General features: G+C 36.2%; 1 long non-coding RNA gene across 1 annotated transcript; it reads right to left on the reverse strand.

Annotated features, from left to right (window-relative positions):
* Positions 1-30,963: 30,963 nt before the first annotated feature.
* LOC116568923 lies at positions 30,964-40,967 on the reverse strand. The gene is made up of 3 exons (XR_004276782.1): positions 40,957-40,967; positions 40,225-40,228; positions 30,964-31,044 (listed from the first exon to the last, which is right to left on the reverse strand). It is a non-coding gene; the product is annotated as an uncharacterized LOC116568923 (long non-coding RNA).
* Positions 40,968-72,089: the final 31,122 nt, after the last annotated feature.

Raw genomic sequence — 72,089 nt, forward strand, 5'->3', positions numbered from 1 at the left:
ATTTTAGTTTTCCTTTTACAAGGAGTATGAATATAGTTGATAGTTGCAGTTGGTTCTACTTACATCTATATAATTATGGATACATTTGATTTTTTCAATCTTGTTTATTTTATTTCCTATATTTAGTCTGATAGAGTTTATTAAGCTGTCACTTTTGAATGTTTTATTCTTCTGTGTGTTTGATGGCTATCCACTCTAACCTGAGGGTAAGCAAACTGCAGCCCCTATGTCATATTTGGCCTACTGTTTTTCTAAATAAAGTTTTATTGGAAAAAAGCAACGCTCATTTCTCTACATATTCTCTATGACTGCCTTCATGATACCCTGACAGAATTAAGAATTATTACAAAGACTGAAGACTGCAATATTTGGATTATTTATTGTTTTACAGAAAAAGCAGGCTGTCCCCTATTCTATTATATATTTGTATCTTTAAAACTTTAATTTGCATGCTTAATGTGAAATCAAAACTTAATCAACACCTTCATCTTCTTCTCAACAATACTAGGTTTGTAAGAAACCAAACACTCTTACTTCAATTAACCCCTCTCATGTTAACATGTCATTTTTTGGACAATGTCATAGACTCCAAAATTGTTATATGAAACAATGTTTGTTTTATTTTCATATTTTTAACACAAATTTTATTGTTAACAGTGACTTCACTGTTTTATTAATTTCATTCCACATCATTAATTTTTATTCCTTCTTGAACTTCACATCTTTCTGGGATTTTTCTTTTTCTGAAGTATATTCACAGATCCTATTGCTAGTATATTCTCTCATTTTTATTTTTCTAAAACTCGTTTAATCTGGTTCTCTTCTTGAATAATTGTTTATAGGTACATATTATGTTAACCCTTTTATTTCTCTCAATATTCTAAAGGAAATATTTCATTATTTCCTTGCTCCTATTATTATTGAGAAATTCCCCATGCAGTCATTGCTCTTACCTGGTAGGAATCTTTTGTTTCATTCTTACTTCATTACTCACTTCTTCTAATAACTTTTAAGTTACCCCTTTTAGTATGTCTTTGGATTCTGCATTTTTAGTAAAGCCAGATAGGACTTCCTTTTTAATCATACTATTTGGAATTTTCCATTAATATTCATTTCTTTTATCTATTCTGAAAACGTCTCAACTATTAGCATGCTGAATGTTGACTGTTGCTTCTTTATACTGTCCCTAGATATACACTGAGACAAATCCAAGAACTTTTTATTCTGTTTTCCTTGATTATTAAAATTTTTTTTATAACTTTGATCTCTTCATCTCTCTAAATTCAAGTCTGCAGAATTTCCTCAGATTTTTCTGTTCATTAATTTTCCCTTTAACTATGTCTGTTCTACAATTTAATGTTTTGGGATTATCATAACATTAAATATCAATATTTATGTATTTATCTTAAATGTTATAGGTATTGATTTTTCAAAATTCCCTGGTTACTTATAATAATCTCTTTTCTCTTGTTTACATTTTCAATTTTGCTTTTTATACCTTAAGTGTTTCTTTATACTTTAAAAATATATTTTCCTGATTATTTCAGTATCTAATATTGGGTTCTAATTATATAATTAAAAATTTTTTCTAATTTTCTCTCATAGTAATTTTTCCTCTATTTTTTATTAAAATCATTTAATTGATTGATTAAATAGTTATCTTGAAGTACATGGTATAGGCTACATTTCATGAGAGTAATTTGCTTTTGTTTATGAAAGGTAATCTGGAGTATTCTAATCTGCCATATTTTGAAGTATATGACTGATTTTCACAAACATGATGCTTTATAGGTGAAACAGTTCTTAGAATATATATTTTGCAATGATACTGGAAAAAAGTCACCTTTTCCTTTATACAATGGTAACAAAAGAACTACTATAGTATTCCAACCAAATTTTCTCAGTGTTTAATTGTACATAAACAGATGTCTGTAGTCTCTTTTAGAGCTAGTTGGACATGCCCACCTCTACTTTAATTTGCATTCCTAAGTACTTAGAAAATTATAGGATAAGAGATTTTTTCCAAAAGATTTTATCCATTTATTTGACAGAAAGAGACATCACAAGTAGGCAGAGAGGCAGGCAGTGGGAGGGGAAGCAGACTCCTGTTGACCAGGGAGCCTGATGTGGGGCTCAATCCCAGGACCCTGAGATCAGGACCCGAGCCGAAGGCAAAGGCCCAACCCACTGAGCCACTCAGGTGCCCCAGGATAAGAGATTTAATACTGCTTTATGAATCATACTCTTCCCTTGTTTGTCTGTGGGGTAGATTTGTGGACATAGCATATAATTTTCCTCAAGTGTATTGATTCTAAGATTCTCTCCAGTTTCTCCAATTATTTCCAAATCTTTCAGCTTCCCCTTACATTCTCTTCCCATACTCTGCTTTCATCTAAATCTTCTGTGTTATAAACAAGTAAGATTCCTTTTTTTCTATCTCTTCTGTCAAGTCACCAACCTTATAAGCATGTACTAAGCATCAATAGTGAAGGTGTTTTCGGCAGTGAGCCAACCAGCATATAAACTGCATCAGAATTTCTGAGAATTTTATTTGTTCTTGTAATATTGACTTTGTATAATATAGTTAAGACTTCTAGTCAAAAATCAATGTCCACTGCTAAATGGATCTTGTTTTCCAAGTGACCATATTGAAATATTAAGGTACTATATGAGATTTTAATTTTTTAAAAAAAGATTTTATTTATTGGAGAGAGAAAGTGAGAGAGCAAAAGTGGGGGAGAGGGGCAGAGGGAGAGGGATAAGCAGGGAGTGCAGTGTGGGTCTCCATGCCAAGACCCTGATATCATGACCTGAGCCATAGGCAGACACTTAACCAACTGAGTCACCCAGATGCCCCTATATAGGATTTTAATTACAAAGAAAAGTTTCTGGTAAAAGAATTTTTTGTGCATTTTTATATTTAAGAGCAAAAGCAAAAATAAAGCAAATTTACTCTGTATAATTTATACTAGTTTCTATAAGAATTCAGTAATTTTGGTGTTGAGCTAAAAATATCAATTTCAAATCACTATTACACTTCTAAAAAGAACTATATTGGTGCATCTGAAAAAAGCCTAAGGAATTCATAAGCCAACTTACTAATTTAAAAAAAAATGCCTTTGGGAAACACTCTTAAATCTCAACTGGTAAGCTGCCTATAGTCTGAAGTATGTAAGTAGAGACTATTTTGTTCTTTAATTATAAGATACACTCCTTTAAATCACATAAGTTTTAACTTAAATATAAGCAATATGAATTAAGCAGATAACTAGGTAATAAAATCAGATCAAATAAGGGTCACATTTCATTCAACTATTGTGAATTAAAGGCAATTTCTACTTTATGGAGTTTGTGGGAAATCATCCAATGTATTCGTGTGTGTGTGTGTGTCTTATTGGATATCAAATTAAGTTTTATCTACATAAATAAAACAGAATTAATATATGTTGCTTTATTTAGACCCTGTTGTAGTAAGGTAGCTAAGTAAATGCTGGCTGGGTGGGGTATCAAAGGATGCATGTGGAATAGTGATCATATATCAGGAGTTGAATTGGGCCTTGTGTAGAGTGGTATTCTGGATTGAAAGCAAATCAAGCAACATAATAGGAATATACAGATGATCTTCACTTCTTTTGACATCTTATTCCAATCTCTTCTTCCTATTTATGAACACCTGCACTCTGTACTCTATTTTTTTTTTTATCTTAAACAGTTTCTGCTTCATCTTCTCTCTCTTGCCTGTGGTCTGTTATTATTCCTATGTTCTTTTCTACTTTATGTCCTTGATGACAAACTCATTCGCTGCATCTCCTTCCTCTTCATCATATTAGCTTTACAAAATTCCCCAGGTCAAATTTCTAAGAGTTAGAATATAAATGTCCCATTTGTCTATTTGTAGGAGGCCACGTCATGGGTTTTTGAGCAGCCTGTTAACTGCTCACCACTGCTTTACTTAGCCATGGCAAGAGATAGGCGAAGAGTCATACTGTAGAAAACATAGCTCCATAAGGCTACCCATCCCCACAAGCTATGGTTGGAGCATGCTGTATGCCTTTTAGATACTTTGAAGTAACTAACCCATGGTTGTAAGAAATGACATTTCTTCCAAACTGCCAATCACCACTTATTAACTGAGTGCTCTATGTTAGAAGAATTTAGAAAAAAAAAAATGGTATCTAGGTCCTGCTCTCAGAAAATTTACAATGCTGACTCATTGAGCTCTCTGATTTAGAGGATTTTATGGCATACTTTTGTCAATACCTATTCTTCTTTTTTTTTTTTTTTAAGATTTTATTTATTTGAGAAGGAGTGAGCAAAAGAGCAAAAGCATAAGCAGGGGGAGATGCAGAGGGAGAAGCAGACTCCCCATTGAACAGGGTGCCCAATGCAGGGCTTGATCCCAGAACTGTGGGATCATGATTGGAACCAAAGGCAGTCAATCAACTAAGCCACTAAGGTGCTGCTAATCCTTATTTTCTTATCTTTGAAAGTAAAAATGTAACTGATTCACATCTTCTCTGAACTTCTTTCCATTCAAGCAAGCAGTGGTTAGGCTTCCCTATGTTTTCTAAATGCTACATTTCTATTAAAAGAATTCAAAGTTGATCATTAGGTTTTGGTTCTACATGTAAGGATCTTATAAGTTGCCACTCTGTCCTAATAACAAGTAAAAAGCTGAATGAACTAACAACTCTTTCTGGAACCTTAAGAGATGGGAGGAAATAGGACAAACTGTTGGCCTCAAAATTGGAAAGACAGGCAGGCTATAGAAGGAGTCGTGGCTCATAAACACACAAACAAAAACAAACTTGAAACCAGTGCAAGTGTAGGAAAACTTGCACTGTCATCAATAAACTCCTGAAGGCTTGGTGTGATAAGTCCAAGAGTTAAAAACACGGGGTTGGGCCCCCATGTTGCATCACCACTTCCTCATATCAGGGAGATCATATGATAGTTGTCTTTCTCTGCTTGACTTATTTCGCTAAGCATGATACACTCTAGTTCCATCCATGTTGTCGCAAATGGCAAGATTTCATTTCTTTTGATGGCTGCATAGTATTCCATTGTGTATATATACCACATCTTCTTGATCCATTCATCTGTTGATGGACATCTAGGTTCTTTCCATAGTTTGGCTACTGTGGACATTACTGCTATATACATTCGGGTGCACGTGCCCCTTTGGATCACTACGTTTGTATCTTTAGGGTAATACCCAATAGTGCAATTGCTGGGTCATAGGGCAGTTCTATTTTCAACATTTTGAGGAACCTCCATGCTGTTTTCCAGAGTGGCTGCACCAGCTTGCATTCCCACCAACAGTGTAGGAGGGTTCCCCTTTCTCCGCATCCTCGCCAGCATCTGTCATTTCCTGACTTGTTGATTTTAGCCGTTCTGACTGGTGTGAGGTGATATCTCATTGTGGTTTTGATTTGTATTTCCCTGATGCCGAGTGATTCACAGACCTGTACCCCTGGGGATATAAATATGTTTATAAAAAATAAAAAATTAAAAAAATAAAAAACAAAAAACACGGGGTTGGGGAGGCAGTCATAGGAGAGACCCCACAATATTTTGAGATCTACTTTTAAGAGCTTCACAAGTTCCCACAGTGAGTATCAGAGAAAAATTACTTTGTGTTTCCAGCAGGAGGAGGGGAAAAGGAAAATTTAGAAATACACTTTGTTCTTAACAAGGCCTACCTTTTGGGCAATGTAGTTAATCAGAGCCTAACCTGCAAGGGTATTATCAAGCATAGCTGACCTGTGGGTAGGAAAGTATCCAGCTCAGCTCCTTGTAGCCAACCTGTTCCACCTAAGTGAGGATAAAAAACCCGAGAAAAACAAAAAGCTCACAATCCAGAGGCCGAGGATCACTGAAAGACTGACACCTAATCACAGGACTATAGAATGCCTCTCTTCCCCCACCCTTCACCAAAACATTACTAAAGACCTGTTTATAATGGTTCCACTATCTCGTGTCTGACTATCAAGAAAAAATTACATGGCATTCCAAAAAAAAAAAAAAAAGGACAAACCATGCAAATTAAAGAGACAGGGCAAGCATCAGAAGCAGACATAGAGGGATGTTGGAATTATCAGACTGGAAACTAAAAACAACTATAATAATATGCTAAGGGCTCTAATGGGTAAAATAGATAGCATCGAAGAACAGAAGAGCAATGTAGGCAGAGATATGGAAATCATAAGTTAGAATCAAAAAGTAATGCTAGAGACAAAGTCAGTCACCACTCAGAATATTTCTAGAAAGTTGGCAACATCAATCAAAAGCCTCTGATAATGGAATTCAAATCTAAGATTTTACCTAGGGAAGTAATCAGAGTCATATATATACATTAAAGTATAGGAATATTCATAGTAACAGCATTATATGAAAATAGTAACAATATGGAATGAAATTGATTGCAGTCACATGTTTAGTACTGCAGATATTTAAAATTTTAAAAATATTGCCACAGTAATACGTTTATATTAATTGAAAAGAAATTTATACAATAGTATGAATAATTGTGACATAAACACAAATAAAAGGATAGAAAATATGTTATGAAATATTGAAATTGGATCACCTTAAGTTTTAGGTATAGAAGTGATTTTTTATTTTTTCTTTATATAGCTCCTATCCTTCCAACCTCCTGTTTAATTGAAAAATTTTTTAAATGATGGTTGCTTGTATCTTTCAAGGGTTTCAACTATTAAGCATGACTGGTAAGACACAGAATCAATCTAGGTGTCACTAGCTATTCAAATTTAAGGATTTGCACTATCAAAAAAACCCATGCCCAAGACAACTAGAGATCCACATTGGACTTCTATTTCACACAACATAAAAATTAACTCAAAATGGAACGAAGATTTCAATGTTAAATGTTAGTACTGTTAGTAAAAGACCTAAAAGCTAAAACTATAAAACTCTTAGAAGGAAACAATGGTGTAAATTTCCACAAACTTGGCTTAGGTAATAGTTTCTTAGAATAACCTCAAAACATAAGCAACCAAAGAAAAAATAAATTTCATCAAAACTAAAAACTTATGTGTATCAAAGGACACAGTTAAGAAAATGAAAAGAGAGCCCACCTAATGAGAGAAAATACAGTGACCTTTGAACAACATGGATTTGAACCACATGGGTCCATACATATGCAGAGTTCTCATACTACTCTTAGTATATTTCCTCTTTCTAATGATTTTCTTACTATCATCTTCTTTTCTCTCGCTTACTTTACTGTAAGAATACATTATACAAAAAACATAATAAACAAAATATGTGTTAACGGACAGTTATTGGTAAGTCTTCCAGTCAACATTATTCTATTAATAGTTAAGTTTTGGGGTGGGTCGAAAGTTATATGGGGATTTTCAACTGTGTGGGGCATCAGCACCCAACACCAAATTGTTCAAGAGTCAACTATATTTGCAAATTATTTATCTGATAAGGGTCTGGTATCCCAAGTACATAAAGGACTCTTCTAACTCAACAATAAAAAAAGATAAATAATCCAATTTTAAAGGGTTCATAGACTAAAGAAGAGACCTTTTTTTTTTTCCAATAAAGTTATAAAAATCACCACTTGGCACTTGCAAAGATTCTCAACATCATTAATTATCAGAGAAACGCAAATCAAAACTAAAATGAGCTAGCATTCCATGCCTATTGGGATCACTATTAGCAAAAATAAAGGAAAAGAGATTTGGCAAGTATCAGAAGAAATAGGAATTCTCATATATTGCTGGCAGGAATGTAAATTTGTACAGTCACTGTGGCAAACAGTTTGAGAATTTCTCAAAAGTAAAACATTTACCTTAAAATTGAAACAGCAATTCCAACCCTCGGTATGTATCTAAGAGACATGAAAACATTTTCACAGAATTTTGTACATGAGTACTCATAGAAACATAATTGCCCCCAAATGGAAAGAATTTAAATATCCATCAGTTGATGAATGAATAAACTCCATGTGGCACATCCACACTACTGAATATTATTCAACCACAAAAAGAAATGAAGTATTATTACATGTTACAATGTGGAAGAACTGTGAAAAAATTATGCTGTGTGAAAAAAGGCAGACATACGAGGCCACACATATTAAGAGTCCCTTTATATGGAATATCCGGATAGGCAAATCCACAGAGATAGAAAGTAAATTAGTGATTGCAAGAGGAGTAAGGAGAATACAGACTGACTACCAACAGATATAGGATTTGGGGGTTTTCTATTGGGGTGATGGACGTATTCCAAAACTGGATAGTGGTGATGGGACACAACATAGTGAATGTACTAAAAAAAAAACCACCACTGACCTGCGCACTTAAAATGGTGAATTTTAGGTTATGTGAATTATGTACCAGCAAAAATAAATCCATGAGTACCCCTGTCATCCCAAATCCACCTGTTTCAGATTTGTGATCTCTGGCTGTGATAAGATAATGACCTTAATAACCAGATTATTTCTTTAAAAAATTTTTTGTTTCTACACTGGGAATTGCAATGAAAGAGATGTTCATTTATGTATGAGAACTTTCTTATAACCAATACTGTTGTTTCCTCCCCTTGGACAATTGAAACATTGTGATTCAATAATGAAGATAAGTATTAAATTAGTACTAAATGTCATATATAGCTTCCTCATTAGAACCATATACACCAGGTACAATTAATACCCCATTTTTCAGATAAGGAAATTTGTACTTAAGATCAGTAACTTATGTGGATATATTACAGAATGTTTGACTCCAGAGTACAGACTTTTCACTGTTAAATTATTTTTGTGTGTTTCACTTAAACTATTCCATGGATGAAAGGTGACTAGCCAGCCAGAATAGATTTATTGTTTCAATGTTTCTCCTTCAGTACCACAGAGCAAGATGTAACAGTTTTATGATCTGCTTACTCTACTTGGTAAGCTAAAACATTATTATCCCATTTTCCCTTCTCTTGAGGGATCACAGGCAGATAATGGAGATTTTCTATTAAAAACTATGAGGTTGGGGCACTTGGGTGGCTCAGTGGGTTAAGCCTCTGCCTTCAGCTCAGGTCATGATCCCAGGGTCCTGGGATCGAGCCCCGCATCGGGCTCTCTGCTCAGCGGGAAGCCTGCTTCCCCCCTCTCTCTCTGCCTGCCTCTCTGCCTGCTTGTGATCTCTCTCTCTCTGTCAAATAAAATCTTTAAAAAAAAAAAAATTATGAGGCAAGCTATCTAGAATTACTGGCCAAGAACATAATAAACTCTCAACTATATCACCTACCATCTCTGTTTAAAAGGTCTGTAGCCCAGTTCCCTGATCCCTCAATGTATGTGATGGCTGACAAACAGTAGTCACAGGAATAAAAATGTAATTCGGGGTCCATTACCATCACTACTACTACATCTACAAAAGTACATGTGGCTATATTGATTCATACATGTTACATAGGGTTAAAAAATTTAAATATTAGCAAGACCATCTCTCTCGCTCTTAGTTTATTATTAATAGAGCTGCTGAGAAAATATACAACTGTTCTCTACACTCTCATTCAACTAATAGATATTTAAGCTACCTATTTATGGATTTAATTTCACTATGTTTATGAAATATAAGCATATTAACTTAATGATTCCAAGTTCTAAGAGCAAGTTGGGGCAGAACTATATTCCTACGTGGATTATTTAGGAGGAGTTTCCACTGAGATCAGCTGACCAGTAGGTACCCTGGATTACTGATTCCAACTGTAGACCACTGGTCATTACAGTACAGAATTAAAAAAATTCAAGCTATCTCTACTTTGAGGGAAGATCAGATTGACTATAGTAATAAAAACAACAATAAATGCTATTCATGTTATTGAACAGTTATGGGGTATTGCTAGAGTCAAGCAGCTTGCCAACATTTCACACGTTTTTGATGGCTGGTTTGCAACCCCAAGCAATGTACAGAAGAATGGCACAGTGTTTCCTTGGTATCAGAAGGAGCTGCCTCTTTGCCCTTATGCAGTCTGCTTTCCCAGGGGGTTTTCTTCCCTTTATTTAGTATTCACCTCAAAATCCCAACATCTGCCTTCTCTGATTGATTCAGCCTACAGACATCTCGCTCGGTCCAGTTAAAATTCTTTGCGGGCAATAGGAACTGGCACCGACTTTGTTTATCCCTGGAAGAAGAGGAGGAGCACTTACAGCTCTTGCTTCAATACCATGGGAGTCACAAGCGCCCACTATACTCTCATCCTTGGAGGGTGTTCCCAATGTGAAAATAAAAACAGAACAGGAGAAAGAAGCCCCAGGAGACTTGTTGGCAAGCAGCATTAATGTCGGCCATACTGTGAGATTGATTGCCAAGGTTATACCCTACCCTCGAAGAATGAATAAGAGATAGATTATTGGGTTTCCACAGTCTCTTGTGGATGACAATTGCTGTAAAAAATATCACGCACTTCTGGGACTTAGAAAACTCTTTGCTGTCATTAAAACCAGAAAGAGCACCTACTGGAGGAACCCCTGGTCCACCCACAAGGAATATAGGAAACTAGAAATATGAAGCTGAGTTCTGTGTCAAACATAAAGGAATTTTCTGAAATGAATGCCAACCTACAATACTAAAAAGGGTTGCAGAAGGACAGATTTCTTTTACTTTTATTTTATTTATTTGTTTTCCTTAAGTAGGCTCTAAGCTTAAGGTGGGGCTTGAACTCCTGACCCCAAGATCACGAGTCTTGATCTGTGATCTATGGACTGAGCATCCAGGCACCCCTGGGGGATTTATTTTATTTTGGGGGGGGTGGGGATTTATTTTAAATATTCAAGTCATTTATTTACCTTGATAACAGCCTTAGGCAATAGTTATAGGCCTCTTTATTATAAGTCACCACTCAACAACAATAGCATAATTCAACAATTCAGTGTTTTCTAATGAAAACACAAATGAACTGGCTTATATCTCACTATGATTTCTTGCAGTTAACTTTGTACTTGATCCATTTTGTGGCTAGCTATGTTCTGATTTCACAACTGTATATACGAGGTGCAATGTGCATATAAATGATCACCAAGTAGAAAATCTGAACAATCCTGAACTCTTTCCAGATGTAAATTGTCCTTAAAAAATAATAATAAACTCACTGCTACAAAAAGGCCAACTATGATTACATAAAGAGAAAAAGGGCTTACTTTAAGTAAGACTTTGATTTGTAGAATGAGCTTTAGTACACAAATAGCCAGAGATGTAAGAAGCAGCCATGTGCTAAGGTATATCGAGTTACTAAAAATATACAACAGTAAATTCCCCTAAAGCCCAGACAGTTATCTAAAACTAAGTAAAAAAAATAATGAGATGCAATCTATTACAAACCTTCAATAAAGCACCACAACATGAAACTGTGACAGAGAAATATGTGAGTCCACAAAGACATTACTATGACTGCCTCTCAGGTCACTACTATGTACATAATACACTTTGTTTGAACTCTATGGATAGTTCATTTCTTACATCAGTGACATTAAGAATATCCTCTGAGTTTATTTGAATTTGTGCAATCAATAAACTATATAAGAGTTTAGAGAAACAAAAATGTGACCGCATTCTTTCCTCCTCCAAATAAATGTTCTGAGTCTTTACAACAAGATAATGAAATCAGCTTTTTCTTTATCATGAAGTGGAATGTACACCCAAATATACAGATACACATGTGCACATGGTTCACTAATGCTCTCCTCTCTCTCACAAAATCCAGTCATCCAGTAAGTTCTAACTTCATGTCCAACAATTTCACAGCCTTCACAGGTTAAATCCTTGTCTTACAACCATTTCTCACCCTCCTGCCAGAGCCTCTAATTGTCCTCCCTGTGTCCATTCTGTAGCTCCCAGCCCACACAGGCAGTAGGAAGATTTTTTGTTTGTTTTGTTTTGTTTTTTCCAAATAATACCTATCAGATTATGCTCCTTCTCTGTCCAAAACCCTCCAGTGGCTTCCTAAAACATTCATAAGAAAATATAAACTCTCTTTCATGGGCTATCCTACCCTGTATATCCTGACCCTTCCCTACCTGTCCAGCCTCATGACCCACAACCTTCTCTGTCTTTACTCCACTCCAGCTATCCAGAGTTTTGCTTCTCAGTCACGTCCAACATGTTCCTACCTCAGGGTCTCTGCACTTGTTACACCCTCTGTATATGTCCTTTTTAAATGCTTTAGGGATATATAGTTTGCATACTGTACAATTCACCCATATAAAGTATGTAATTCAGTGTTTTTTTTGTGTGTGTGTGTATATTTGCCAACTTGTATAACCATCACCTCTATCAATTTTAGAACATTTTGTCCCCACCAAGACATCCCACAATTACTCACACTACTCTTCATTCTCTTTTACCCTCTCAAGCCCTATACAACCATAAATCTTTCTGCCTCCATAGTTTTTTTTCTGTTCTGGAAAACAGAATAAGATGGAATTTCATATAAGATGGAATCCTACAATGTATGGTGTTTGTTACCGCCTTCTCTCACTTAGCATAATTTTCAAGGTTTATCCATATTGTAATAGGTATGAATACATTATTTTTAAAAATTTATTTGAGAGAGAGTGAGAACGAGCTAGGGGAGGGGGAGTGGAAGAGGGAGAAGCAGACTCCCCCCTGAACACGGAAGCTGACAAGGCTGGGCTTGATCCCAGGACCATGAGATCATGACCGGAGCTAAAGGCAGACCCTTAACCAATTGAGCCACCCAGGTGCCCCAATAAATACATCATCATTTTATGGCTAACACACTATTATGTAAATACACTACATTTATTTAACCATTCATTAGTTGATGAATATTAGTTTTTTTACTTTTTAATTATGGATAATGCTGTTGTGAATGTACATGTATGAATTTTTGTAGGGATAGAGGTTCTCATTTTTCTTGGGTCAGAACTGTTGAGTCACATGTTTAACATTTTGATGAACCACCAAAATCTTCTTACAAAGTGGCTGTGCCATTGTACATTCCCATTAGGATTAAAAGTACAAAGACTAATAAATACTAAATATTGGTAAGGCTTTGGAGGAACTGGAACTCTTGTGCTTTGCTAGTTAGAGTGCAAAATAGCTCCACTCTTTTTGGAAATCTACCTGGCAGTTTTTCATAAAGTTAGACATATACCCACTTCTATAACCTAGCAAATCTCTTTCTAGGTATTTTGCCTGAATCTGAGCAAAGTAGCTGCGGGAAAAAAATTAAAACAAAAGTTAAAATGAATGTATGAACTTAGAATATCATAAATAAATGGAGAATAAGCAGGCTGAGTTTACTCTTAGCATATCATACCAGTTCATTTTTATATCATTGCATCAGGATACAAAACATTAGTCCCATAAAATGTTTTATTTCAAAAATTTACTCAAGAAATTTAAAGAAAACAGCTATTCAAATACCACATAATTTTACTCACATGTGTAATCTAAAAAAAAAACAAAACAATTACTTAAGCAAACAAAAAACAGACTTGAACCTATAGAGAAAAAACAGATGGTTGCCAGAGGTAAGGGAGATGGGCAAAATGGGTGAGGGGAATAAGAGACACAGGCAACCAGTTATGGAATGAGTAAGTCACAGGAATAAAAGGCACAGCATAGGGGAAACAGTCACTCCAATAGCGGTGTATAGTGACAGATGTTAGCTATACCTGTGGCCAAAAAAAGCATCATATATAGATACTGAATCACTATGTTGTACACCTGAAACTAAGGTAACACTGTGTGCTCAGGAGAAGAAGAAGGAAGAAGGAAAAAGGAAGAAGGAAGAAGAACTAGAGAAAAAAAAAGAAAGAAAAAGAAAAACATAGCTATGTGGTTTTTCTTCTTTTTTTTAATAGTTAGTTCAAAGACTAAAAGTCAAAGACAATAATAAATGATAATTCTCTTTGAGGGATATGTTATGATTGGATGCTATAAGCATAGTTTGAGTCCAGTAATTTGAGATGTGCTAATTAAATGTATTGTTAATATTCAAGTAGGAAGTGTTAAAAAATATCAGTAAAGAAAGGTGATTACAACTGGCTAAGGAGGAGTGTGAACATTAATGTAAAAAAGGACCATTATTCTGGTATTTGTTTGTGCCTTTTCGATGTATAGTGATGCATATTAAAAATTTAAAAGCAATCATAAATAATCTGAGACAGAGACCTAGGAATAATATGACTCTAAGTGTGTAAATAATGGTTGGCCTTCCTCCAAGAGATTTATTTAGTAGGTTATTCTCAGTCCAGTGTTCCCTACTTGTGGAATAGAAGCACTTTGATTTATTCCCCGCAGTTGTCCATCAATAAAATCATTGCACGCGCAGTGCCTAGTTCAGGGTAATCACATCTCTTAGGGGGCAGAAAAAGGAATAAGTAACAGAAAGCAACTGGTTTTGCATTCTGAAAGTGGTTAGTGAGAATTCTACAAATCATCCTGAACTACCTATAAAAGATTCTGCCTCTTATCTTTGGGGACCAGCCTTATCCCAAAACAATGGGATGTGGTAAGGTAGAATTTTTTAAAATTATGATGGATTCATCTATATCTAGTTTTAGATATACATGTAGTATATAAGATACACTTGTAGTATGTAATATACACACATAGTATATAAGATAAATTTATAGTGTCCAAGATTTATTTATAATTAGATTATATTGAAGAGTTGCATGGACACACACACACAACAAACCCTACAATCCCATGATTTTTCCAGGTAGGAAGAAACTAAGAGCCAATTCAACTTCATGAATTCATAAGGAAATTGTGCCCTTACAAAGTAAAGGAATGGACCCAAAGTCAGAACCACAAATGGGACACGGAACACTTCAAGCCTAGAGCTTTTCCCAATATCCCCCACTGCCCTCAAATGAGGTTCACTCCCTGGAATGGAAACTGAGTAGCCATGTCATCTATGCTACACTATCTACTATCTCTTTAACTCACCATTGGTCTTGGTATTCAACTGTATATGTAACAATTATGTTAATCTTTAAAAGATAGTTAAAAATAAAATTAATAGCACAAGAAGAGTATTTTTTGAGTATTTCTATCTTAAAAAGAAATGAGGGAAAACTCAGTGTAACAATCAATCAAGTAGAAACAAAGGATTGAGCAGATTTTGTGGAAAAAAGTTTCCAAAGGTAAAATACCCTACAACTAAAAGAAAAAGAATAAAACAGGGTTGGAAACATATACTGTGTGTTAATTAGCTATTAGACCATGCAATAGAGGGGTAGGAACAACCTCACTAAACCATTCAAAATAATTGAATAAATATGGTGATTAATGCTTTGATTACACTAAAAATATGCTTTTGTCCTTGGAATTAAATGTGCAATAAAATGCATTGTTAATATTCAATCAAGTTGTTCTTAAGCCAAGAGTTCTCTCATTAAATATGCTCAATATTCAAGTCTAGAATATTCCCTTGAAAATTAGCAATATAGGGCACTGGTTGAATTGGGAGAATGTGTTTCTACAGAATTAATATCCAGGAATATTAGAAGTGACATAAATTAATAGCTGTATAACCAGAACTAATAGCATCTCTTTTTTTTTTTTTCCTTCATTACTCTCATTAATCTGTCTTTGTAATAGACTATAATGTAGCAGCCTCGATTGTTTCAGCCAGATCGTTCTAAGGCAGCTGTTTAGGGTTGGGGGTGGTTCATGTTTTATAGTGATGGAGTGAGTTTTACCTTTTGTCTGTCCACCCTACCCTCAGCACTCCTTAATTCTAGATTGAAGGAAGAGGAAGACATCTTTTCCAAAGTTACACAAAGATTAAGTAGGAGATATGATCTTATGCACAAGGGCATGTTCTTTCCATTTCAAAAGTAGGACTCTCCCTAACGCTGGAACTGATGTCAGGGGTGGGTGGAGAAGAGATGAGGCCTGTGGTTGCTAGGAATTTTTTCAGTTAACTGAAAATAGGTTAAATAGGAGAAGCAAATGGTTTCAAGAGAAAAGCCACAGGCTTCCAAATCAAGCAAACAAAGTTGGAGTTTTGTTCTCCCAGTTACTGGTTTTGTTAAATTGCGCAAGAGGCTCAACATTTCCTCAACACTGTCTCCTCATTTGTAATATATGGTGAAAACACCCTATCTCTTATAACATCATTGAAATGAATAAATGTAAAGCATTTATTACAATGTCTAGTACTACTAATTGTTTAGTAATTGTGAACTATTTCTATTTTTTTTGTTAATTGTAATTAAATCAATATTGCCTTTTTTTTTTTTTTTAAGAGAGAGAGAAAGAGGGAGTGGGAGCGAGAGGAAGAGAGAGAATCTTAAGCAGAGCCCAATGTGGGGCTCAATCTCACAACCCTGAGATCATGACCGGAGTCAAAATCAAGAGTCAGTAGCTTAAATGACTGAACCACCCAGGTGCTCCAGTATTCCTATGGTTCTTAATTCTTTACATTTATAGAAAGCTTCTTTCCATTAAGCAGCATTAAAGTAGAAATTAATGGACATACTGGTACAGAGGGAAAAAAAAATTACCTTTTCTAGATTTTTTTCCTTAACTATAAAACTTTCTTAAAGTATTTTGGGGGCCCAGCCATCTGTTTTTATAACTATAAGCCAAAGTCACCAGCATGGTCAAATTTTTAATAACAGCAGTCCAGCAGGCTATATAGTATATGCCCATCACTAGGTGAAAGATTAATCTAGGCAGTTTTTAAGTTCCTTGCTAGCTTCGAGTTTATCACATGTCAAACTACATTGGTACATATTGATAGGATATGTTTGTTTCCTCCAGAAAAGCAGTTTATACTTGTTACTGGAATGCATTTTGGAGGGTGGCATCCTGATGGTCACAACATACATCAACCATACAGCAAACCACAAAGTATAAATAAGACTAAATACATTTTTGGGAAAACGTCTTGTTTTTTTTTTAATTAATTTATTTTCAGAAAAACAGTATTCATTACTTTTTCACCACATCCAGTGCTCCATGCAATCCGGGCCCTCTATAATACCCACTACCTGGTACCCCAACCTCCCATCCCCCTGCCACTTCAAACCCCTCAGATTGTTTTTCAGAGTCCATAGTCTCTCATGATTCACCTCCCCTTCTAATTTACCCCAACTCCCTTCTCCTCTCTAAAACCCCTTGTCCTCCTATTTGTTATGCTCCACAAATAAGTGAAACCATATGATAGTTGACTCTCTCTGCTTGACTTATTTCACTCAGCATGATCTCTTTCAGTCCCGTCCATGTTGCTACAAAAGTTGGGTATTCATCCTTTCTGATGGAGGCATAATACTCCATAGTGTATATGGACCACATCTTCGTTTTTTTACCACAAAAACAGAGATTTTATCTCAAAAACTCTGTTACAGGTAGAAAGCTTTTGGCACGGCCTCTTACTTGCCTTTGAACTTAATATTCTTCTTACACATTACCAGGATATCATAAATATTTTGTTATTAAAATTTTGTAGCATTAAAAGCAAGTTAACAACAACAACAAAAATACTAGCCCTTTGATGTTTATACTGGAAAGGACTGCAAGGTTTTAGTAACCTTAAGGAAGCCATGAATCACTCCTGTCCATTGATTTAGTACTAGCTCTGGATTAGACAGAGGGTGTTTAGACCAGATGCCTTCAGGTATAAAGTCAATGGCTGTATGCTAAGCAGATCAATTTAAAGCTGAAGTCAATTTAATAAGGAGACAGAATAGAAGATTTACAAAAACAGCAATAGAATACCTTATTCTATAATTTCTAAAGAATGGATTATGTAAGATTTGTGGAAAGATTATCTCATGGTTTTAAAATTCTTTGTTTTGTTTTTTATTCAATTAATTTTAGACTTTTTCCCCTCATCTGGAAATATCAGTTTCTTTTTGATCTACTAAATTGATACGACAAATTTCTCTTAAGGATTTTAATATCAAACCCAGTTGAAAATTCATGAATTATAACACTCTCTGATCAATGATGGTTTCCTATATTCTTCTATCACAGAAAGCAAGCATCTGCCTTGCATATAAACATATAATTATATGTATTAAATCTTTCTTTTGGACTTGGTTCACATACATTCAAACAAAGGAAAATTGAATCATCCTAAACTTTTATGTCATTTCAGATTAATGTGACTATGTATGTTGATAGGGCCTAGATGATCTCACTGTGTTAGGTTGTAACATTTAATGATGTCTTAACTTTTCCACTAAAAATTCCCAATCTCATTTAGACAGAGGTTTCTCAAAATGTGATCTGTGGATCACTTGGGCTGAAATCACCTGGGAATGGTTGTTTAAAATGCAGATTTCTGGGTCCATACCAGATACAGTGAATCAGTTTGAGAGGCTAAGGGCACCACACAATCTGCATTATAAAGCAACTTACCAGATGATTCTTATGCACAATAAAATCAGAAGCTTTGTACAGATATTGTACCCAGGTATTAAATGGTAGCTGCTGTATAAAACTGTGAAGAGAGCCAAGTAACAAATACAAGAATTACCTTTCCTGTATATCTCCAAGATGAAAACGGTAATAACAGTTTATGAGCCTTGGCACAATTCAGTCACTCCCTTGTATAACCTTTTACAAGGTACTTAATCTTCCTAAATCTTCATCTCCTGATATGATAATGGGATCTATGTTACAAAGGTATTGTCCTTCTTTACCTTATATATCTCTTTAATTCCACAGGTCCCTGTGAAAATGACAAATAGTGACACTGTTCTTGCTGTCTTTTCTGTTTTGCAAATGAGAAAACTGGAAGCTAATAAATGAGTGGTCTAAGGGCCTTCAACCAAAAAACCATGTATTTCGTCCCATTGTAATACTTAAACCAAACTGTATTCTGTGGTTACTGTTTACCAAATTTCTAATTACTCTTTAAAAATCATAGTCACCATTTTTGCTAGTTGTTTTTTTTTTTTAAACAGCAAAATACATAAACTGTAACTTGTTCTATGTTTGACTTTGGTCATATTGCAGAAGGGGGCTTGTAACATTCACAAACAAGAAAAAACAGTGTTCTTAGTTCTTATATTACTCTGCATATCTCAGTAATGTCTAATCTTTCTTACTAGATTGCAAACTCACAGAGGGAGCACCTTCTCTGCTCTATAGATATTAACAATGACGTTTTGCATACAGACAGGTATCAATAAATAGTATTAGAATGAGTAAATGGATTTTTATTTTGCATCTTTTTACATGTTCATGTCCGTTTTACTCTAGGTAGAGGTGGAATATGGTGTTACTTCTGCAATTACTTTGACTATTTATTTATTCTATTAGGTTTTATTTGTAATAAATAGCAAAGCTTTACATGAGATTCAGTGGAAATAATTACTCAACAATCTTACTTATTAAACATATAATAAGTACTCCCAACTGCTCAAGGGGTTTTAAATATTACCCAAGGATTCCAAGGAATATAGTACAATGTATAGTAATAATGAAGGCTATACATGCATTTGTGTATGTATAGTAATAATGAAGGCTATTTTTCACTGGGTGCTTATTATATAATTAGACTCTATGAGATACATAGTAAGGGCTCTACTTTATAATAAATCCCACTTTGCTTTTAAGTCTCTGAGTAAGTGACCTGAACTCACTTTATCTAACCAACATCCAAGTATTCCATCTATCTAATGCTTTGTACATAAATGTGGAAATTCTTTGGAAGGTTTCATGGGCACTGTAGGCTGTCCTAGCGCATTAAGTTAGGAAAACTTTAGAGATGAGCTAACCTATCCACTGACTGCAATTTATAGTTCCCATTTCTTGTCTCCCAGGACAGAATCAAGAGCTCTTTCACCTCCTGGTGGCTCTAGTGGCTTAAACATCTCTCTCTGGAGGTAATACCCAGGAATTTTAGGCCCTGCTGAAAGCTAGTGACCAAATCAAGAAGGTCCAATGTGGGGACCTCTGACTGTAGAATCCTCCAAAGTCAGTGGGCTTCTGGTTTCCTTGGGCCATGTCATTGCTTTGTGGAGCATGGTGAACTTTCCAATTTCAGGGGATTTCACTGCGCTGACAAAGATCATTAGATTCAACGGCAACCACCTTTTTCTCTTCTTTCTTTTTTTTTTGTTTTTTGTTTTTTGTTTTTTGTTTTTTGTTTTGCTCTATAAGCTCTGTTTTCATAATGACCTACTGATTATTTCAGTAGCCTCTAGTTTCCCAGATAACCAGGGCCCAAGCTAAACATTAATCTTCAATATGTATAAGAGATAATAGAGGCATAATTTCTAAGTAAATTGGAATCATAGTCTGGAGTTCACTGAAGTTTTATCCTACAATGTCCCCATCATTTTTTAGTAAAATTCATTCTTCCAGGGATGTAGACCGACTGCTTGTATTACAGTGGCAGCATAGAGTCAGCTAATGGCATCAAAAATTTTTAAGCATGCTGAAAAAATCCTGAGCATAAAGGTACTTTTTTTTTAAAGATTTTATTTATTTATTTGACAGAGATCATAAGTAGGCAGAGAGGCAGGCAGAGGGAGAGAGGAGGAAGCAGGCTTTCCACGGAGCAGAAAGCCCAATGTAGGGCTCAATCTCAGGACCCTGGGATTGTGACCCGAGCTGAAGGCAGAGGCTTTAGCCTACTGAGCCACCCAGGCACCCCCATAAAGGTACTTTATGTCTAATATTTGTATGCCACTGGGAAGAATGGCCAGACAAATGACCCATTGTTGAAGCCCTTGGTACTTCCTCATTTAGTAGTTTATTTTACTCCCCCTTTAAGTTAGCTACTTAAAAAATGAACCCAGGGCCATGAAGATACGGAAAATAAACCACAAATCTCATTAGTAATATCTGATTCAATCATATGAACTAAAGCCACTGAAGTTTCATTCACAACCAAGGGAGTTCTAGAAATCTAGAACTTTATAAAAACTATGTCTGCATTTTCCTGGAGGTCTTGCTCAGAGCTTTTGTGAAAGACTTTTATGAGACTCATTTTCAGGATTTATTGATCGTTTTTATTTTTGTTGTTATATGAACCCTTAATTCTCATGGTATAAAGTGCCCTCATTGCTTTTTTTGTTTGTTTGTTTGTTTGTTTTTTTAAGATTTTATTTATTTGTCAGAGAGAAAAGAGGGAGAGCGAGCGAGCACAGGCAGACAGAATGGCAGGCAGAGGCAGAGGGAGAAGCAGGCTCCCTGCCGAGCAAGGAGCCCGATGTGGGACTCGATCCCAGGACGCTGGGATCATGACCTGAGCCGAAGGCAGCTGCCTAACCAACTGAGCCACCCAGGCGTCCCAACCCTCATTGCTTTTTGGTACCACATGATGTTCAGCTGATTCTAAATCTAAAGGAAATAACCCACTGGTCTTAGCTGGAGTGGAGGAACTATTCCAAACCATTGCCCTATACAGTAGAAATAGACCCCTTGAAAAACTACAATAAAATAACCATTTTCATCTTTAATGAGTTGGTAGATATTAAAAAAGTGTCTAGGATCTTAAAGACTCAAGAAATTTCAGATCTCAGAGGTAAAGAAATCTGCCTGACAGAAAAGTATGTATTTTAAAAAGTATATATTTAAAAGTGTATGTTTAAAATTATGCATTTAAAGGGAAAAAGTATAAAGAATTTAAAGATTTAACATCTAAGTCAATATTTTGTTAATTAAAAACTGCATATTCATTTAAAAATATTTACTGACAACTTACTGAAAACCAGACACTGAGAATAGGAATATTGACTAACTTGTCAATATACTGTAATTACATAACTATTTGTCAATATAATATAAATAGATGGCAGTCTGAAATGATACAGAATTAGGGGAAAGTCACTAATACAGCCGGCATTATTTTTTAATAAATATTTTTAGTTACGCAAATATTTTCTATATTTCAGACAATGTACTAGGTGCTAAGAATATAGTGTAAGAAATGAATAGACTCATCTATCTACACACATCCAGAGTCCCTGCCTTCTGGTTGTTTTTTCAGTGTAATGTAGGAATTAAGAGTAAAGAATAAATAAGCAAATCTGAAATCATGTGATGATTCTGAAAGAAGCACAAAAGGAGAGAGCATCTGCCCCATTGTAGGGATCAGGCGAAGCTTCCTCGAGCTGATTGTGTGTGAGACAACTCTTAAAAGTGAGGATTTAGCTAAGCAAAGATTATAGGCAATAGGATCCCAGGCAGAGAGAACAGCATTTGTGAAAAGATCTAGGAAAGAGAGTCATTGGCACTTGTAGGCACATAGTTAGTTAGGAACCATATAATTAAGCAGAGAAGGTGAAGGACAAAGAGCAAGGGGTAAAGCTAGTCTTTGTAAGACATATTAAAGAAATGAATTTTATCTTAAAGACAATGTAAATTCATTAAAGGGGGATGAACTTGTTCCTATTTATAGTTTAGTTAGATCAGTTTTGAGGTAGGATAGAAAGAGGATTTATTTACTAAGATCACTTTTGATGTAAGATAGAAAGATGAGGGCGCCTGGGTGGCTCAGTGAGTGAAAGCCTCTGCCTTCGGCTCAGGTCATGGTCCCAGGGTCCTGGGATCGAGCCCCGCATCGGGCTCTCTGCTCCGCAGGGAGCCTGCTTCCTCCTCTCTCTCTGCCTGCTTCTCTGCCTACTTGTTTTCTCGCTCTCTGTCAAATAAATAAATAAAATCTTCCAAAAAAAAAAAGAAAGATGAATGGTGAGAGTCAAAAATAAAGTGGGAAAACTAGGTAGACTGCACTCATTAACAGGAAAGACCTGTGATGAACTGAAGGAGTGACAGTGGGGAGGAAGAAGAGAAGCAGAATGAATAAAAAGACATTAAGGAAATTGACATGAGGATAATTTTAAAGGAAAAGGTCAAGAAGGATAGTATCCAACTTTGTGACTTAGGCAATCATCAGATTAAGGATCAAAGGAATGGGAACAAGTCCTGGACTGCAGAGCAGACCTCAGTTTTTGGCATTTTGTGTTCTACGTATCTGTGGGAAATATCCAGGCCCTTGAATACGTAGATCTGAATCACAGGCAAGAATTCTGGGATGGAAATTATTATGTTAATGAATGACTCACATTTTGGAGCACTTAATATGGGTCAGGAATGACTACACATTTTGTATAATCTATAGCTTGACCACGATTGTGTTATTTTCCCATCTAATCGATTACAATAAACTGAGGCACAAGTTAAGTTTCTAAGGTCAGAGACACGAAATGGGACACGTTTGGTCAAGATTTTGCTGGAATCCTTGGCGAGCAGTTAAAATGGAGCAGAAGAAAAAAGGAAAACATTACAATATGTTGAAGCATGAATAAAAAATAAGGAATGGAAAGTAATGGGTATAGTTTACTGTTTCCTAACATAAATACCTAGGTCTTACTAGCCACTGAGGTAAAATGAGATGATATTAACCTCTTTTATTTGTTGATTCCTATATAACCACAGAATGACCATCAAAATCCAGAAACCTGCACTGATAAGGCACTCCCATCTAGTGATTAGATCTCATTCAAACTTTAATAAATGTCCCAATGTTGTTTATAGCAAAAGACCTCTAGTCCAGGATGACACACACTTAGTTATCATTTCTCTTTAGTCTCCTTCAATCTGAAACCATTTGCCTTTCCTTGGTTTTCAAGGATTCAATAATTTTAAAGATTACAGGCCCATTGTTTTGTAAAATAACCCTCAATTTGAATTTATCTGGTATCTACTCATGATTAGATCTGGATTATACATCTTGGGTGGGAATAGGACAGAAGTGATACTGTGTTCTCTCTGCATCTATCAGGTGGCACATTACTACAATTGTTTCCATAACTGACAGTGGCAAATGTGATCTCTTCATTAAGGTAGTGTCTGCCTGGATAGCAACTGCAGTTATTCTTTATCTTTTTGTAATCCCTTAGTATTTTGTGGGGAGATATTTTGAGACTATATAACTATCCCATTCATGATCAGATATTTGATTTACTCATTTATACTGATAAGAACTCATGAGTTACTATTTCATTTAATGTTATGATTTATGCTATTATTATTTCTATGCTCAAATTATGCCATACTTGACCCTGGAAACCACTGGTAGAAGTAGATAGGTTCTATTCCCTTTGTTGTGTCTGCGCCCTTCTTTTAGCAAAGCCTGACTTTGTAACAAAACAAAATTCCCGGGCTCATCCTGTACTTTGTCTGTTCACTCCTGGAGACAGACTTTTTTCCCGAGGAATCTTGGTTCTCCTTAGAGAATGGTAGGTTGAAACCAGATCACGACACCTCTTGCATTGAAATATTGCTGCCAAGGCCCTAAACCCCCACTGCCTCCATTGCCAGATTATACCTTATTCTTGAATGATTAATGGAGGAATATTCAACAACTTCAGAGAAAATATCTTCCCCCATTCAAAGGAACATAGCCTTTTCAAAAATTTATTCAACATCAGTACTTTCAGCATCATTCGGACTTATGTGACCCTAGGTATTGGAGCCAGTCTGGTTCCTTCTCTCTCCTGCACTTCAATGCCAGATGCAGGTAATACACCTGGTATCGATTCCATATTTTTTCTACAGACATCTGTCTTAATGACTTATCCCTTCCTTAACCTCTTGAATTAGAGTGCCCAAAACTCCCCCCTACAAGAACAAGTAACATTTTGCAGTACTGGGCATTCTCAATTTATTCAAGACCAAAAAATAGTTCTCACATCCTCCCACCACAAAAATAAATACAAAGAACCTCTCAGAGATGCTCTGTGTTCCTGGAGAAGACAAAAAATTTATATTACAGAAAGAGAGCATTTAACTTCTCTTTCCAAAAAATCTGTCAGATTTGGGTTAATAGTGTTCTATTCTCCACAAGAACAATAGGCAAATAATTGCTTTATATTTATCTAATAAAAGGGTCCAATTAAATATTTTCTCCAGAGCAAAGGAACATTTTATTCTGCCCTTACAGAAAAAAAAAATATTCCTCAAGTTTTGAGATAATTCAATTTCCAGTTTTTCATTCTTTAGGTTCTTAAAGCTCCTATGGCCTAGTGTCTTAGCTAGGATATCCCAACAGCACTTTTAAGAATTTTAGACAGTGAAAGAAAGGCAAGGAATTGGTCAATAGTACGGACTGAGGATAGTTCATTATTTTTAATGTGGGAAGAGAACTAAATGTATTTATATTTCAGGATAAAGAGTCCACAGTGGGGAGAGACCGGTGATACAGGAAAAGAGGAAACAGTCATTGTAACTGGTTCTTATGGAGACTGGAAGGCGTGGGGTTCAGAAAGCAAGTGTAGTGTTTGGCCCTGATCAGTAGAAAAGAATACTCTTCTGAAAACAGAAGGAAAAGGTGAGGAAGAAGAGGGTAGATTCAGCAAAGCCTGTAAAAATAACAAAATGGAAGAGGCTCGAGTGTTCCTGCTTGATGACCTCCACGTTCTCAATAAAGTTAGAGGTACAATTCAAAGTATTAAAGAGTGGTGAAGGTTTTAAGTTGTTGTGTGAAATTAAAAGAGGTAACCTATGCCATATACAGAACATACAAATAAAGCCAAAGTTCATCCAAGGTTAGAGATCACAAATCTACAGTTATATATTTTTAATTTAATTCCATTATAGTTGAATAAAACATTTTATATAGTTTCAATCCTTTTAAATTTATGGAAAACCATTTATGGTATATGGTCTAGCCCATACAATATTCCATGGGTACTAGAGAGGAACATGCGTTCTATTATTCGGGGACTGAGTGTCTATACATCTATTAGGTTTCATATAATATTGTTCAAGTCTTTTATTTTGTTCATCATCTAGTTTTTTTTATTCATTATTGAAAGCAAGGTAAATAAACCCTCCAACTACTAATTGTTGAATCATACATCTGTCAGATTTTGCTTCATATATTGCTGTCAAGTTTTGCTTCATAGCAATTTTTTCTTCATGTATTTTGTGACTCCTATTAGATATATTATATATCTAATCTATATCTATATCTAATATATAGATATATATAATATATATCTAATATAAGATGCATGAAATATTATAAAATATCATTTTTTGCCTATAGTAAAATTTTTTCTGATATTTTGTCTGATATCTGCATTGCTACTTTTGGTTACTGTGTGCATGGCATATCTTTTTTCCATCATTTTATTTTCAATCTATTTTTGTCTTTAGTTCTCAGTAGGTCTCATATATACCATATAGTTCAGTTACCTTCTTTTTTTCCTTTTCATTGAAGCATTTAGCCTATTTACATTTAATGTAAATATTATGTAAATAACATAAATATTGTAAATAAAGTAAATAAAATATTGTAAATAAAGTCTGATTTATGTCTACCATTTTGCTATTAGTTTTGTGTAGTGGTCTTCTATACTTCTGTCTTTTTTGTTTCTCTTCCTCTATTACTGCTTTCTTTTGTTTTAAAGGGGTACACCATTTTAGTTCTCATTTCTTTTATTACATTTTTAGTTATTTTGTTACTTACTTCACTACTTATTACAATTATCATGCTAATTTACTTTAGATTGATAACAACTTAAATTTAATAGCACACAAAATGTTTGCTCCAATACACCTCCATCATCTCTCATTTCCAAAGAAGGGATATGGATGGCCAACAGGTACATGAAAAAAAGGTGCTCAACATCACAAATCACCAGGGAAATGCGAATCAAAGCTATAATTCTGTTTTATCTCATACCACTTAAAATGGCTACCATCAAGAAGACAAGAAATAATAAGTATTGACAAGGATGTCAAGAAAAGAGACTCCTTGTGCACTGTTGGTGAGAACATAAATTAGAGCAGCCTCTGTGGAAAGCAGTATGAAGATGCCTCTGAAAATTAAAACTAGAACTATTATATGATCGAGAAATTCCCCTTCTGGGTTATGCAAAGAAAATTAAACCCTAACTTGAAAAGATATATGCACCCTCCCATGTTCATTACAGCATTATCTACATTTGCTAACATATAGAAACAACCTTAGTACCCACTGATGGGATGATTGGATTAAAATGTGGCATATACACAGTGGAATATTATCCTGCCATAAAAAAGAAGGAAATTTTGCCATTTGCAACAATAGAGATGAATCTTGAGGGCATTATGTTAGTGAAATAAGTCAGAGAAAGACAAGTACTGTTATGATTTAACTTATATATGGAGTCTAAATAAAGAAATAAGTTCATAGGTACAGAGAACATAAATGGGGTTGAGGGTAGTCGAAATGGTTGAAGGGGGTCAAAAGGTAAAAATTTCTACTTATGAAATAAATAAGTCGTGGACATATAATGTATAATATGGTGACAATAGTTAATACTGCATTCTCAGATCGCTCCATTTACCCTTTCCCCTAGTTCTCAAGGTAAATACCTTAAAAAATCAATATAATAAAATATATAAAAGCAAAAGTCTATAAAATTGATCTTATAAACTTGATTTGTTTATATTCATGAAGTAAATGTACTAATTATATAGTGAAAGCAAAAGAAATCTCACCTGCAGTTATACATTGGTATGTATGTGTAAAAAAATTACTACTAACAACACGGCAGATTTGAAAGTTGTTAAGAGTAAATCAAAGTTCTCATCTCACACACACACACACAAATTTAACTATATACTGTGATGATGTTAACTATACTTATTGTGGTGATCATTTGGCAATATACACAAATTTGAATTATTATGTTGTATACCTGAAGCCAATACAATTTTATATGCTAATTATACCTCAACTTTAAAAAAAGGTAATAAAAAAAGCTAATAAAGAGCAGGCTTTTAACATGAGTTTTCATTTATATCTGTAACAGGAAAAGATAAGCTAGGGCAACACCCAGGTTCAATTGAGTCCCAGTTTAAAATGAATTTGGGCCTGGAGGCACTCATAACCTGGAAGAAAAGAAATCGCTCCCTCAATTTTGCAGCTCATCATGAAGTTTCATATTTCACCATAAGTCAAAAGAATACTCCAAAAATGTTACAAAGGAAAGCCTTAAAAATGCCCAGAAAATAAACCGACCAATGCCATTCCTTTAAGAATTGAGACTTTTATAAATTAATCATTCCAATTCAAAGAGATGTCTAAGGAATATGGCATTTGCTTTTACCTCCTTAACTATCTAGTACTGGGCTTATTAGGAAAACTCCAACATAACAAGTTATTTACAGAAATTATTACTGAGCCACTAAAATGTTCCAAAAACCCAAACTACACCTGAGGATATCAAATCACATTTAGGGAGAAAATAAACTATAGAGACCTAATTATAACTTACTGTAATAAAAGCTAGTATATTGGAATGTTTAGTGTTAAGAGACTGCACACAAATGGTAACTGACCTTCCAAGAGGAGTTTGACAAAAGCAGACATAATGTAAACGGAATTCTAACAAATTAGTTTAACTTATTAAAAAAAAATGGGGTGGAGGGAAATGAGGTAGGTCTGTATATTGAAAAGCATAAAAAAATTACAGCACAAAATATTATGATCCTACTCACAGACGAATGTATGCACACACATACACAGTTAAATACACAGAATAGAATATAAATAACATAACCCCATTAGGTACTAGCTGTTACTTTTGGAAAGGGGAGGAGAGTGTAGGGCAATAAACTGAGACGAGTGTGCTCTCTATAGTTACACACAATTTGGATTTTTTTCAGCATATGACTTTGCATGTTCATGGTCACCCAGTTTCAAAATTCCAGGGATGGCCATTCACATTGAAAGATAAGTGAAGGGCTTGCCCAAGGGACTGTGCAGCGTATCTTTCACATAAACTGTAATATGAGCGAAGCCTCTGGAGTGCTGTGCAACTTGGCTATGATTAGCAGGGTAATATATACATCTATCTAATTTCAGTGGCCTTTTAAAGAGGAAGAACCATCTGAGAGTGAGCATGTAGAAGAGAATTGGCATGGAAATAGCCAGGCCCCAAACACAAACTCAAAAACTTCAAGTGTTTTAACATGAACATTGTATACAAGCAGACAGACTGGGAAAATGAATCTAGAAATACAGATCTGGGTCAGATCATGAAGGAGATTTAGATTTTGTTTGGGATACTTAGTCAGGAGGGTGACATGATCATGTTTGACTTTTAGGAGATGACTGGAAACAATGGGAAGGACCAGTTGGGAGTAGCATAGCAGCTGCGATGGAAAGACTAGTTAGAAGGCTGTTGTAATAGTTGAAAGAAGATAAGACAGGCACTGAGACAAATGACAGTAGGAATGATTGGGATAAGACAAATGTAATCAATATTTAACAGACAATGAACATAAGAAATGAGAAGGATGTCAAAAATGATTCTAAGATCCCAAATCAAGATTGCTGGCCGTATGTCTGGGAGAACAAGTTATGATGCTGACTTGCATGCTTGGACACGGAGTTCCTGACCTAAATCTTGACCTGGGTCGGAAATGGTCTCAGAGCCTCAGGTGGGGTTGAGCCTGCCAGTAGGCACTCACTAATTGGTCCCACATTAGATGTACCAAGTCAGATAGGTCACTGTATTGTGTTATGAGACATCTTACATTTCTCTATCTTATTACCAAAGATATTACAACTTGGTCAAATTCCTTGCTGCATTATGTCTATAGCCACCCCCTTCATCTGCCAGTTAAAAGGCAGCAGCACATTTCATTTGGCTGCACTTGTTCTCTGTAAACTGAAGCTGCCTCTTGTTAATACTGTCTTTTTTCCCAACATCTCAAAACCCATTTAAAACATCAATCAGATGTTTTTGCTAGATATTTACATTAGGACTGTCACACTCTACAGTTTTCCAAATCTAATTTCACATGATTTCAGTTCTCTCTCAATAGATGAGTGTTAAGAACTGAATGTTTATATTCTCCAAAAATTCGTTTGTTGAAACCTTTCCCCCAGTGTGATTGAAGTGTGGGTGACTTCTGGAGATAATTAGGTTTAGATGCCGTTGTAAGGAAAGGACACTAATGAATGGCATTAGTGCCCTGATAAGCATCATCAGAGAACCTGCCGCTCTTTGCTCTCCTCCATGTGAGGATAACCATGCAAAGACAGCAATCATAAACTAGGAAAGATGCCCTCAACAGACACTGCATCTGCCGGCCCTTTGCCCTTGGACTTCCAGCTTTCAGAACTCTGGACATTTTTGTTATTCAAGCTACTCAGTCCATGATAATTTGTTATGGCAATCCGAACTAAGACAATAAGTAAAAAGTCAACCCTCTGTTTTATACTTCAATGCTAATTTCTCACAGTATGATTATCTAACAACATACAGCAGTAATAATAGATACTAGAGTTCTTTACTACTTAAAAGAACTACTACAAATGATGATGCTTTTTACTTACAAAATTTCATTTATTTCTTAGAATAGGCCTTTAAGTCAAAATTTTGACATTTAAAGAATAAACTCTACTGTAGATATGTTAATGAAAGAATTTTTATTATAGGATATTAAGTAGCTTATAGAATCACTGAAAAGGTTGAAGAAGCAGATTCCGGGTTAAGTTTAAGAAGAAAATTTCCAAAAGCCACACCACAAAATCAGTGCTGCCTCTTTTAGATTAGAAAACCACTGGCCCAAAAACACTGGTTAGGAAGCCACAACGGCCAGGTGGCTGCCACAGAGAACGGCCATAAATCAGAAGCTGCCATAGCTGTCAGCTTAGGAATCATTCCCTGCTAGCTACAATCTGCACTAGCACAATAGATGTCCCATGCCTGCCTCTTGGCATCTACAAAGAGAATAACTGGACATGGTGAACTCTGCTTAACGCTGACACACAACAAATTAAATGCCTCTACTACCTCTTTGCCAGCAGAAAAGGCAGAAGTTGCAGGAACCCATCATCTACCTGACTTTAGCCTTTCAAATGTCAAGGACAGTATCCTTTTTTTTTTTTTTTTTTTAAGGTTTTATTTATTTATTTATTTGACAGAGAGAGCACAAGCAGGGGAAGCCGGAGAGAGAGAAACAGGGTCCCCCAGAGCAGGGAGCCCGATGCAGAGCCTGATCCCAGGACCCTGGGATCATGACCTGAGCCGAAAGCAGACACTTAACTGACTGAGCTACATAGGCACCCCTCAAGAAACTTATCTTACTGGTTAATTTATACCCAGGCCCCTTGAGGATGGAAGCTGTAGTTTATTTTTTAGTTGATTTTACTGACATACAAATTATATAAAAATTCTCCTGTGGTAAGTGCAGAGATGAGTTTTGAGAAGTTATACAGTTATGTAACTACCATTACAGTCAAGATCTAGAACATCCTCACTACCCAAAAACGTCCACAGGTATTGCTTCCTCATAAATTGTCCTACTACCACAATCCCCAAGCAACCATGGATCTATTTTCTATTATTACAATTTCACTTTTTTAAGAATTTCATATAAATGGAATCATACATTATATTGTCTTTTGTGTCTGGCTTTTTCACTTAGTAGAAGGGCTGTTGAGTTTATATGTTGTTGCAGGTATCAGTACTGGTTTGTTTCTTTCTATTGCTGATTAATATTCCAATAATGGATAGACCATAATTTCTTCATCCAAGAGCCTAACTGGACATTTAAGTTGTTTCTAGTTCAAAGCTGCTATGAATAAAGTGCTAAGACAATTCACTCACAAGTCTGTTCCCGATTATGTTTCCATTTCTCATGAACAAATCCCCAAAATAGAATTTTTGACTCATATGGGACATGCTCAACTTTACAACAAAATTTCAAGCCATTTCCGGAAGTGATCATACTTCTGGATTCCCACATGCTGTGTATAAGAGAAGCAGATATTCTATATTCTCACCAATATGTGATATTGCTATCATTTTCTTATCTATCCTAGTGAGTGTATTATGGGAAAATTAGTATTGTCCTAACGACAACAATTGATATGTGATTATTTTCCTATCCATTCTAGTAGGTGTGCTGTGGGAAATGTAGCATTGCCTTAATAACTAATGATGATGAACAGTTTTCATAGTATTTTCCCCATCTTTCACATATCTTTTTGTGTGAAGTATTTGTTCAAATATTATGCTCATTTTTTAAATCATATTTTTTGTCTTCTTAGTATTAGACTGTAAGAGTTGATTATATATTATGGAAGTCTTTTGTTACAGAAATGATTGACAAGTATTTTTCTCCAGTCTGTTGCTTGTGTTTTCGTTTCTTTGAAAGAACAAAATTTTTGATGATGTCTGATTTTTTTTGTTGTGGTGGTTCTTTAATGGTTTATGCTACCTTCTGAGGCCTATCTAAATATCTGAGCCTAAAGCACAGGATTTTACCTATGTTTTTATCTAGCAGGTTTATGGTTTTAGCTCCTGTGGTTAAGTCTATGATCCATTTTGTGTTCTTTTTCTGCGTGGTGTAAGGGAAGGATTAAAGTTCACTTTTCCAAATATGCCTGTTCAACTGTTACACAGCATTTGTTGAAAAAATGATCCTTTTCCCATTGAATTATCATTGTACTTCTGCTCAAAAGCCACCTAATGTATATTACTGGTCTATTTCTAAACTTTATTCTTTCCCATTGATCTATATAAGTGACTCTTAAAATGTAATGTAGATCTCAGACATCCTTTCAGAGATCCCGGAGGTCAAAATTAGTTTCATAATAATAAGTCATTTTACCTTTCCACTTTCATTCTTTCATAGTTTTTCAACAGAGTTTTCTAGAGGCTACATTAAATGTGATATTGCAACAAATTAAATGCAGAACAGAAATGAGAAGCTACCCCCCTTTTTTGCTTCTACTTAGAGATTTAGTACAAAATTTTTTGCTTTTATTTAAATTCCAGCTAGTTAACATACAATTTAATATTAGAGTCAGGTGTATAATGCAGTAATTCAATACTTCCATACAACACCAGATGCTCATCCATCCCACGTGCACTCTTAATCCCCCTCACCTATTTAACCCATCCCCCACCCACCTCCCCTCTGGTAAATATCAGTTGTTATCCATAGTTAAGAGTCTGTTCTCAGTTTGCCTTTCTCTTTTTTTTTTCTCCTTTATGTGATTGTTTTGTTTCTTAAATTCCACATATGAGTGAAAGCATATGGTATTTGTCTTTCTCTGACTTATTTTGCTTAGCACAATAGTCTCCAGTTCCATCCAAATCAACAACGTAAGAAACACAAATGTTGGTGAGGATGTGGACATAGGGGCACCCTTTTACACTGCTGGTGGTAACACAGGCTGGTGCAGCTACTTTGGAAAACAGTATGGAGGTTCCTCAAAAAGTTAAAAATAGAACTACCCTATGAGCCAGCAGTTGCCTATTAGGTATTTATTGAAAAAAAAAACCCAAAATGTTAATTTGAAGGGATTATTGCACCCTGATGTTAATAGCAGCATTATCTACAATAGTTAAATTATGGAAACAGCCCAAATGTCCATCAACTGATGAATGGATAAAGAAATGGTATACAGAAACAATGGAATATTATTCAGCCATAAAAAATAAACCTGTCTTTTAATAAACCAAACATTAAAAATTTTTCAAAAATGAAAGTGCCGCTCTTCTAACTTAATTAGAATTAATCTAATTAATCTAAAGGAGATTGTGAACTTAGCTATTTTTCAAATTTGTTCATATTAAGTTCAAATTTGCTCAACTAAGTTAATATTTAAAATAATTCCAATATATATTTTTTAGATTCAATTCAAGTTTTTTATGTTAAATAGAATTAAAATTTATTGTATCTATCAACCGAGAAAACCCATATAACTCATATAAGCAAGGAATACTTCTGGATGCATGTAAATTGGCCCTGACACCAAAACGTTTGAGTATTATTAACCCTATGACAATGCCATACTACATTGATTACTCTAGTTTCATATTAAGACTTGAAATCAAATACTATGAGTCTCACAAATGTGTTCTTTTAGAATACTGGTATATTAGTTTTTCCTGTAACAAGTGGCTTAAAACAACACAAATTTATTATTTTATAGTTCTATATATCATAAGCCTGACATGGGTCTCTCTGGGCTAAAATCAGTGTGCCAACAATGGCTGTTTTCCTATGGAAGTTCTAAGAGGGAAATAATTTCCTGTTGGCAGGTGCTTAAAGTAATTCAATTCCTGTGGTTTTAGGACCACTTTTCCTTGCTGGCTTTCAGATAAGAGTTAGTTAAGAATGTTCAAGCAAAGAAAATTCTAGCCTCCAATTCCTTCACTGGTGATTTCTACATTTAAGGAAGAACTAATACCAATTCTATACAAACTCTTACAAATACAGAAGAGTAAATGCTTCAATGAAAAAATTATAAACCACCATGTATCCCAGTATAGGGATTATTTAGTGAGTATTTTCACAGGTTGTGTGGCTTAAAAAACACTTACTCCTCATAGTTTCGGAGACTAGAAAACCCAAGATCAACGTGTTAACAGATTCAGTTCTTGGTGTAGGCCCTCCTTCTGGCTTATAGATGGCTACTGTTTTGCTATTTTCTCATATAGCTTTTCCTTGGTGGGTGCAAATGGAGAGAAATAGCACTTGTGTTTTGTTTTGTTTTTAATGTAAGAGTACTGTTTCCACCATGAGAACTCCCCTCCCTCAGGACCTAATGTAACCTCACCCACCTTCCAAAAGCCCCACCCTCCAAACACTGTGACCTTGGAGATGAGGAGTTCAACATATCAATTTGGGGGAAACCCAAGCATTCAGTCTTATTATAGCACTACCCTTATTTTTGTTAATCTGCATAAATTTCTGAGAATTATTTAAGTTTTTAACTACAGGTGTAGATCTCCCTTATCTTTCAGTTTTATCAGATTTGGAGTCATGTATCTTGAAGCTCTGTTATGAGTATATATTTAGGACTGTTTTATTTATCAAAAGTTCATTTTAATTATAAAATGTTTCTTATCTCAGGTAAAAATCCCTTGTTTTTAAGTCTATTCTGATGTTAGTATAGCCACTCCAGCTTTCGTTTATGGTTTGCGTAATATTTCTTCCCCTGCCCTTTTGTTTGCTTGATATATCTTCCCTTATCATTTTCTTTTTAATCTCTTAATATGGTATCTTGCTTTTTTACCCAGTAGGACAATCCTTTGTCTACATTTGAGTGCTTAGAGTATTTACTTTTATTGTGATTATAAATATGAACGTTTTAAACATTCCATTTTGCTGTTTGTTGTTCTAATTAATTGTCCCATTTGTTTGTCATTTCTTTTTCTTCTCTTTTCTTGCCTCTTTTGGATTGAATATTTGTTTATGATTCCCTTTATCTCTACTAATAGCTGACTTTCTACATATATTTGCTTGTTTTTTAGGGATGGCTCTATAGTTTATAATACATCATTATATTATCACAATCAAGTTTCAAAAAAAATACTTCCAATATAGTTCATACCACTAGAGTAGTGTACTTGTATTTCTTCTCTCATTTCCTGTACTTTCATGTTTTTACTTTTACATGTGCTATGAACCCCACAATATGCTATTTTGTTTTTAGCAATTATCTTTTTATCTTTTAAGAGATTTTCTAAATAAGATCAAAACATATTTTGTTTTACCAACATATTTACTATTTATGTCAATCTTCAATTTTTTTATTATGTTATGTTAGTCACTATACAGTACATCATTAATTTTTGATGTTAAGATTCATTGTTTGCTTATAACACCCAGTGCTTCATGCCATCTGTGCCCTCCTTAATACCCATCACCAGGCTCACCCCTGCCACTCCCTCCCTTCTAAAAGTCTGTTTGTTTCCCAGAGTGATAATCTCTCACAGTTCGTCTCCCATTCTAATTTCTCCCCCTTTACTTTTCCCTTCCTTCTCCTAACGTCCTCCATGCTATTCCTTATGTTCCACAAAGAAGTTAAACCATATGATAATTGACTTTTTTCTGCTTGACATTTCACTTAGCACTTAGCATAATTTCCTCCAGTTCCATCCATGTTGATGCAAAAGTTCATCCTTTCTGATGGCTGAGTAATTTACCATTGTATATATGGACCACATCTTCTTTATCCATTCATCTATTGAAGGGCATCGCAGCTCTTTCCACAGTTTAGCTATTGTGGACATTGCTGCTATACATTGGGGTGCATATGGCCCTTCTTTTCACTACATCTTTGTCTTTGGAGTAAATACCTAGTAGTACAATTGCTGGGTCATAGGGTAGTTCTATTTTTAATTTTTTTGAGGAGTTTCCACACTGTTTTCCAAAGTGGTTGCACCAACTTGCATTCCCACTAGTTTTTTTCTGGTGCCAATTTTTTCCTGTATGAAGAAATTCCTTTAACATTTATTATGGTGCAGTCTTACTGGCAAACAATTCTCTTAGCTTCTAATTGCTTGAAAAATATATTTTCATTTTTGAATGACAGTTTTTGTCTTTTCTTTGGCAGCTTTTAAGATATTCTCAGTATTACATTTTTTAAATAACTTGATAATGTACTTTGGTGTAGGTCCTTGTATTTTTATTTGGGTTGGGATTCCTTGAGCTTCTGAGATCCATGGATATAAGTTTTCGTCAATTTGGAAAAATCTGAGCTGTTTTCTTTAAATGTTTCTATACTCTGCTGTCTCCCTACCCCACCATTTTCCTTTTCTTCTAGGACTCAAATAAATGTTCGACATACTAATATCATCCCAGAGGTTACTTGTACTTTTTTAAGTTTTGTTCAATCTTTTTTCTCTCCATGCTTTGTTTTTAATCATCTCTAGTGCTATGTCTTTAAGTTCACGAATTATTTTCTTCCGCTTTAATTTGTTATTTATCCTTTCTGGTGTTTTGTTTTGTTTTGTTGTTTTTTGTTTTTTTTATCTCAGATATTGTATTTTCATTGCATTGACTTCTACTTATGTCTTTTTTCATATTTTTCATTTATCTCTTAATGTTCACTCTTTCATGTTCAACAAATTTACAAAATATTTAACAGCTATTTAAGGGGACTTTCCTGTCAATTTCATAATCTCTATTAGCTTTTTATCCTTTATTAATTTTTCTCTTGGATGATATTCTCTTGGAGGAAATTTTCACGAATGCCAAACATTGTGAATTTAAATGTAGCAAAGTACTAGTTTTTATCGTATTCTTTTTACAAATCCAACTTTATTCTGACCTGCAATAAAGACTTTCAGTTCAGTTTGATTCTTTTGTGGCTTTACACCCCTCCGTCCTCCCCTTGGCATACACAAAATGGTCTTCTTTCTGGGATAATTTATCTTCACTGCTAAAGCATGACCTCTCTGAAGACTCATACCCATTGCTTATGTGTAATGGAGGTTAGCCACTTTGGCTGGAAGAAATGTGATGTATTCCTAGCCTTTTCTCCTGGAATTATTTGACCTACTGACTTCCAGTGTTTTCTCTTTCCCAAGCTTCAAAAATTGCACCTCATGCTGACAGAAATCAGTACTCAAAGACTAAATAGGACCCCTCTGCAAATCTCTGGAGTTTTTGCTCTTTACAGTTTTCTCCTTTGTAACATTTGGTCTTGCAAATTATAGCCACCTTGTGTGCCATGGTCTCTCATCTCTATGCCCTTGATTCAGCAAAGCCACTAGGCATTCTTTGGCTTCCCTTCCCCATGATATAACCCAGGAAGTGTTCTTAGTCAGTAAACTGAGCTAATTGCTGGGCTCACCTCATTTGTTTCTCTTCTCTCAGAAACCACAGTATTGTAGTGCTTGTTGTCCAATTTTTGAAAAACACTTTTTAAAATAATATTTTGCCACCCAAGGTTCTTACGGCAGAAGAACAATTCCTATGTAAGTTCATCCTTTATGGGAAGAAGCAAATAAGTTCAGAAATACAGTTTTTAGTTTTCTATACTACAGAGAAGGCAGACTACAAAGAAGGTAGAATGATTTGACTACTAATCCACCATATCCAACCATATTATCCCCATGATAAAAGAAGAATACTTGGGCACAGTAACTCAAGAAGACAGCAAGTGGCAGATATAGGATGAAAAACACAATCTGATTTCAGAGCCTATGCTCTTAGTCACTCTTCTCCACTTCCTCCTTAATTCTAAATATTCATACCTGTAACACTAGAGAACTCATAAAAGGAGTCACCACTCTAACAGATAAAGGAGAGAGAAAAAAAATTAAATCCATGGTCCTTTATCTTCAGGTCAACCTGAACATCCAGGAGGATTACATTTCTCATTAATGCTCAGATATATCTCCTCTAAATGCTCTTAGTATTTCATTCTCCTTCATTTACTACTTTCTTCCCAATCTTTTTATTTAGAATTCTTCTTAACTTAAAAAAAAAAAATGGTGGAGCTTGTACTTTTAGTATTAGAATTAGTGAGAAATTAGGAACAAAAATTCATGTAATTCAATGTCTGGGTCAATGAACTGTATTCTAGAAATGTTTTATCCAGCTGCTGTATAAAGTAACGTTCTGTTACTTGTCATTACAGTTTACTCTCTTTCAACCAACAAATATTGCTCAATCTCTGAAATCATGGCTTTATAAATCATGTAAGGCAACAGAGGTTTTATTTATAAGCAATTCTCAAAGGCCATATCTTGTCCCCAATTCACATGCCAAACTCCTACTGATATCTAGTCATGTGCAGATCAAGGTCATACCATGGTTAATATTCTCACTTTCATCTTTATGTGAGACACTAGGGTGAAAGCAAAAGTCCTTTACATCATTAAAGTTCAAGCTCCAGTGTAAGTTAATGGTGTCCAAGGCCAAACACAAAGGCTGATTTTTTTTTTTTTTTTACAGAACTGTTGCCATGGCTTGGTCACCTCACAGATGTGCATGCATATCAAAGCAACAGGCAAAAACTGAAACTGCTCAGATCAGAACCAACCAAAGGACACAGTCACTCAAAATTCAGCAGAGTCACTGCCTTGGAGCTATCAAACAACAGGCTACTGATCATCCAGAATCTATAGTTACACTCCTGCCTCCCTTTCACTTACCTACTAAGCTTCAAGCGGAGATGATAGGGAGATGGAAAGGAGAAGTGAGTTGGGGGAAAATCGAAGGGGGAGACAAACCATGATAGACTGTGGACTCTGAGAAACAAACTGAGGGTTTTGGGGGGGTGGGGGTGGGGTGAGTCTGGTGGTGGGTATTATGAAGGGCACATATTGCATGAAGCACTGGGCATGGTGCATAAACAATGAATTTTGGAACATGGAAAAAAATAAAATTAGATTAAATTTTAAAAAGAAAGAAAAAAGACAAAGAAAAATGAGAGCTCACAAAATTGTTAGTCTTCAACCTGCTTCCTGCAAAGGTAATTCTCTAAAATGATTCTTATCTTTTGGTGTATTGAGTAATTACATGATTTTGAAACTTTATCCTAATTTCTGCCTTGTTTGTATAAAGTAGTCTATTATTTTCTTTTCAAGGTACAGAGATCATAATTTCCATGCCACTGTTGTTTTGAATATGAAATATATTTCTTACTACTTCAAAGAGCACTTGATGCATTACGTTTACCAAGTATCCAAACAAGTCAAGTGGAGGAGATCTTGTAATAATGCAGACATTTTTGTGCATTACTCACTCAGGTGAAAAGGTGAAGTCAAGTGTACAGTGGCTGGAATTTATGAAAAGATTCAGCCTCCTCCACTTGAAAAAATATCACGTAGTCATTTTCTCCTGTCTTTCAGAGCCAATATTAGAGGTGATGGTCCATTTTAGGTCACAACAACAACAAAACTGTTACACTCATTTTAAACTGGTTTGCTAAAAATTAGAAGTCAGTGTTGCATTGTCCTCATTTTTTCTTTTTATTTCAATAGATTTTTTTTTTCTGCTTCTGCTCTTTAATGCAGGCTTTATGCCAAAACCATCTTAGAAAGTCTGTTATGCCAGATGTCACCCTTTTGCCCTTTTGCTCTATCTGCAGATTTTCTTTTAACAACAGCTGAAGCTCAAGTTAGCAAGCATGCATTTTCTACAGTAAAAGAGGTATTATGAATAACACCTTTTGTATTTTGAATAACACCCTCAAAGTGCACATCACTTTATTCATGCACTAAATCTTTAAAAAGAAGGATTATTCATGGCTCCTTTAGATTTAAAGGGAGAACTTTAAGATTTTAGCAGTTTCAGATCAGGATCATCACCTGTAGTAGAAACTGATGGGTGAGGTTTAGTATACTGATGATTTGTTTTTGCCTTTAAACTGATGGTTTCTAGGAGGAAAAAAAGGAAAGAAAGAAAGAAAGAAAAAAACAAAATAAAACAAAACAAACCAACCAAACAAACAAAAAACCCCACTGCTTTCCCAGTTAGTGCTTTATGTCTACTCCATTGCCACAACAGATCTGTAGATAGTGAAACTATGCCACTCCCCTACAGGAGCTAGCTACCTGAATGCTAAGTGCCACTGTAAAGAGGAGTGCCCTGAGTCAAGGGTTAATTAAAGCAGGAAGAATTCCTGGATAAATTGTTGGGCCAACTTTGGCTTTTCATATATTTGCGTACTTCCTCAACTTCCAGCTTTGGAAGTTTTTTTCTGAAAGTTGGTGAACAATCTAGGAGCTAAATACTACAGAAAAAGATGACAACCTAGTAAGAGTGTAGGACATTAGATATTCCAGATTTTAGAAAACTGAAGAAGTAAAGAGAAAGGGAGGTTAGGAACAAAAGAATTCTTTATCTCAGGGAGAATCTATTCTAAGTATCCAATTATGAGTTTCACATAACTTTATTTCTACCCATTTCAAAATTTATCTTACCCTAAAGAAGCCAAACTACAATATCAGAACAGTTAATATATAAGGTTCTAGGTGTTCCTCTCTTAAAGCGGAAACAAATCTAAGAGATCATCTAGTGTTAAACTGAAGAAGTAAAAACAGGTATGAAATGAATCTAGTGTTAAAACAGCATGTTTAAAACAGTTAAATAAAAACAGGTATGAAATGAATCATCTAGTGTTAAACTGAAGAAGTAAAAACAGGTATGAAATGAACATTTTTAAAAACTACTAAGCAGTAGCCACTAGCTAATGTCCTTAACTACTGGGAAAACAAAGCAATACACTAGCAAGAACTCAATAAAAAGAACAAATGGTGAAAGGGATCCAGCCATCTCAATTCATAAATGAGGAACAGGAAACCCTGACAGAGGAAGTGGCTTGTTCCAGGTCAGAGATGAGTCTTTTCCCTTTTATTCCTCCACTTTTTTCACTCCACCATACTACAGATTATTCTAGGCAATTGGTAGTGCTGCCTTGAATCACCCTTCAGAGGGATTTTGACGTTACGTCAAGGACCAGGGCAAAGACGTGATGACTGATATTCCAAGTCTACCATAGGCTCCAAGAAAGGTGGTGTAGACATTAATACCATGTGAATTCTATCCTCAGGCTAGCTGGCAAAATTGGGTCCATCAAATTTTACCACATGCCATCAAGCTATGAGGTTAGGAGAAGAAACAGTTTGCTATTTATCTGCCACCAGGATATCTTCTGGAGAACTTTCTGGAGCTAATTTATGGTCCTGCACTCAATTCAGTTGTACTTTATGGACACAGACGTAAGAAAACTAAAGAACGAATTCTGTTGATTTTTAATCTGCTGAATAAAAACATTTTCTTTTCAGTCCAATTCTGTATATACCCTATTAAAAATCAATCCCGACTAAACCAACTACAAACTTAAAAAAGAAAAAAACAAAAAAAACGAAAACAAAAAACAAACAAGAAAATGGAGAGCAAAAGGAAAATTAATTGAATTCAATTAAGGCAAATACAATTACTTGGGCATTTAAAACACTTGTGCCAATCCTCAGTCAATCTTTGGTTTCAAAAATCCTCATCACCCATTAAAGCTAAACACTTCAAAATAGTTTGATAAGCATATTTAGACTTGTGCTCACATAAGTACTTGAGCTCTTAAATCACCTATCTAGAGAAAGAAGTACTGTCTTGAACTTGAAATGCTTCCTGCCATAGCACCCAATCTTTACTCAGAGCGAGTAGCTTTACAGTGGAGTTGGGAGAATCGACCTAAAAACAACAACAACAACAAAAAAAAAAAAACAAAAAAAACCCAACCAACTCTGCTCTTTCCAAATACTTCTGCAGTCACTTAATTCCAACCCTGGCTGCCTCTCAGAATCACTTAGGGAAGCCTTAACAACATACAAACTTTCTGGCCTCTACCCCAGAGATGCAGATTCAGTAGGTGTGAACCCAGAAAGCTTTTTGATTATTTTTAGTTGAGTTCTCTGGGTGATTCTTATGCAACTAGTCCAGGAAGGAGTCTTGGAAGGCAGAATAATAGCTCTCTGAGCCAGAATCATGTTTCGATTGGTAAAGTACTTGCTTTTATCCATTCATTTCTTCCGTGCATTTTTACTTTTAAGTAACTGTACCCATCAGAGAAAGGCCTATATCTCAAAGGAGAAACAGAAGTGAAATAAGAGTTCCTATAAACACAACATACCAAGAAAATCATAATATAAAAACCTGGAAAGAAGTTCCAAAGACCTTCTACACCACAGTATGAGTCAAGGTTGGAAGGACATGACCGTTCTGGTTTGGCCACAAACTGCGTCTTATATTATTATACACTGACCCTATTAATTAGCACACTGGCCCTAATCCCCTGGCTTTCCCATAGACAGAGCCCTGAAAAGACACATCTCTAGAGGGCAACAGTAACTAAGGATTTTCCATTTATACAGACTACAATATGAGTATCACCCCCTGGAACTGTGCTTACCCAGTGGCCCTGACTGTAGGTATTTGAGCTCTTGCCCTCTGATCTTGTCTAAGACTCTCACTTTTCAGATCTGGAAACAGAAGTCCGAATATATGATGGGGCTTACTTTAAAGTGTATAGTACAGCAGTGTAGTGACAGAGTTAGGTAAATCCCATACCCCATATAATAAGAACAGGACACTCAATGCAGACATCCCAGTCAACAATCCAGCTTCAGAGAAAATAAGCAGAGTGTTGAGATAAAAGAGACAACCCACAGAGTGAAATATTCTTGCCATTCAGCTCTGTATTTCTCATACACCCACTAGTCAATCTGAAGGGATCAAAAGCAATGAGTTCAGATCTACTGCAATGTTGTTCTGATCCCAACAAATTTGGGTACTTGATAGAAGAAAGAAGAAAGGCAGCCATGTTGTTAAGAGTAAAGGAGATGGTCATAACTTGTTCCACAAGTTTAAGAAGGGGTATTTGTAGGATTTCCTCTTACCTGTTCTGTTCTTTGTCATCCTAAAAGAAAAATGCCAAGAATAAGTCAGAGAAGTCATAGAAGAATCAATAATAAAAGGATTAACTGGCCAATTAAAGAGTAGCACTCTCTCTCTCTCAAAAAAAAAAAAAAAAAAAAAAAAAAGGCAGCATTTTCAAAACAATGTTTTGGGGCAAAGGCTAATAGATTCTGAATTGGTACACTGTGTTTTATTCCAAAGTATGGGCTGTTGGGTGACAATAATCCTTGAATATCTGGTGTTATGAGAAGCACTGATTGCCTTTGCTTCAAACTATCTTTAAAGAGATATTTACTTGAAGATAGTGATACCATTTCCTTCCAGGGCAAAGGGCAAATTTCTTTATTGTCCTATATAATAAGATAATGTCTCCATCTGGACCAAAAGACAGACAGTCTTACTGCCCATTATTAAAGATTTAGGTTCCCTATCTCAGGATTCCTCATCTGTGATGCATAATCCTGCCATGTTCATTCCATTTGTTGCTGCAATTGAGTCCTCTATGTCTGATCCTGGAGTTTCAGGTCTTCTGCTAGTATCCATGAAACTGTAGCAAGCAAATATGGTAGCTTGCAATTAGGGTAAAATCTCAGAACATACACAAGTCTTGACATAAGGAAAATTTCTCAGTCAGTAAGAAAATAGCTAGACTTTCTCTCACCATAGTATGAAAATAAAGACAAGTTATTTCTTGCTATCCATACAAAAATTAATAAAAATATAAACAACAAATTTTTATTTTCTATTGGTAGATCACAAAAAATACCAGACTACTGCATGAGACATACTAAAGTCAGGCCAAAATATAAAGAAAATCACCAGTTCCTGGGTTGGAGCCCAGAAATTCCAATTGGAAGTTCAAGGCAAGGTATCCTAAAATGCATCGGACCGAAGCAACAAGAATTGAATGGTACTTGGTAGAGGGTTAGCAGGGCTGCAGGGCTGGAGAAATCCAGATTATCAGAAAGGTAGAGGAGCAGCTAGGTTTCTGGCAAAGCACTAGATATGGTCATTGAGTAACATATAGGGTTGGGTGCAAGAAACCATTTATTCTCTCAACTTCTGTAATAGGAGGATGAACAGTGGCCATCAAGAACTGTATTAGTAGAAGAGATCCAAATGATCCTGGCTTGAGACTAAGGCTTCCAACATCTTTTTGCTCTGTCCTGAATTGCTCTAACAATTGAATGGCTTTGGATCTGCTCCTAGAAACATCTGCAGATTCAATATGAAGAATAAATGCAGAGGGGAAAAAAAAGAAGAATGGGAGAAAAATGCCATTAGTCAGTAAGAATTATATCTGGTTTATAAAAAGTTACATTATGGGATGCCTGCGTGGCTCAACTGGTTAAGTGTCTGTCTCCAGTTAAGGTGACGATCCTAGGGTCCTGGAATTTTGAGTCCCCCATTGGGCTCCCTGCTTAGCGTGGAGCCTGCTTCTCCCTCTGTCTGCCTCTCTCCCAGCTTGTGCTCGCATTGGTGCCTGCTTGATCTCACTCTACCTCTGACAAAAAGATAAAATCTTTAACAAAGTTTAAAAAGTTACATACTGTAAGTTTTTCATTTTTAAAAAAGTAGAGACCTGAGTCCTATGACAGCCCATTAAATTGATGAACCATGCCATCCTGATCACAAAACCAACCATTCCAACACCAAAATGAAAAGTTATATATAAAGTTTAGGTTTGACCTATGTGGGTAACAGCTCTTTTAAACGTTAGGGAGGTTATTTTCTTTTTAATTGCCCCAACATAAATTCATACTTTTTTTAAAAAATTTTATTTATTTGACAGACAGAGATCACAAGTAGGCAGAGAGGCAGACAGAGAAAAAAGGAAGCGGGCTCCCTACTGAGCAGAGAACCCAATGCGGGGCTCAATCCTGGGACCATGACCTGAGTTGAAAGCAGAGGCTTTAACCCACTGAGCCACCCAGGAGCCCCACAAATTCATACTTTTGGACTGAAACCAGTCGCCCATAGGTCCTGTGGGGGAAGGAATGGAACAATCATTACAGCACATACTTGTCAGGGTGTTAGAGAGTCCTTCCTTTTGGCAACCCAGTTACCACCTCAGTCAATGAATTATAGGTCTGAAAAATGGTTCAGATCTGGAAACTAGACAGAGATCACAATATTTTATTGGTAAAAGTGTTTTCAGTACCCATCCATTCTCACTTCATTCCTATTTATTTCCTTGCCATTATGTACATTCAGCAGTAACTTCACTGGCTGTCCATCCATTCTGCCCCTGAAAACACCGTGTTTATTAACCATCTTTACAATTCTTTGCAGGTCAAGCCCACTTTATTGTCACTTAATGGCATCTGGAGGTTAAGTGTCACTATTTGGCCTCTATTCCTTCAGGATCCCATAGTCCCCACTTCTATTAACAAGCCAACCTCTGTAACACTGTCTCCCACCAACAGCCCTACTTTCCAGAGGAGAGCCACCATTGAATTTCCTGATGAAGCTCGTTCCCTTCTCAGTATCACATTCCTAATGCTTTTGGTGAATGGTGGATCTTCTAAGAATTCTCCAGCAGGTCTTCTGGATTCATGTTATAGCTACTCCAACATACCCATTTTCATGAACATTTTAAACCCTTTGCTCTGACCTCTGCTAAAACAATTCAGGCATTTCAGTATGTCTCAGCCCAGGTAATCATTTTTCCCAGGTTTCTGGAAAATGGTTCAGATCTGGAAACTAGACAGATTCATTCAATAAATGAATTTGTGCCATCTTCTGAGATCCCTAACAGCGTGTTGCATCTCACATCTCAAAATAGTTTCCTGAGGTCAATTAAATCTCCCTTCTTTAATATTATTAGCAAGGTCCCCTTGGTCTAGTACTCTCAAAATTGAGTGGTACTGGTACTCTACCAGCTTCTTCTAGTACATGCTATTTAATTATTACAGCCCCTTTGGGGCTTCATCAGGACCAGCATGTCCTTATCTGGGTTAAAGTGCAGTTTAACCCCAGCTATTGATCTGGTAGCCTGAAGTAGAAATAGGAGATCCCAAGGGGGATTTGTGTAGCCTTAAGGGGCAGATTTTTTTCCCTATGGTAAGAGATTTTGTTTCCAGTTGGTTTTCTGCTTTTCTATTATAAGAGATATGGGCTTCTTTATAAGTTCTAGCAAAGAAGCTTTCTGGACTACATAACTAGTTTTTAATTGCCTGCTCACTGTCCCTGGATTTTTAGGAATCTTTTGTAGAGAATCTATAAAACCCAGTAAGTCAATTTCCTTGTTCTCCCCATACATGTTTAAAGCCTAAATCATTACACCTTTAAGTTTCCTCTACCAAAATGTTCTCCCACATCACCAGCAGGGAAGGCTTTGGCAATTGGTCCACCATCTTGTGTCAGGGATCACCCTCCATACCACCTCATCTTACCACTTGCTTTCTCAGAACAATATGGACTCAGCTGTGTCAGTACCAACATCCCAAAAGCAGACACTGAGACTGAGTTAGGAATGCAAAAGTATAAGGAATGAATATAAAGCAAGATTGGACAAGAAAACCATCAAGTCATGGTGCAGATCTGTGGTCCACATTTCATATTAGAGGTTCTCCTTGATGATAGAAATGGCTAGACCATTCATCATAATCCTGGTCAGTCATTGGCTAGGGTCACCACCTAAAAAAGTTGTGAGTTCAAAAGAAGGCATATCTGAAGAAAGTTAAGAGCTAACACCACTCCTCCAGCAAGGAGATATAAGAGGAGTCAGAGGGACTTATCTGTTTGGCCACATTACTCCTCTTCACTTTCAGTTGCACAAAGCCAAACTGCACACACATTTGATGCCTCTTACTGATGGGTCCCCACCAGTATGTACCTTGGGGTTCTGTGGTAACAGCTAGTATGTGGTAATATCTAGTATTTGCAGTGGCAAATGTTGAGCATCACTTTTTGCTTTTGCTTTTGCCTTCGAGTCAATTTTTATGTAAGGATTCAGAAACACCCTAAAATTAGTCTGCCATTGTTGTTCTCTTCCAGAATTAAGGAAGGGTTTGATTTTTTAGCCTTCCTTAAGTAAGATGTAGAACACTCAGTGAGAAATTTGATATCTGCCCCAGCATTTACACTGAATCAAGCAGCTGAAGGAATGTCATCAGGAAAGAAGACACTTAAGACAAAAGATTAAATTGCAAGTTATCATACAGATTTTTAAACCAAGAAAGTGATGTGCCTGAAACAGATTCAGAGAATAATGCAATGACCTTGTGCCTTTTTTCTACCTGTCACATTCCACAGCTAACAATATAAAATCTGAAAGACACAAATTACATAGAAATCGGAAACTACAGTAAAAGATAAATACATATAGTATTTAGTGACAAAAGAAAATCTAAATTTGCACAAATGTTCACTTTTGAAAATGGAAGAAAGTTTATGCTTGTTATTTCACACAAATGGATTCACCTAACCATAATTAAAGACTCTAGCCAATTAAAGTTGTAATAAAACCACAGACAGCTAGCTGTAAAATAAAAAAGAGGAAGAATAATAATCCTCCTGAGGAGTCTGGAAACTGAAGGTTGCTTATAGCTCTGCCTTAGATCTTAGACTTTGAGAAAATAATGAATCTCAGGACTTTCATGGTTTTGTACAAATTCCTTCCATTTGAGAGTATTTTCTTCTAAGTTTTTTTTTTTTTTTCCCTATGTTATATGACAGATGCAAGCAGATGGTCAACATGTGTGATTCCCATATAAAGTAGCCTTTGAGGGGCACCTGGGTGCCACAGTCAGTTAAGGTTTGACTCTTGGTTTTGACTCAGGTCATGACCTCAGGGTTGTGAGGTCAAGCCCCAAGCTGGACTCTGCACTCAGTGCAATGTCTGCTAAAGATCCCCTCTCCCTCTGCCCCTTCTTTCCTGATCTCTAAAATAAATAAATAAATAAATCTAGAAAAAAAAAAAAAAAAAAGCCTTTAAGGATCAGATATGCCTTTGCTCTTCCAGGTCCATACTCTCAATAAATAGTCTTTCAATCTGGGTAGGAGTCAGGATGGTTCAGTGGAAGGGGACGGAGTTTGACAGTACTAAGGCAAACTTGGATTCAAATCCCAGTGCTACTACTGATTAGAGAAGCCTTGGTCAAGGGGCTGAAACTCTCTGAGCCTCAGTTTCCTCTTCTTTAAAAGGAAGATTATATAAATCATCTTTTACAGGTATCAAAATAATTAGAGACAAATATTTCAACAGCTGACATATAGTAGATGTTTAGTCAATGTTTATCATTTTACCTTCTATTAGTTTGCAAACAACATTGTGTACAATATCCCAAGTCATTTCCATCTATAGGTCAGTAAAAAATATTTTATTTTCTTCTGCAGAGGTCAAATCAGATGGTTCTTTTATTTTCATGTAGACCCAGACAGTGCTAGGGAACAAAGGAGGAACAGAACTAGACTGGAGTCTGAATATGGAAACTGATGCTGGGAACAAGGAGGTCACAAAAACAAAGACAAACAGGGGGAAAAAAGGATTTCCACTCATATTTTCCACTGAAACTATTATTAAGAGCAGAACTCCTGTCTATATTATCAAATACAACAAAAAAGTAATAAAAAGCCTGTTAGCTTTTTGTTTTGTTTTGTTTTTATTCCTCTGAAATACTAACAATTTTATCTAAATGGAATAGATAATCCAAAATGAAGAATTTTGCCCTTATTTTCCCAACAAACTATTTAGATCTAGCATTGTTAGTTTTGGTGTTTGGTTTTCAGTTTTTCTTTTCAGCCTTTTTTAAAAAAGAATTGAATCTCATGATTAGATTAAAATTAATCTTTAGAATCAATGAAGTCTACCAATTCAAAATATTTTATGGGAAGTTCCAATTACTTCTTTCCCTATTACCGCTACTTTTATGTGTGTGATGTAAAAGAAAGCATTAGAAGTCTATCTTGCCAAGACTAAGTGTCAGTTCTTCTTCAAGAAGAACATTGTACCTTTTATTGAAGGCAAGATGCCAAATGCAAATTGACAACTACAAGGAAATATCTGATAATTTCTTTTAATATCAGCAAATATGAACCTAAAGGTTGAAGGACATTTTATAGAAGATAATATATTTGTGCTTATGATACGGTGGTTAAGAGCCAATCTCTTTGAGATAAACTATATTTTTAAAACATCTTTATTTAATAAATTAATAAGTACATTCCCTGCCCCAACTATAATAATTAAGGCTTAACCCACTGAGCCACCCAGGCGCCCCATATGTTTTTTATGTTAAAAAGTTATTTTTATAGTCCTAGGTGGTATTATGTCAAGGCAAGGGTATTAAAAGAACAAGATGTGTTAGCAGTTTAATGAGTAGTAAGAAAAGCACAGGGAGTTCTTCATTCCTCTCCCTGAACAGGGTCAGGCAATGAGAGGAGGCATTTCCAGCCCAGGCCCGTTAGGCTGGAGCAAGGAGACAGCCTCTTAGTGTTATCCTGGTATTTACTGAGTAACACCTGCATTTCCTCTCCAGGAGGTGCAACTTCTAGAGATGGCCCCAATCAAACTGAAATGTAAACAGAGACCATCAATGTCAGCAAATCCCTCCTTCTCTATGACTCTTGTTCTACTCCAGTTTAGCACCTCGTAGTAGCAATCTGAAACTAAGAACTAAGAACACTGGGTTCAAATCCAAGCTCTGCCACTTACAAATAATGGGCCAGTCATTTAAACTCTCTGAGCCTTAACTTCTTTACATGTAAAATGCATATATCTATTTCAGAGCAATGTTTCAAAGATTAAATATAACTAGTATACTTGACACCCCATATGAATTCAATGTTTTTTATTATGATTTTTTCTTCCCTACTCCTTGCTTCAGTGCAACCCTCAAGGACAAGAGAGCTTCCTACTGCCCTCTACTTACTCAAATTTTCTGCTCAAACCTTCCCTTTTCACTTTGTCTCCTAGATCTGCAGACTTCAAAATTACATCTTATTGTTTTGCACTACTGTAAAGACTCTATTTTCCTAAATCCTGGTGTGGGATCTTTGTGTAGTGAAAAGATTATAGAGAAAAACTTGGTTTTACTGGCTTTCCAAACAATGTCCTTAGTTTCAAAGAGTTTAAAGTCCAGAAAGCAGGTGCTACGGTCTGAGTCTTAGTCTCCCTCTCAAAATTCATGTTGAAATCTTTTTTTTTTTTTTTTCATGTTGAAATCTTAACTGCCAAGATGGTAGTATTAGGATGTGAGGCCTAGGGAACCTGATTATGTCATGAGGCCAGAGTCTTCATGAGTAGGATAAGTACTTGGGGTATAAGACCTATTTATTCATCTTTGTGTCCAGTTCCTAACACAAAGCTCTTGAAACTCTTGGAATTTCTTGATAAGCATTGTCCTTTGTAACTCATAAGGAATCTCTTTTAGGTCTTACATTTATGCCAATGAGGTGATTGAGAGTGATAGCTTCAGAATGTGGCTGGTCACCGAATGACTAAGTCATTAGAGGGCTGAAATTTTTTAGCCATGCCCATCAACCTCTGGTAATAAGGACAAGCTACATATTCAGCTCTATAAAAACTTAAGAATTCATCCATGTGATGAGAGGGTGGCACCCACTGGGCAGAAGCCCTTGCACTCACAACCATTCTGGACCTAACCCTATGTACCTCTTCATCTGGCTAGTCATCTGTGTTCATGATAATATCCTTTATTATAAACTAGAAAACATAAGTATTTGTCTGAGTTCTAGGAATTGTGCTAGAAAATTAACTGAACATGAGAAGGGGTTGTGGGAACCTTCAATTTATAGCCAGTCAGTCAGAAGCATAGGTAAAAACCTAGATTTGTAATTGGCAATTGAAATAGAAATAGCCTTGTGGCACCAGCCCTTAGGCTGTGGTATCTGAAGCTATCTCCAGGTAGGTCATGTCAGAATGGGGTAGAGTCAGAATGAGGGCAGTGTTGAAAAAAATCACATTGGAGTGCCCTTATAGAGGAAGCTACAGAGAACTCACTTGCCCCTTTCTCCCAAGTGAGAGCACAAGAAGTGCTGCAGCCTGGAGGGAGGCACTTCCTCGAACTTGTTGGTGCCCTTATCTTGGACTCCTAAGCCTCCAGAACTTGATAAATAAATTTCTGGTGTTTGTAAATTACTTGGTCTATTAGTAGCCTTAATAGAGGAAAAGAACAGGCAAGGGAAGCTACCCCTGAGCACAGCACTACCACCTCCATTAAATTTAGAGATTCATTTCTGGGTTAGGCTTTCATGTAGAGTACAGATTCTGCCCATTAAAAAAGAGAAAGAGATAGGGTGCCTGGGTGGCTCAGTGGGTTAAAGCCTCTGCCTTCGACTCAGGTCATCATCCCAGGGTCCTGGAATCGAGCCCCACATCGGGCTCTCCACTCAGCAGGGAGCCTGCTTCCCCCCCTCTCTCTGCCTGCCTCTCTGCCTATTTGTGGTCTCTGTCTGTCCAATAAATAAATACAATCTTAAAAGAGAGAGAGAAAGAGAGAGAGAGAGAGAGAGAATGACTGCTTTATATTAGATCTTCATTATGTCTCATGAAAATCCTGCTTAATTTACACTAAATCCATTTTATCTAAAGTGGACATTAAAGAGCTTGTTAGTATCAACCATAGGATAAAATGCCATCTCTGTGAATGAGTCAGAGAGAAGAGCAATATAGAAACTTAGAGATATCAGAAAATAAAATCCCTTTTTCATCATCCCACTGTAGCTTTCAAGTGGCCCTGTCTAGAGCATGTCAGATGCCCTCGGTCTTAGGAATCTATTGTTTGTAGACTGTGCCTACCTCAGATCCTTCTAATAAAATTATGACCCACTCTGCTATCCAGGGGCTCAGCTTGACAGTGCAACTGGAAAGAGTGGAAAGGAGAGGCATTTAACAATCAGCATGATGTGAATATTCATAACAGGCTATTGAATGTTCTTTTCTTATTTGAGATAAAAATATATAAGAATATAACCCTGAATATTACATATAAAAACACTAACTGGCTGGCTAGCTCTAAAGTTTCCTGGAACCCTGAAAACAAGTCGGATTCAGGAGAGGAGGAAACTGCTCTCCACCATGCTCCTATGAGGGATGCTTGGGCTCAAATGAGGCTATTGCTACCACATATATGTAAAATTAAGGTGACAGAACAGATATTAAAAGGTAGTAACTATATATGTGACCTCTATAATGAGAAGAGAGTTTTTTCACTTTGAATTAATGTTGCATTTTATTGAATATACATATTAGAAAATGCTAAATCAATATTTTAGATTAATTCCTGATTACGGTAAGGAAGACAATTACCTTGGGAAACATACAGTGATTTTTCTCAGTTCACGTGGAAAGCATTTATTAAATTATTACTTCAGTGGATGATGGAGTAACTTTATAACCAGGAAAAAGAGAGTAAGTGTATTAACAGGACAATTATAACATTAATGAAAATATAAATAGTACCTTATTTATGAGTAACTCTTATTAAATTTAGCAACTGCTATGTGCCTATTGGCAGAAAACAGAAGGGACTCTATAAATGCTTTTTTTTTTTTTTTAATGGTTAAGGAAACTGAAGCTTCCAAAGATCATGAAGCTTGCTTAAGATCACATAGCTGTAAGTGGTAGAGACAGCACTTCAACTTGTGCTTGTCTCAATCCTCATCTTGTTGCCATTTGAACATATGCTGCTGTTTGCTTCATGGTCTCTATCCTTGAAATGCTTAACACAACCATGGAGTCACTCAATTACTCAGCCAGATTATCACTGGGTCTTTTAAGTAGCATGAGACTGAGCAAATGTTCTCAGTTAAAGACCCAAGAGGTCATTCAAGCCCAGCTAGGAGACTTCACAGTTCTACTTAGGGTCTTCATTCCAATCCCACAACCCCTGCGAGGAAGTTTTTTTTCTCTTCTTTCTCCTTTAGCTATGTTGTCTTTCATCTCTCTGCCCACAGATGCACACAGATCCTACACAAGCACCACTTCCCTCACAACTTCTCATACTCGAGCCCCCCCTCCCCCACTTTTTAAATCCTTGGTAGTCACCTTCTTAATAGTCTATACTCGCTTTCCTATTTACTCCTAAATTTTTTATGATTTAATTCTACTACTCCCAATACTTTTTTCTCACTATTGTTTCCAAGTCCTCCTTTTTAGCAAATATAGGGGAAATGTTTTAGAATCCTCATTCTCTTTGAATTCCCCATCTTTTGTGGCCATCTCCTTTTCAGAACTTCCCATTTCATTTATTGGTTCTCATGAGACTGCATTATCAGCATTATACTGCTCTGATCTCCTTCTTCCTTAAGGATGACCCATCCTTTTCCTGGACCCAAAATGTAAACGATCTTTAGGATTACATCCTCTATCTTCTTGTCTGTATAGTGACCCTAGCTGACTTCATTCCCTACCAGGTCCTGTAATTATCTCAGCAAATGATTCCCATGTCACATCACTAACTTCATCCTCCATCCTAAGCATTAGGTCTGCATTTATAACTGTCTTTAGAACATACCTAAATGACTTATCCAAACCACAAAACCAACATGTTATAAATCCAACACATTTACTCTGTAAGAAAAACTTAAACCTACATGGCTATTTTTTCTCACTAAACTAGGTCCAAATTTTGGAGGTAGTCACCTTTGACTCTCTTTTCATTATGTATAAATTTCCTAAGTCCTATAAATTCTATTTTCTCATTGTTTCTCTCTGCCTAGATTCCTTATGGGTTTTTCTACCATCAGCATCTCCCTATCCAAATCTACTGTGCACACCACTATTGGACAAATTTTCCTTTGTCACAGAACCAATAACAATGTCAATCATAAACATTTAATGATCACCTACTTTGTACCATAAGCAACACTATTATCTTATCAGATTCCCATAACTTCTAAAAGTAGGCACTAAAAAAAAAAAATCCTCATTTTCATTGTGAAAAGGGAGAGCAATGTTCTTCTAAGAAATTTAGTCTTAGTAAAGGATATGCACAGCATAAAGAACAAACAATGGATTTACTCCAGGGCCCAGCAGGTACCCATACCCATGCTTTGAATCATCTGCCTGTCAAAAGCCATCAAGAACTCCTTTGCCTACTTTCATCACCTGGCATTCCATGCCCCCCATCAGCGAAGCCTCAGCACACCTTCCCAGCCTTGTTACTTACTATTCTCCTCCAAATAGCTTCTAATTCAATCAAACTCCACAGTCAGCATGTCTAGCACTCCTAGGTCATTACAGCCTATAAACTCTATTTATATTCTCTGCAAGAGAACTCTCCTATTCAGATTCTACCCTTCTTCTTCTTCTTCTTCTTCTTTTTTTTTTTTTTAAGATCTTATTTATTTGACAGAGAGAGATCAGAAGTAGGCAGAGCAGCAGGCAGAGAGAGAAGGGGAAGCAGTCTCCCCGCCGAGCAGAGAGCCTGACTCGGAGAGCCCGGCTCTCGAGCAGAGAGCCTCGATCCCAGGACCCTGAGATCACCACCTGAGCCAAAGGCAGAGGCCTAACACACTGAGCCACCCAGGTGCCCCAGATTCTACCCTTTTTTTTTTTTTTAAGATTTTATTTATTTATTTGAGAGAGAGACAGTGAGAGAGAGCATGAGTGAGGAGAAGGTCAGAGAGCGAAGCAGACTCCCCGTGGAGCTGGGAGCCCAATGCGGGACTTGATCCTAGAACTCCAGGATCATGACCTGAGCAGAAGGCAGTCGTCCAACCAACTGAGCCACCCAGGCGTCCCGATTCTACCCTTCTTTTAAGGCCAATCTCAGAAGCCCCCTCCGGCAGAAAACACTTCCTGGTTCTCTGAGTTCAATCTCTCTGTCCTCTGACTCTGTGCAATATTAGGTTTGCAACACTTGACAAATTTCTCATTTTGTGTTTTGTATGGTTTTATGTCTGCCTTTCTCTTATCCTTCATTTAAGTGTAAAATTCTTGATATCATGGATTGACACTGACCCATCTGTGTGCTGCCCATAATACTTGTATCAGAGCCCCCTACAACTATACACTAGACAATCAATGAAATTTCTATTCAATTGAATGTGAACTAGGGACTCGAGAATTTTGAAGCAAATGGGCAGTGGACCTGGTTCTTGATTTTGTTTTAACCTTTGTCCTTAAAACAATTCTCTAACCTCTTTACATCTCAATTATGATTCTACTATTTTTTAGCATTTGTTTTATCCTAAGAAGACCTTTCCTCAATAAACAGTTACTGTTACTCCAACACAGAGTAAAGGACCAGCATTTTTATTCCAATGTACTGATGTCTCTTTACATAAAGCCATAATAACCTTGAACTCTCATTCTGCCATTGCATGTCATGCTCATTTCCCATTCTATCAGTAAATCAAAGGGAAACCTTTTTTTTAAAATTTTTTATGACTATATATTTTTATCCCCAGGGGTACAGGTCTGTGAATCGCCAGATTTACACACTTCACAGCACTCGCCATAGCACATACCCTCCCCAATGTCCATAACCCCACCCCCCCTTCTCCCAACCCCCTCCCCCCAGCAACCCTCAGTTTGTTTTGTGAGATTAAGAGTCACTTATGGTTTGTCTCCCTCCCAATCCCATATTGTTTCATTTATTCTTCTCCTACCCCCTTAACCCCCCATGTTGCATCTCCACTTAAAGGGAAACCATTTTTAAAGTGCTTATTTTTTAGGTTGTTCTCACTCTGATGAAAGAGGATGCCATGATTTTTTAATAGGTATGTTCTGTTGTAAGCCAGTGTCCCCACTGAGTTCTGTTCAATAGCTTTTTACAATTTAAGATCATTTATAATTTCTATAATTCTGAATTAAGTATCTGAAATATATTAACATATTTCTTTTTTCTATCTCTTTTATATAACATTAAAATGTTTTTCAAAAACAGTGCCACACATCTTTTACTAAAACAGTGCTTTCCTTGAATAGAAGTGAGGAATTTAAGGTCACTTCTAACGGATACTCTTTAGGTGACCTGGTTCTTCTGTAAGCAACAAACATACATACCATTCCATTTTTACGCAAACCTAATACAGTAAATTCACACGGTGTTCAAATCATAAGCACTCTCTCAGGCTACAGCTGTTTGTAAGGACTGATGACACATTTGCCCAAGCATTCTTATTACTAACATCTGCTAGTAAATGGGTTGCTAGGATGATATTGACTTCTTTGTAAGTAAGTAAAAAAAAAGATGGTCAAACGAATGTTACAATTTTTCCTTTTGTAACATCCTTGGGAAGATGACTTTCCTTTCATAAAAGTGACTTTTCCTAAAGTATTACATTATATATTTTCATTTCCTAATGCTGTTGAATTTATGAATATGATTCATCATTTCTAATCAATGAAATTGTGTTGTAGTTTGGCTAAACAGCAACTAAACTTTAATTAAGTTTCAGTCTCTGTGAAGGGAAAATCATCGTTCTTAAAAGGAAAAAATATTGATCACTTGGGAGATTTTAAGAGATTAAAACTTATGCCACAATTTGACTGGGTATTATATCTTTGATAAGCTGTTCCAACATATCAATATAAGGGCATATATTTTTCAGTGCCAGGATTTCAATAATATGAAAAAAGGGGTAGCAACTATTTGATGTGCTTAAGTGTTTTAATCTCTCTAACTTGAAATGAGGAAAATATCTGTTTCACTTATCTGTTTCAAGCATGGTGAATGAGGTATCAGAATATTTTGTAATATAGAGAGTTCTATAAAAATATTAACTCCACTCTCTTTGTCAACTGTTCTGTACAGTTAGAAGCTCATTATATTTAGACTTAAAGGCATTAGTTTTTGTTTTTTAATTGCTATTATCAGAGATATTTACCTATTTTTTTCATCTGAACAGAAATCAGTACATACTTTCATAGAACTTTGCCTTATATTTACTGTTATATTAAACATCTTTTAAAAATCTAAGAACCAATTCCATTAAATGTAGATGTTAAGACGCCTAGCAGAAGTAACTTCTATTAACTGGAGAAAGAAATCAAAAGTCACAAGATATGGTGGTCACAGCACAGGTTTTTAGTCAGATCCAGGTTCAAATTCTCCACCATTTATAAGCCGCATGACATTAGACAAATTGCTTAATGACTTTAAGCCTTAGGAAATACCCAGATCATAGGACTGTAGCAAGGTTTTGTGTACAATATTTAGCCCAGTACATAATAATAAATTGTAGCTTCTATACAACTGTGTGAAGCAGTGTATTTTTCCCAAAATCTTATTGCTTGTTTCTCAAAACACATCTGTCAGATACATGGGGCAGATAAAATATGCTGAAGACTCCCTAAACCGTATGTGTAGTCCAGAATGCTAAACTCCAGACCTCTGAATGCTAAAGTTAGTTACAGAGCATATCTACTCATTGTGCTATAGGCACAAACTCTACAAGTTAAAGACCAATTCACTGTAATACTTTCATAAAACCCACACCTATACCTGGAATCTTTTTGTGAATGGCTCCATTATTCTCTCAACTGGCCCAGCTGGAATTTAAGGCACCAAATCTGAATCCACCATTTCACTCCAATATCAATCCTGCCAGTCACATGAACCTGCCCAATCTACCTCCTCAATATCCCTTAACTAATCTATTTCCTTGTTGTCTTATTGCTGTGGTATTAGTTCATGTTGTCAGTGTGCCTCCTCTGCATTTCTAATTCCTCTTAAGAACCTCTCCATGCTGTTACCAGAGAAATCTTTCTAAAGTACACACTAACCCTTTCATAATTTGCTTGTCAGCTTCCACTAGTAAACAGGATTAACAGTATATAATCTCTTGGTGCTCTCTTTCCCACCCAATTGCATTGTTTAAACTATACAGTTACTCGGATTTGTCCAAACACATCACACTGTCTCATGCCTCTGTGACTTCATACTTCCCTCCCCTCAACCTAGAATGCTCTTTCATCACTCCTCATTAACTCTGTTTGTCTTTTAAAACTCACCTCAGGGCCTTTCTCCTTCATCAAGATTTTGCTGATCCCACTAGCATGTCTTGGCTGTCCCTTTGGGCATCAGTAGCCCCCTATGCATTACACCTATTACAGAAATCTGCATGTCTACTCCTCTGTATCCCTAAGTTACATGCCCTTTGAAAGCAGGTGTCAGGGGTACTGCTGTTGTTGTTCTGTTTCTAGCCAAGAGTATGATAAATCTAGGTTGAATTGGTTTATACATGAAAGAAGGAAAGAAGGATAGGGAAAAAAAAATCACATTCATTTCAGTATGAATGAGCTGAGGTCCATCAGTTTCTCAACTCCCAAGACAGGATATTTTCTGCACACTTCCCTAAATGAACTATGGAAGACCATAGTCTCCTGATGTGATACAGTTTATTGCCATAGTATCAGTTTGGCTATATCATGAGTCAAATATCGAAGGAGGAACTAAAATATTGTTAATAACTTAAAGTATCCCCATCACACTTAGCTTATACAGGAGAACAATACCGGTATAAAAGAAACATACATCTTACAAAGTATCTTTTAGATACCCTATTTGGAAAGATAAGGTAATATGATGGAAAAAATTGGAACTATAACAAAAAATGAGTTAACAGTGATTCTCTTTCCCTGTTCTGATGACCAAGCCTTTTTTTCTTAAATTTCCTTTGCATTTCCTTAATTTAGGAAAGGCAAAATGCCAAATATCCAATAATGAAAAAAAAAAAGCTGAATAATAGGAAAATATCCATTAAAATACAGAACTCTGAATGTAATGTAGAGCCTAGTGGTAAGCATATTTCTTGGGATCTTTTCAGGTGCCTGAAGTTTTAAAATACTGTAAGGAGAATGAATACCTTCACAACACATAGGTCTCTACTAAGAACATTTACTGAGAGTCTCATTTGCAATCATACAATCATGCACACTTATCAATTTGTTGATTCTCTTTCACCACTAGCCTTCTCTTGAAATCTTCATAAAGGAAACTTTCTTGAAGATCTAAGAAGGCCAAACTATGAAAAGAACCTAGATGTCCATCAACAGATGAATGGATCAAGAAGATGTGGTATATATACACAATGGAATACTATGCAGCCATCAAAGGAAATGAAATCTTGCCATTTGCGACGACGTGGATGGAACTAGAGCGTATCATGCTTAGTGAAATAAGTCAATCAGAGAAAGACAACTATCATATGATCTCCCTGATATGAGGAAGTGGAGATGCAACATGCGGGGGTTAGGGGGGTAAGAGAAGAATAAATGAAACAAGATGGGATTGGGAGGGAGACAAACCATAAGTGACTCTTAATCTCACAAACAAACTGAGGGTTGCTAGGGGGAGAGGGTTTGGGAGAAGGGGGGTGGGGTTGTGGACATTGGGGAGGGTATGTGCTATGGTGAGTGCTGTGAAGTGTGTAAACCTGGCGATTCACAGACCTGTACTTCTGGGGATAAAAATATATTATATGTTTATAAAAAATAATTTAAAAATAAATTATAAAAAAATCTTAAAAAAAATAAATAAAAGCAATGTAAAGTGATTGCCAATTAGACAAATTGTAGTTTTGTGGCATATGTTTGCATGGGAGAGTGAATTTGTGTGCACACCGCTTGCTCTCCAGCTCTTGACAGTCAAAAAAAATAACCAAGGGAAACTTCCAGGTACTGTTTGATTCCTAACTCATCATTGTAAAATTTGGCAAGATTTCATGTTTTAGTACTCTCCTAGTTCATCTAAGGAAAGGTCCAGCCTCCTGTCTTTTTGTATGCTCCTTTCTTCAAATCCCTATTTGTTTACAGAGCAGAATTATGTTTGGGCTTATCCTAAAGGCCACAAAAATCTTGAGGATGAATCTAGAATAAAGTGTCTGGATATTAATTTCACACACCAATTCAAATCCTTGATTGATTGCTATGTGGGACTCATGAACTTTGACCAAGAGTCTCAAGTGTGAAGTGTATCTGAGAGATTGACAGGAGTCTTTATATATAACAAGAGTCAGTCTGACCTTATGGGAAATAGAATTTAAACTAATATAGATTATTTTAAATGAAGTTTAAGACAAAACCCCCAATAAACCCGGTTCTCAACTATACTTGTCTCCAAAGTGTTTTCTGTACAAAAATCCCATTCCTGCTAGTCTCATGGCAGAAGTCAGCTTGTGGCTGAATCTATGCAGATGTCTTCAAGAACAATTAAATGAGACTCCACTTAAGGAATTCCCTAAATCTGCCTTGCGCTCAAGTAACACACAAAGTTGAAGAAATGTTCGATTCACATTTTAAAATAATGAGATTATTTAACATTAAAGGTCTAGAAGGACCCCATGCAGAATTTGGAAGTTTTCCTTCCATTTCTATTTTTTGGAAGAGTTTCAGGAGAATAGGAATTAGTTCTTCTTTAAATGTTTGGTAGAATTCCCCCGGGAAGCCGTCTGGCCCTGGGCTTTTGTTTGTTTGGAGATTTTTAATGACTGTTTCGATCTCCTTACTGGTTATGGGTCTGTTCAGGCTTTCTATTTCTTCCTGGTTCAGTTGTGGTAGTTTATATGTTTCTAGGAATGCATCCATTTCTTCCAGATTGTCAAATTTGTTGACGTAGAGTGCTCATAGTATGTTCTTATAATACTTTGTATTTCTTTGGTGTTAGTTGTGATCTCTCCTCTTTCATTCATGATTTTATTTATTTGGGTCCTTTCTCTTTTCTTTTTGATAAGTCTGGCCAGGGGGTTATCAATTTTATTAATTCTTTCAAAGAACCAGCTCCTAGTTGCGTTGATTTGTTCTATTGTTTTTTTGGTTTCTATTTCATTGATTTCTGCTCTGATCTTTATGATTTCTCTTCTCCTGCTGGGCTTAGGGTTTCTTTCTTGTTCTTTCTCCAGCTCCTTTAGGTGTAGGGTTATGTTGTGTACCTGAGACCTTTCTTGTTTCTTGAGAAAGGCTTGTACCGCTATATATTTTCCTCTCAGGACTGCCTTTGTTGTGTCCCACAGATTTTGAACCGTTGTATCTTCATTATCATTTGTTTCCATGATTTTTTTCAATTCTTCTTTAATTTCCCGGTTGACCCATTCATTCTTTAGAAGAAAGCAGCCCGGGAAAAGAAGTCTGTAACATACAATGGTAAAAATATTAGATTGGAAGCTGACTTATCCACAGAGACCTGGCAGGCCAGAAAGAGCTGGCATGATATTTTCAGAGCACTAAACGAGAAAAACATGCAGCCAAGAATACTATATCCAGCCAGGCTATCATTGAAAATAGAAGGAGAGATTAAAAGCTTCCAGGACAAACAAAAACTGAAAGAATTTGCAAACACCAAACCAGCTCTACAGGAAATATTGAAAGGGGTCCTCTAAGCAAAGAGAGAGCCTACAAGTGGCAGATCAGAAAGGAACAGAGACAATATACAGTAACAGTCACCTTACAGGCAATACAATGGCACTAAATTCATATCTCTCAATAGTTACCCTGAATGTTAATGGGCTAAATGCCCCTGTCAAAAGACACAGGGTATCAGAATGGATAAAAAAACAAAACCCATCTATATGTTGCCTCCAAGAAACTCATTTTAAGCCCGAAGACACCTCCAGATTTAAAGTGAGGGGGTGGAAAAGAATTTACCATGCTAATGGACAACAGAAGAAAGCAGGAGTGGCAATCCTTATATCAGATCAATAAGATTTTAAGCCAAAGACTCTAATAAGAGATAAGGAAGGACACTATATCATACACAAAGGGTCTGTCCAACAAGAAGATTTCACAATTTTAAATATCTATGCCCCCAAAGTGGGAGCAGCCAACTATATAAACCAATTAATAACAAAATCAAAGAAACACATCAATAATAATACCATAATAGTAGGGGACTTTAACACTCCCCTCACTGAAATGGACAGATCATCCAAGCAAAAGATCAGCAAGGAAATAAAGACCTTAAACGACACATTGGACCAGATGGACATCACAGATATATTCAGAACATTTCATCCCAAAGCAACAGAATACACATTCTTCTCTAGTGCACATGGAACATTCTCCAGAATAGATCACATCCTCGGTCCTAAATCAGGACTCAGCCAGTATCAAAAGATTGGGATCATTCCCTGCATATTTTCAGACCACAATGCTCTGAAGCTAGAACTCAACCATAAGGGGAAGTTTAGGACCCCATGCAGAATTAGACAATGTCAAGATCATTGTGTTGATCACCATTTGATCAGAGAAAAGGAAAATTCTTCTCTACAATAATCACTAATGGTATTAAAATTATTCATTGTCTGCATGTTCAAGTTGCTCACTACTGTGGTTTCTAATATTCAGTAGACTTCAGAGGTAGCCTAGAATCTGGAGGAAAAGGACATAAAATCAAAGGGTCTCTGAGTTATTTTATCAAGTGAAGTGAAAATGGTAGTTAAGAAAGAAAATAATCAGAGAGAGAAGGTAAAAGGTCACCAACCAAGTAGTCAAAAGACTAGAATTCTGAAAAATGATGTGATCTTAGCTAAGGTACTCTAAACCATTCGAACATTTATTTTCAACTCTTCGATAAAAGGGAATTAGAACTTCTGGTTCTAGCAAATAAGTAAAGGCCACTGACAAAACTCTCCTTCTACTAGTATGTATGAGTGCAAGGTAAAATGCAACTCACTAATTATGCCTGAGATTTATGAAAGAATGAGAAAAAAAAATCTCCAGATGGCAGGAGAGAAAAGAGTGCTGAGAGCCGAAAGTAGCATCTGGAGTCTTAGGAATGGCTGTAGGTTGAATATTACTCTCCATGGGACACATTCTGAGACCTCAGACACTTGAGGAAGGGCAGTGGGCATGGAAATCTTATCTAAATCCTAGTCCCTCTGAGGGCTGCATCTTAGTTAAGGAAGGATTGAAATAACCTCAGGTCTAAAGCTAGGGAGAAGTCAAGGAAGTGGTGCTCTAACTTGGTTTTTAATAGAAAATAGCATTTAGAATTTTCATATCTAGTTTTGTTTTTCTTATGAGTTTGGAGTACAGATGGACACTAGACATGTGGTGCAGAAAACCCCAAGGCCAGAAATTAATAATGGTGACAGCAAAAATATCCCTGAGGTTCTGCTTTCCCATGCTTGTAGCAGAAGTTTAAGCAAAACTGCTGTGACAGACTCTTCTACCCACCCAGACCTTCTATTATCCCCATAAGGAAAAGTCAATACACATTCAAAATTTTTGAAACCCAAAGGAAGGAAGTAATCTACTGAGCAGACATGAAACCAATTAACAGTCCAAGTTCTCAAATTTTAGATCCATAATTTTTATCGACTGTTATGGGTAGAATTGTGTCCCCTTCACCAAGCCCTTAGTATTCATACATTAAAGTCCTAACTCCCAGTACCTCAGAATATGATCTTATTTGGTAACAGTTATTGCAAAAGTAACCAGTTAATAGTCCTTATGGAATAGAGTGGACTCTTAATCCTTTATGACTCGTTTCCTTATGAAAGGGGAACTTTGGACAGAGACAAAATGCAAAGGAGAACCCCATGTAAAAATAACACAAAGATCAAGAAATGCCAAAAATTGTCAGCAAACCATAAGCAGCAAGGAGAGGCCTGTGGCAAAGCCTCCAGTCACAGCTCTAAGGAAGAACCAACACTGCTAATAACTTGATTTTGAATTTCTAGCCTCCAGAACTGCCAGACAAAACATTTCCATGTTTAAGCCACCCAGTTTCTGGTACTTCGGTATAAAAGCCCTAGGAAACTAATACAGAGGTATCAAAATGCTCAAAATAACTAAAGAGATATAAGAAAGTAAAGACTACAGAGGAATAAACATCATGGGGAAAAAAACAAACATACAGATGTTCTAAAAGGAACACATACATGTATTACCAATTAAAATTTCCATGAGCAGGTTAATATGTCAGACACAACCAAATAAATAGCAATATACAACTGAGGATACTCAGAATGCAGCACAGAGAAATGAAGAGATTGTTATTTGAAGACTAAAGGACACAAATGATAAGATAATAAAGCCTAATGGCTAGCTGAATAGAATACACAGAGGGAAAAGAACAGAGAACATGGAGGACATCACTTGAATCCACAGTTAACAAGAATCTGATCAAAATTGATGAAAAATCTCTCCAACTCAGGAAGTTCAATAGATGCCACACAGTAAATAAAAATAAATTCACAACAGAATAATTGTAAGTGAAAGCTCAGGAGATCTAAAGGCAGCTAAAGAGAATAAATTACTTAAAAGTAGTAACAATTAGACGGACAGCTGTCTTAACAGCTGGAAAAGGAGAGCAGATAAGAAGTATCTTTAATGTCCTGCAAGAGAAGTCACTCAAAACTAACATTCTATATGCAGTAGACTGAAGATTGTAGTTCTGGAAAAATAAAATTGAACACAGAATCAGAGAACAGAATGAAAGAAGCAATGAGGAACAAAGGAATTGAAAGCATTACAAATAATTCTACATTCAGCTATAAAAAAATTAAATTGAATCCTATTGGTGATTACATATAATCTAACCTAACAATGGTGACTAACTTTGAGGGTGTTAAAAACCAAATAGGGAGGCGTATTCATTGTCAAAACTCAACTCACCCAATGGTATGCTTAACATGTATATATTTTATTTCATGTAAATTATAGCCCAGAAGTTGATTTTTAAAGCTAATGAAACTAAAATGCTATATAATAAGTGGCTAGATAAAGATTACACTTAAGAATTCTAATGTATTAATATTATTCTAGAGGAGATTAGGGATGATAACCTACTTTGCATTTTACCAAGGCAAGAATGGATGTTGAACCTTTAAAGGTAATATTTTTTTTAAAAAAGGCAATTGTGGACATTGCTGCTATAAACATTGAGGTGCATGTGCCCCTTGAAACCACTATGTTTGTAACTTTTGAATAAATATCTACTAGTGCAATTGCTGGGTCATAGGGTAGCTCTATTTTTAACTTTTTGAGGAACCTCTACACTATTTTCCAGAGTGACTTTACCAGCTTGCATTCCCACCAACAGTGTAGGAGGGTTCCCCTTTCTCTGCATCCTTGACAACATCTGTCATTTCCTGACTTGTTAATTTTAGCCATTCTCATTGGTGTGAGGTGGTGTCTCATTGTGGTTTTGATTTGTATTTCCCTAACGGCACGTAATGTTGAGTGCTTTTTCATGTGTCTGTTGGCCATTTGGATGTCTTCTTTGCAGAAATGTCTGTTCATGTCTTCTGCCCATTTCTGGATTGAATTCTTTGTACTTTGAGTGTTGACTTTTTATCTTGAAGTCCCAATAGTTCATTTTTGCTTTTATTTCCCTTGCCTTTAGAAACATGTCTAGCAAGGGGCATCTGGGTGGCTCCGTGGGTTAAGCCTCTGCCTTTGGCTCAGGTCATGATCCCAGAGTCTTGGGATCGGGCCCCCCCATCAGGCTCTCTGCTCAACGGGGTGTTTGCTTCCCCCACACTCTCTCTCTCTGCCTGCCTCTCTGCCTCCTTGTGATCTCTGTCTGTCAAATAAATTAAAAAAAAAAAAAGAAAGAAAGAAACAAACAAACAAACAAACATGTCTAGCAAGAACTTGCTGCAGCCAAGGTCACAGAGGCTGCTGCCTGTCTTTGGATTCCCTTCTCACATTTAGGTCTTTCACTCATTTTTGAGTTTCTTTTTGTGTACGGTGTAAGAGAGTGGCCCAGTTTCATTCTTCTGCATGTGGCCATTCATTATTCCCAACACCATATCTTGAAGACACTCTTTTTTTCCCCATTGGATATTCTTTCCTGCTTTTTCAAAGAGTTGAGGGTCCATTTCTGGGTTCTCTATTCCATTCCCTTGATATTTGTGTCTGTTTTGTGCCAGTACCATTACAGCTTTGTAATACAGCTTGAAGTCTGGAATTGTGAGGTCTCCAGCCTTGGTTTTCTTTTTTGACATTTCTTTGGCTATTCCAGGTCTTTCCCGGTTCCATACAAATTTTAGGGCTGTTTGTTTCTGTTGTGTGAAAAATGTTGATGGTATTTTAAGAGGGATTACATTGAATGTGTAGATTGCTTTGGGTAGCATAGACATTTTAATATTTGTTCCTTTAATCCATGAGCATGGAATGTTTTTCTATTTATTTATGTCTTCCTCAATTTCTTTCATAATAGTTCTATTGTTTTCAGAGTATAGATCCTTCACCTCTTTGCTTAGGTTTATTCCTAGGTATCTTATGGGGTTTGGTCCAATTGTAAATGGATCGATTCCTTGATTTCACCTTCTGCTTCATTATTAGTGAATAGAAATGCATATATATATGTGGGATATATATCCCACATCATCTTTATCCATTCATCTGTTAATGTGTGTATATATATATATATATATCCATCCATATATATGTATATATGGACATTATATATATAATGGAATCTATATATGGATATATATAATGGAATATATAATGGAATATTATATATATTATATATAATGGAACATTATAATTATAATATTATATATTTATTATATAATATATAATGGGATATTATTCAGCCTTCAAAAAGAATGAGCTCTTGCAATTTCCAACAACATGGATGGAACAAGAGGGTATTATGCTAAGTGAAATAAATCAGTCAGAGAAAGACAAATACCATATGATTTCACACATATGTGGAATTTAAGAAGCAAAACAGGTGAATTTAGGGAAGGGAAGGAAAATAAAATAAGAGGAAATCAGAGACAGAGACAAACCATAAGAGACTCTTAACTATAGGAAACAAACTGAGAATTGCTGTAGGGGAGGTGTGTGGGGATGGGGTAACTGGGTGACGGGCATTAAGGAGGACACTTGAGGTAGTACTGGGTGTTTATGCAATGATGAATCACTGAATTCTAGCTCTGAAACTAATAATACAGTATATGTTAATTAAATTGATTTAATTTTTTTTTTTAAGGAAAAGAATGTAACCATATAGAATACAGGGACAATGTATTCTTCCTACCTCCTTTGATGTGACTTTAAATATAATAGAAGCACAGAAATTTTTAAGCTACACCCAGTTATAAGGAGTCAGATACAAATTTAGGGGTTCTAGCATAAAATCATTTGGGATGGAAAGAGCACTGAGTTGTTGAAAGGGGAAGAGTGAAATTATCCCACAAAATTTTTGTTAAGTTATTTAAATGAAAACAAAAAATTAGACAAAAAGAAAAGAAGCAGAAGAAGAAGAAGGAGAGAGACAGACAGACCACAGAGACCCTCAAGGATATGTCTCCAGGTCAGAACTTCAGGGATTGATACATTCTACTCTATCTCTGGTTTCTACCTCATCGATCTCAGCTCTAATCTTGATTATTTCCCTTCTTATGTGTGGAGTTGGTTTGATTGGTTGTTGATTCTCCAGTTCTTTAAGGTGTAGAGACAGCTGCTGTGTTCTGGATTTTTCAATTTTTTTGAGGGAGGCTTGGATGGCTATGTATTTCCCCCTTAGGACCACCTTTGCTGTATCCCATAGATTTTGGATCTAAGTGTCTTCATTCTCATTGGTTTCCATGAATTGTTTCAGTTTTTCTTTGATCTCCTGGTTGATCCAAGCATTCTTAAGCAAGGTGGTCTTTAGCTTCCAGGTGTTTGAGTTCCTTCAGAACTTCTCCTTGTGATTGAGCTCCAGTTTCAAAGAATTGTGATCTGAGACTGTGCAGGTAATAATCTCAGTCTTTTGGTATCAGTTGAGTCCTGATTTGTGACCCAGTATGTGGTCTATCCTGGAGAAAGTTCCATGTGCACTTGAGAAGAATGAGTATTCTGTTGTTTTAGGGTGGAATGTTCTGTATATATCTATGAGGTCCATCTGGTCCAATGTGTCATTCAATGCTCTTGTTTCTTTATTGATTTTCTGCTTCGATGATCTGTCTATTTCTGAGAGAGGTGTGTTAAGATCTCCAACGATTAGTGTATTCATATCAATATGACTCTTTATCTTGATTAAAAGTTTTCTTATGTAATTGGCTGCTCCCATATTGGGGGCATAGATATTTACAATTGTTAGATCATCTTGGTGGATAGTCCTTTTAAGAATGATGTAGTGTCGGGCACCTGGGTGGCTCAGTGGGTTAAGCCACTACCTTCAGCTCGGGTCATGATCTCAGGGTCCTGGGATGGAGTCCCGCATCGGGCTCTCTGCTCAGCAGGGAGCCTGCTTCCTCCTCTCTCTCTGCCTGCCTCTCTGCCTACTTGTGATCTCTCTCTGTCAAATAAATAAATAAAATTTTTAAAAGAAAAAAAGAATGCTGTAGTGTCCTTCTGTATCTCTGACTACAGTCTTTAGTTTAAAATCTAATTTGTCTGATATGAAAATCACTACCCCAGCCTTCTTTTGAGGCCCATTGGCATGAAAGATGCTTCTCCATCCCTTCACTTTCAGTCTGGGTGTATCTTTAGGTTCAAAATGGGTCTCTTGTAGACAACATATGGATGGGTCCTGTCGTTTTATCCAGTCTGCAACCCTGTGCCATTTTATGGGTGCATTTAGGCCATTCCATGCTCTTGGATTGGAAGAATAAACATTGTTAAAATGTCTATACCGCTTAGAGCAATCTATACTTTTAATGCTATTCTGATCAAAATTCCACCGGTATTCTTCAAAGAGCTGGAGTAAATAATCCTAAAATTTGTATGGAATCAGAAGAGACCCCGAATCACTACAGAAATGTTGAAAAACAAAAATAAAACAGGGGGCATCATGTTACCTGATTTCAAGTTTTACTACAAAGCTGTGATCACCAAGACAGCATGGTACTGGCATAAAAACAGACACATAGACCAGTGGAACAGAGCAGAGAGCCCAAATATGGACCCTCAACTCTATGGTCAATTAATCTTTGACAAAACAGGAAAAAATATACAGTGGAAAAAAGACAGTCTCTTCAATAAATGGTGCTGGGAAAACTGGGCAGCTATATGTAGAAGAATGAAACTGGACCATTCTCTTACACCGTGCACAAAGATAAACTCAAAATGGACAAAAAACCTCAATGTGAGACAGGAATCCATCAGAATCCTAGAGGAGAACATAAGCAGTAATCTCTTCGATATCAGCCACAGCAACTTCTTTCAAGATATGTCTCCAAAGGCAAAGGAAACAAAAGCGAAGATGAACTTTTGGGACTTCATCAAAATCAAAAGCTTCTGCACAGCAAAGGAAACAGTCAAGAAAACAAAGAGGCACCCCACGGAATGGGAGAAGATATTTGCAAATGACAGTACAGACAAAAGGTTGATATCCAGGATCTATAATGAACTCCTCAAACTCAACACACACAAAACAGACAATCATATCAAAAAATGGGCAGAAGATATGGACAGACACTTCTCCAATGAAGACATACAAATGGCTATCAGACACATGAAAAAATGTTCATCATCACTAGCCATCAGGGAGATTCAAATTAAAACTACACTGAGATATCACTTTACACCAGTTAGAACGGCCAAAATTAGCAAGACAGAAAATAACATGAGTTGGAGGGGATGTGGAGAAAGGGGAACCCTCTTACACTGTTCGTGGGAATGCAAGTTGGTGCAGCCACTTTGGAAAACAGTGTGGAGATTCCTCAAGAAATTAAAAACAGAACTTCCCTATGACCCTGCCATTGCACTACTGGGTATTTACCCTAAAGATACAGATGTAGTGAAAAGAAGAGCCATCTGTACCCCAATGTTTATAGCAGCAATGGCCACGGTTGCCAAACTGTGGAAAGAACCAAGATGCCCTTCAACGGACGAATGGATAAGAAAGATGTGGTCCATATACACTATGGAGTATTATGCCTCCGTCAGAAAGGATGAATACCCAACTTTTGTAGCAACATGGATGGGACTGGAAGAGATTATGCTCAGTGAAAGAAGTCAAGCAGAGAGAGTCAATTATCATATGGTTTCACTTATTTGTGGAGCATAACAAACAGCATAGAGGACATGGGGAGATAGAGAGGAGAAGGCAGTTGGGGGAAATTGGAAGGGGAGGTGAACCATGAGAGACTATGGACTCTGAAAAACAATCTGAGGGTTTTGAAGGGGGGAGTGGGAGGTTGGGGTACCAGGTGGTGGGTATTATAGAGGGCACAGATTGCATGGAGCACTGGGTATGGTGCAAAAATAATGAATACCATCATGCTGAAAATAAAAAATAAATTAGAATAAATAAACAAATAAACAAACAAACAAACAAATAAATAAATAATCTCTGGGGGGTTGGGGGGGGAAGAACTTCAGGGATTTCTTTTCCAGATAATCAAATTGAATTTCTAAGTGGTTAGCCATTTCATGGAACATAGAAATCTATGAGATACAATGGGGCTGAAATAGAGGCATGGATACAGATGGCATTAAAGAAGACAGACTTAGAGAATGTATAGGATCCCATCAACAAAATGAGTTATACATCATGGTTCATAGACGAATGACTGCAAGACTTTAGAGAAGTGGAGAACCTTTGTAAATTTCTAGGTCAGGCACTTTAATGGATGAAGACAGTGAGGTCTAGAGAGGCTAGTAATTCATGCTACAACATTTGAATTCATGAACAATCAACTGCTACGATACTCTTTCTTCCAAGAATAATTACATTTTTCACATCAGAGACAAAGATTTATGTAACACCTTGAAAAAATGCCTTTTAAAAATGTGCTATTCAGGACAATTATTTCAGTTAAGGTAGCTAATTGGGTACTTAAAGTTGTTAGTATATTTGCATGCTTAATTAACTGTAATTTATTTAAAAGTACTCTAATATCAAATTACTGGGGGATGCATTTGAGGCTTAACTTACTCTTTTTTTTTTCTTTTTTTTAAAGATTTATTTATTTATTTATTTGACAGAGAGAGAGAGAGAGAGAGAGAGATCACAAGTAGGCAGAGAGGCAGGCAGAGAGAGAGAGGAAGGGAAGCAGGCTCCCCACTGAGCAGAGAGCCCAATGTGGGACTCGATCCCAGGACCCTGAGATCATGACCTGAGCCGAAGGCAGCGGCTTAACCCACTGAGCCACCCAGGCACCCTTAACTTACTCTTTTAAAAAGTTTTATTTCCATCCATTTCTTTAGCAATACAAGGTAAAACTAAAATTTTATTCCATTAAAGGAAGATAATCAAGTGGAACTAAAAACACAAAATGAAAAAAAAAAATGAATAGGGATAAAATGATGAACCTAAATAAAAACAGACTAAAAAACCCATTCAAAGATTACAAGAAAAACAATTTAATCCAAGCAAGGATAATTAATAATAAAATATTAATGGCAGTGTGGTATGGTGGAAAGTCCTACAAATTAAGTTAGACTATACTTGAATTTTAGTTGCATCTTATCATTGACAACTTAATGTCTCCTTACTTCACTATTCTCATCTGCACAATGGGTTTATGTGGTTAACCTCTACTGCTAAAGTTCTAAGATTCTAATGGACCAGATTTAATTAAAAGAAAGCAATTTTTCTTCAGGCCAGTTTTATCACTGGATCTGGACTTTGATCCAATGAATTCTAATGGCCTAACTATCCACCCTTGGCTTATGGTAACAAGTGCTTATTGCTAGTGCCTAAATTATTCTCTGCAGATATAGGAAGACAATTGTTAAGGTATGCACATAGCTGCAATTCATAGATATGTATTTGCATGTATTCATTTTACTAAGATGAAAGGTAGAGAAAGCTGAAGCATTATCCTCCTGTTTAATAAAAACAAATCCTGAAAGGAAGTGTCTTTTACATTGTCACTGTTACCCTATACCCAGATCCTTAGTGTCTCTGAAATTGTTTCTGTTCTCCCCACTTGTACTGCCAGTGTCTTAAGTCTAGCCCCAGTAGTTCTTACCTGGAGAAAACAGCTTCCCATATTTTGTCTTGTAGTCTCTGACAACTCCTTTCCCACAAGCTATTAGAAGGATCACAGGATAAATGAGATTGTGTTTTCAAGTAGAGTCCACAATCTTCAGCAATATACAAAGCTCTTAAAGATTTGATCCATGACACTTTTTCCAGAATCATCTTC

The sequence above is a fragment of the Mustela erminea genome, chromosome 11 (assembly GCF_009829155.1).
Source record: "Mustela erminea isolate mMusErm1 chromosome 11, mMusErm1.Pri, whole genome shotgun sequence".
NCBI lineage: Eukaryota > Metazoa > Chordata > Mammalia > Carnivora > Mustelidae > Mustela > Mustela erminea.